Source organism: Physella acuta, unplaced genomic scaffold, assembly GCF_028476545.2.
Source record: "Physella acuta isolate Inbredline_101_S28 unplaced genomic scaffold, ASM2847654v3 ptg000277l, whole genome shotgun sequence".
Lineage (NCBI taxonomy): Eukaryota > Metazoa > Mollusca > Gastropoda > Physidae > Physella > Physella acuta.
Window position 1 is genome coordinate 1 of NW_026731796.1, and position 71,849 is coordinate 71,849.

Consider the following 71,849-nt stretch of genomic DNA (forward strand, 5'->3'; position numbering starts at 1 on the left):
TACCACGTGTAAGTTCATATTTCTATTTTAGATCAATCGAAGCATCCCCTTTCTCTCTCTCCCCCCACCCCCCCCCCCCCCACCCTCATAATGAACGGACTCACAAGGAGCCAAGGCGAGATTAAAGAACAAAGCCACCTTTTAACCACCGTACAAATACCACCTTGTCGGTGCTAGAGATCGACCATATCGACGATTTCGCGACAAATTCAATAGACAGTGTCACTTGTCAACAAAGCATCGTCAGTCTTTCAGCTACCACACCGACACACCTCGCATTCTCCCTCTACACGCCCACCTTCTCACACCAACATCCACACACACACACACCTTCTCCCTCCACACACAACCTCCTCACTTTCCCCACCAACATCCACACACACACCTTCCCCCACCAACATCCACACACACACACCTACCCACACAACATTCACACACACCCACCTTCAACACTAACTCCACTCACACTTCCCACACAAACATCCCACACACCACCTTCAAACACCAACATCAACTCACACACACCTTCTCACACCAACATCCCACACACCCACCTTCCCACACCAATATCCAAACATCCACCTTCCTACACCAACATCCACACACACACCTTCCACACCAACATCCACACCTCCCCACACCAACATCCACACACAAACCTTCTTACACCCCACCTTCTCACACCCACCTTCCACACACACACCTCACACACACCTTCTCACACCAACATCCACGCCTTCCCACACCCAGCCTTCAACAAACGACTCAGTGTTCCCTATACTATGAAACTCCAGTGCACATCATAAATTATTGATAGCGAAACGCTGGATACTATTTCTACTATACATTTCAGTTTGCTGTTTCAAAACAACGTGTCTTCCTTTACAACAAGTCTGTCTTTTGTCTGTCTTGCTTCTCAGTAGTCAAATTATGCTCTTCAGTTTAGACCCAATTTCAATGAAGCGATAAAAAAAAGTATTCATGAAATTCATTCCAACAACAATTGAATATAGTTTAGAAGCGTTTTAAGGGGAACAGGTTTAAGAACTAAGTCCAACTCCAATAGATGGGGGAGGTGGGATTAAGGCGAATTTAAAATGGAGATTTGTTTTAAGAGGGTTGGATAAACTCCTGGGTAGACTAAGAACTTAAGGTAGAGTTCGAATCCTCAAGCTTTGAGATGGTGCCAAGAGACCTACAACCATTAGAAAACCAACCAACCATCACCTAACTCTAAAACCAATCAACCATAGCCTAGTTCTAAAATAAACTTCGTGTTGCACAACATTTAATTAAAATAAAAACTAACCCAATTATAAAATAAAACACAAATCTAAAACCAATACTAAAATAAACCAAACACTAACCTAAACTATTACTAAAATAAAGAAACCACCAACTTTATACTAAAATAAACCAAACACTAACCTAAACTACTACTAAAATGAAGAAACCACCAACCTAATACTAAAATAAACCCTGAACGAACACTAAAATAAAACCAACCACTAACCCAAGGCAATACTAAAATAAACCAAATAATAACCCAATTCTAAAATAAACCAAACACTAACCTACTACGAAAATTTAACACAACAGGTCAAGCCTTTGCGCGAATACAAACCCTGGTCAAGACTAATCCAGATATGTTTAATCCACGGCTATCCAGTAGTTATTAATCCACGGCTATCCAGTAGTTATTAATCCACGAACTCCCAAATATGTGTGTGTGGTCGTGTCGAGCCACTGCGCGCTTCGAGTATCACAGACATGCCTTGTTACGGGCACAAAGAATGGACGGGGGATACGGTTGAGTGACCCTGGCCCTCTTTACCCCCCAAATTTAACAAGACGACCAAGACAAGCTGTCGCTCACGGCACTGGTTACGGTTTGTGAACCGCTGATATTCTCCCCCCCCCCCCCCCCCGTGTTTATTATGACGTCACGCGCGTGATTTTACATAAACAGACCCGTCTCGGTCTCGCGGTGTTACGTAACTCGCGTAACTTACAACGGCTGGTGTCTTGGTGTCTTGGGAGTGGGGGGGGGGGGGTTAGGTTACATAACCCACATCTGGTGCCTCTAAGGAACAGGCCTCATGCTGTTTATCCCCCCCCCCCCCCCCTGCTCACCACGTGTGCGATAGCGAACTGTTTCTAAAGAGCCCTAAAGTGAACCAAGGGACAGGGAGGCGGGGGGGGGGGGAAGAAGGAAGGGGAGGGGGGCGGAGGACAAAGACACAAGTGATATAAAAGCAACGGTGCGAAATGCCAACCTAGCCCTGACCCATCTCGGGTTGCCGAGATAACCCGCAACCCTCCCCGGCCTTGTCCAAATCTCCGCGATTGTTTTTACAACGGGAATTCAAGGTGTGAGGCTAAACATTGGTCTAACGCGACCCGCGGGATTCTGGGGCACCAGCCGCTGGGGGAGGGGGAGGGGGGAGGGGAGGTGACAAAGCATTGAAAATTGCAAGGGGAAGATTTAACTTCAAGTGAAAGTATTCCCATTTAGAGCAGTTTGGAAATTTATTCCGAGTTGGTGTGAGGTTGTTTTTACTCCCTAGTTAGCTTAACAAAATCCTTCCCCACACCCCTTGGCTTTGTTTTTGAGATCTGGGCCTACCACAAACACATATCGTACCCCCCCCCCCCCACACCATCCCCACCACACACACCTGGTACGCCACCACACAAATCGGTGTACCCCACCACACACACACACATTGTTTCCCCTACACACAACTTGCCTCAACTAACACCATGTCTCTCCCCGGACCCCAACCCACATTTCCTCCCCACACACACCATTTATATCTCATACACCCTGTATACCCACACTTTTACCACACAGCTTGAATACTCCACACACCTTGTATTAACCACACACTTCCCTACACACACCTTGTATTAGTATACCCACACACCTTTTCCCACACACCCTACATATCCCACACACTTTTGCAACACACGTCAATCCAATGTTCCTCCCACACACATTTCCCCCCCCCCCCCCCAACCCGCGCGACACCTGTGTCTTTATGTAACCGACTTGAATAATTCATGAGATTTTCAAATCACCTTTAAAACAATAGCGATGTCATGTACTGATAAGGTAGCCATTTGAATACAACAGATTGTGGAAGGTAGCCTGTGACATAGGTAGCCACTGAAATAAAACATATGGAAGGTAGCTCGTTATATACAACAGACTAGACTTCTGAGATACTACATAATATATAAGGTAGCCACTGAAACACAACATATTTTAATGGTGTCAATGATTACATCTCAAATCAGGTACCCAGTCGCATAGGACTGACTAAGGTAGCCAGTCATATAAGACAGACTAAGGTAGCCATTGAAGGTAACTTCTGAATTACAAAACATGTTAGATAGCCACTGGGTACTGAGTACATATCTAATGTATCCACCAAGTACTGAGTACTTGTGGTACGATTCATCACACATAACGTCAGCAGATGTCACACAATGCGTACACCAATAACATCATGCGTTGTGTTCGTGTACACAAACGATGTACCGAAAACTCGTTTTATATTGTCAGCACAATTTGTATGTACACGCTTTAATATTGAACTTCACATCCAAAAAAAAACCACGTAATTTTTAAACAATTTGTTAAGAAGTGTGCACTTAGTGTGATTTATGTACATTGAAATATATTGATACCCGTGTACTTGGATGTAGTGATCTATCCGTACACCCACATTCTAACATCTGAAGGCGGGTTGTGCTCTGTACATGCAGGATTTCACGCAGCTAATGTTGCTGCAGCTATAACACTGAAGGACGATCAGCCAGGCTTCTGTAATCCACCCATTCAACCCCCAGACTCACCCCTACCCCCTCCCCCCTCCCCCCACACACACCCACTTTCCCTGTGTTGTCTATGTGTACAGCCTCTAAGGTGAAGGTCACCGCAGCAATGGCGTAGCTGAACTCGGGCCCCTTGCTATCAAAATAATTAGGTTTTATTTGTGCCGGGGACGGGGCAGACTGCAAAAACACGATACCCGGGCCCGCGGAAATTGGAGTCCCAATTTATCCAGTGGATATCGGAGCACGACTTTGTGCATTGGATACTGGGGCCTCGGTCTGAGCAGTGGATATTGGAGCCGCGACGTATCCAGTGGATTCTGACATTTAGATGTACGATCTCCTGCCAAGGTTAACAAAGAAATGGGCAATTGGAAACAAATGGGAAAATATCGGCGTCCCAAGCGATGGGAGAGGGGTGGGGTGGGTGGGGGGGAGGGGGTGGGGGAGGGTTGATCGAGGTTATTGGGAGTACGTCATGAAAACTGCTATAAAATTGAGGTAATGGCAACAAAAATGAGACCATGATTACGAAAGTGAGACCACGACAAAAATGAGACAATGACATGAAAAGTTAGATTACAATAAGTGTTACCACGACAAGAAGATTAAGTGAGACCACGACTTAAAAAGTGAGACCACGAGAAAATATGAGGCTGTGACAAGAAAAGTTAGAATATTACAACAATAGTGAGACCACAGCTACAAAAGTGAGACTAAGGTTACAAAAGTGAGACCACGGCTACAAAAATGAGACCACGGTTACAAAAATTAGACACGCGACAAAATATGAGACTATGAAAAGAAAAGTGAGACCACGACTCTAAGACTGACACTATACTATCAGACTACTCACCCAGTCGTCAGTGGTATGGGGTAGAACCCCGGGGGCGGGGTGGGCGGCCGGTTGTAGCAGTAAAAATCCTCCTCCGTCTGAGTGCCGATGGAGACCATGGTGGGACAGCGCGTTTTCATCCCCCTTCCACCGGATCCACCGTGACTGCTGGACGATCCACCGCCGGATCCACCGCCGGATCCACCGCTGTTCTTGCTGGTCCGCCGCAGCACCTCTACGATGATGGGCTCCTTGGCCGAGCGGAACGCCTCGACAGCTTCATTGTGGCTGGATTGGGACAGATCTTGACCATTTACCTGCACAAGACAAAGACAGTGAGAGGTCAATGGTGTGTCTTATTTGACAAGCAATGTTAAGACAGGGTTGAAGTATGTGTGTGTCTTCAGTGTAAAGTTAGGCACATATTTAAAAAAAATGTAAAAAAATTTGAATTGTTGTCCGTATGTGTGTGTGTATGTGTGTGTATGTGTGTGTATAAAGGAAAATCACAAAATGAACTGTTGTCTGTGTGTGTGAGAGAGTGTGTGTGTATGTGTGTATATAAAGGAAAATCACAAAATGAACTTTTGTCTGTGTGTGTGAAGAGGGGGGGGGGGGGGGGTTACTTGGTAGAAATATGAGAAACACAATCTCTCCATGCCTACACAAGGTGAGTGAAAAACAAACACACTAGTTTCATGCTGGATAAATAGAGTGAGGTAGATCACCCTGGTGAGCAAGACAAGGGAAACACCCACACAAAGGTCAAAGTCGTACTCTGAATTCGTTCACCTAAGTCAACTCTTCTAGTTTACTCTGAACTGTGCTAACGCTGAATGACACTGTTTATAATCTTGACTTGTGATAAACCTTGAACTCTAGCTAACCCAACTCGAACTGAACTCAGCTAAATTTTGGCAAAGCTAACCCTGACTCCAGTTAAGCATGACTCCAGTTAATGTTGACTCCAGCTAACTCTGCCCCTAATAATGACTCCAGCTAAACCTTATAAGCTGAACCTTATCAGTTAACCCTGACTCCAGCTAAACATTACCAGCTAGCCCTGGTCCCAACTACATGACTTAGGTGCCCTTTTAAAGTTTACTTGTAAGAAAAAAAATCGAGAAGAAAAAACGTCCTCAAAAACCAAACTGTGCTACCCACTTGAGTAGTTTTATCTACCAAAAGCACAGCACAGTTCCATGTAGTGCATGCAGGGTATGTCTGATCTTATTTTGATTATTTAAAAAAAAAAACACGATCAGGATAATAAAAAACAGATAAAATCTTGTTACAATAAAACAAACAGTACCGTTTGATTCGCGAATCTCATCTTCCTAAAAACGGCGCACAAAATTAGAAACTCTTTTTGTTTTGTTTATTTGAATTCCACTACTTGCCGCAACATCACAAACAGTCATTACAACAAGGTAAACAGATACCTTTGTTCAGTTACATTAGAATACATCTTGACCTAGTTGTTTTAATGTAGGAAAAAAAAAGGTTCGGGCACCCTGAACTTGTAAGCTCAGAGATAAAATAAAAGTACACATTTTTTTTAAGTTGTAAGGATTACAACTTTGAAAGCTCAATAAATTATGTTGGGGGAAAAATAAATTAACCAGCGCGTGAGAAAAGTAAACACGTGACTTTCAACAAAGGTTACCTGTCCGTATGACCACAAATCTAACTGCTTATTCTATCAACACAACAATAGGGCTTGTAAGTCTACGATCTCGAAATCTACTAGCTGCATAGTACGAGAACGAGAAGTTGTGACCTACTTACAAGCCCTATTAGTTCAAACCTAAAACGTCTCTCATTGTAGAGTTCCATTGTCAGAGTCTGCTATGGAGAAATCAAGGTCTAGTAAAGGTACTTCTAATTAATCTTCTATTGTGGTGATTATAAGTATATTTAAATCAATTTTCAATTACTAATTAGATAATTAGATACATGATTAGAATGTAAGGTGCTGTAATTCGGTAATGCACTTGGAAAATTTGAAAGAAAATCGCTGCATTAGAAAAACGGATCCAAATTAAGTTAAGACTTAAAGCTGCAAGTCAATTGACGAATATTAAAACGCAAAAGGAAAAGTTTGTAAACAAAACGTTTTTAAAAATTTTAGATCACACTCACACAGGCATAAAGCAGATCACGTTCGAGAAGATCAGCTGGACGTTCATTTTGTCACGCGACGTGATCAGCTGTGTTCACGTGCGGATAAAAAAAAAGTTAAACCAGGAATATTTACAATCCACGAATAACTAGTCCTAGCGGAGTATGAGCCTTACCAGTGCTAGCCCAGTGTAGGCCCTAAACCACATCGCTTATGTTTTGAATAAACACTTCTAGCGGAACATAGGCCTTAAACCACATGGTGTTTAATAACCAATTTTTTAACCACTTCTCGACTATTTTCACAAACAACAACTCCACTGTTAGTCCAGGAAAAAAACAAACCACAGAACCACGTGACAGTACCACCCCGGGTCGCGGGTCGAACGTGACCCATTTCGGGGGAGATGGCAACAATGAAAAGGCCTTGAACATCTGCCTGGTCTCAGTGAGCGCGCGCCACGCGAGAGTGTGGGTAGGGGTGGGGGTGGGGGAGATGGTGAATGGGGTGGGAGGGGGTGGGAGGGGGTGAAATTGAAAGTGATAGAAGAAATATCAAATAGATCTGCTTGACTGCAGACGAGACGAGGGGGTGGGGGTGGGGGGGTGGGGGTGGGGGGGGGTGGGGGGGGGGGGGGGTGGGGGTCATAACACACGTGTCGTCTAAAGTGGAAGATGCAATTATCAAGGTGGCTGTAAAATGCTGGGGGTGGGGAGGAGGGGTCGGGATTTCTTTTATCTTCTAATTAACAAGAGGGGGGGGGGAGGGTTGTTATAAATTGGTTTCCATCATTTAGGTTTAGGATAGGCAGCTGAGTTTAATAAAAGAAAAATTATTAATTTTATTTCGAGTTGTAGGGCCTATATTCGGAGAAAGGCTTTGGCTCACACCATAGTTTGTTGTGTTGCATTTGAAAGCTGTTCTAATTTTCCAATACGAAGACAGGTCTTAAGTACTGGTGTTTTACAACATCGTACTTGTGTTTTCAGTATCGAATCGGGGCTCAAATATGGCGGTATCGAATCGGAGCGTTATCACGAGGTATCGAATCGGTTCTTTATCAGACGGTAACATTAAGCATCAAGGTTAAGTTTGTAGCCAGTATAATTGTAGGCAAGGGGACGGCGTGATGGTGTGGTTGATGGCTTGACTGCTAAACCGAAAGTCACGAGTTCGTATCTCGGACTCGAGTCCGTCCACACTATCCCTTCATCGATGAGGCCACACCCGGTACAGTACGAGCAGCAGAAGTGAGCACGCAACATCCTCCACCCTGCGACCTCCCCTATCCCCGGGCAAAAAGCTGTCAACAAAGACATTTTTTGGTCTTTTTTTTTAAACGAGTAATTTTGTTAGATAAATTGTGTACTTTTAAAAGTTCACTTCCGGTACAGAATAAATGAGACCCTGGGGGTAACATCAATTTTTTTTTTAAAGTCTTAAAATCATGAAAAAAAAATAATTGTTTAAACGAAAGAGGGAAAGAATGACTTGAAGGAAACAAGGCTTCCGACGCATGAAAAAGAGTGACTTAGGTGGGGAAAAAAACCAAGGCCTTGGACGCATGAAGGAAAGGATGTCGAAGATGAAGAGAATAAGGCTTCCGACGCATACATTAGAAAAGGCCTTAAACAGACGTCACCAAGCAGACGATTAAACCGTGAATCAATCTCAAATCCGAGTGAATAGCCTTGAACCGTGGCACGCGCCGGCGCCTAATTATCGCCGAGGCCTTTATTGGCAAGTGAGCGGATGCCATTAAAGCTATTGTACTGCTCACACACGCGTACACGTGCACACACACGCACACACACACATTATGGGCAGATCTTTAATAACATGAAGAAAAAAAAACAACCACAAACCAAATCTATAAATTCGATCAACAGTTATAAAAACTTTTTTTTAACTGTATAAGAAAATGAATGAATTTATTCAAGATTTTTTTTTATCACAAAAATAAATTCTGATGAGATTAAGTTTTTATGTAGTTGAATACATATATAATTTATATTGGCAATATCCTTAATCTGGGTCAGCGACGTGAGTTAAATGGGTTAGCGGCTTTTTTTAAAAAAGTTGTTCTCATTATGTTTGAGTTAGGATTTTTTTTAATAGGTTAAAACAAATAAGATATTGACCGTCATTTTTGAAAGGGTAACTCCTTTTTTTGAAAATAACATTTGGTCCTAAATATATCACATGCACACACAGACCAGTAATAAATCTTGTATTCGTAGGCTTTAACTAAACTACGAAATGCTTCTATAAAAACTGTAAAAGTTGGGTTTTATTTTTATTTTTTGGTGAGTAGGACTCAGCGAGATTTTATACTTAAGAAATATATCAACGGCTTCTCTACTATATCTTAATTTAGAACCCTGCTTTAAAAAACCCACTTGTATTATATCTTCAGTTCTGCACACAGAGTATTATAACTGGTGTATTACAATATATTCCCTCCTCTTTTCACCCCGTGTAGACCTACGCCGTAAAAACAAATACCCCCCGTAATTCACACGCTCCGCTCAAGTAGAAAAAAAAAACAACACACAGACCCAACTACAAACGTATTTAGCAAATACAGCACGGTCATCAACCGGCACTCCGGAAGCGCCCGGCAGAAAAAAACCGGTGATTCCCAACAGCTCCTCAGGGTCCCATTCAGTGTCCCACGTAATGTCTCTGTTATCGTTAATCTCCCGTCTCGCCATCATTTCATCATGCCCCCACCCCTAAAATAACAATGGTACACTCCAATATCATGCTGTTAACCCTTTAATAATAGACTCGACCATACCCGCGACCACGGAAATTTAGCTTTAAGGGTAGATGTAAAAAAAAAATCGGGAATTCCCGACCAAGAATGTTTTTATCACTTCGCTTGATTTTTATAAAAATATTTTTTAGTAATATTGATCTAAAATTTTTTTTAGGAATATCGACCCGGAAACCGTTAATGCTGCGGCCATTCCGACGCCGTAATGTGGCCGTCTGCTAATACCAAATATCAATAATAAAGACATAAATGGTCATTTCACGTTCGTCTAAAGATGGGCGAGGGGGACGGGGTGGGAGATAGAAAAAAAGAAACCCTCACAACAATCAATACACGGGAAGATATTTTCTCCCCGTCAACAGAAATGTGTCGTCATGTTTCATCTAGTTAGCTAAATCAACAAAATGGAATTCCAATATTGGCCCGGGGGTGGGGGAATGATACAAACATGATACGGGGGGATACGGTTTTTTTTAAGGATAATTACAGTAATTTTGTAATGTATTTAACGCCTTTCACAAAAAAATAATGGTCTTTAAATTTATATAATGGATTAGATTAGACAGACCGAATCAATAATAAATGTTTCTAGACACCTAAACGTCTTTCATTTTTCAGACAACGAAGTTATTATTTTTCTCGCTAGCGTTATTATTTAAGGTAGTTTACACACGATAAAGAACTGTCGTTAAGTTTCTAATAGAATGTAATATTAGGCTCTTGTTTTCTTTGATAATGAGTTAGTGCCATGGAACGAAATGGTTCGTTGTTCGAGGTTCGAATACTGATATGAGTGTCATGTATATGTGTTCGTGTTTTATGTATATTCATCATATGATGAAATCAGATAAACTCTACTTCATCTCCTCCGTGTGCGGTCTGGTCTGAGCTTTATTTTTCAGTGTCGACAAAAGTCGAAGGACATTTCTTTCATCGCTATAGCAATACAGTGCTCAACATAGCGTACACTAAATTGAACTAAAAATACCGAACTACTCAAAACAAATCTGCCACACTTGATCAAATGTTCAGTAAACTCCACATCCACCGAACTAAATAAATATACAGAAAGATCGTGTGCTGTGGTCTTGGTCAGACACAATGGCACTGCTCTTGTTCCGATTTCAGATGGCACAAGCCAATATTTGTTGAGTACGTGCCCGTGCTAGTGCCGGCCCGTAATGACTAGTAATTGTAGGGGACAGCTCTGTACACAAGAGAAACGGGCCCGCTGTGGTCTGTTATTGGGGGGGGGGGGGGGGCTGTGAACGATGGTCAGAGGGTAGGGGAGGGGGTGAAGAATGGCCACAGTGTAGAGGAGGGAAATGAAGGATGGCCACAGTGTAGAGGAGGGAGTGAAGGATGGCCAAAGTGTAGAGGAGGGAAGTGAAGGATGGCTACAGTGTAGAGGAGGGAAGTGAAGGATGGCTACAGTGTAGAGGAGGGAAGTGAAGGATGGCTACAGTGTAGAGGAGGGAAGTGAAGGATGGCTACAGTGTAGAGGAGGGAAGTGAAGGATGGCCAGTGTAGAGGAGGGAAGTGAAGGATGGCTACAGTGTAGAGGAGGGAAGTGAAGGATGGCTACAGTGTAGAGGAGGGAGTGAAGGATGGCCACAGTGTAGAGGAGGGAGTGAACGATGGCCACAGTGTAGAGGAGGGAGTGAAGGATGGCCAAAGTGTAGAGGAGGGAGTGAAGGATGGCCACAGTGTAGAGGAGGGAGTGAACGATGGCCACAGTGTAGAGGAGGGAGTGAAGGATGGCCACAGTGTAGAGGAGGGAGTGAAGGATGGCCAAAGTGTAGAGGAGGGAGTGAAGGATGGCCACAGGGTAGAGGAGGGAGTGAACGATGGCCACAGTGTAGAGGAGGGAGTGAAGGATGGCCAAAGTGTAGAGGAGGGAGTGAACGATGGCCAAAGTGTAGAGGAGGGAGTGAAGGATGGCCAAAGTGTAGAGGAGGGAGTGAACGATGGCCACAGTGTAGACGAGGGAGTGAAGGATGGCCAAAGTGTAGAGGAGGGAGTGAACGATGGCCACAGTGTAGAGGAGGGAAGTGAAGGATGGCCAGTGTAGAGGAGGGAAGTGAAGGATGGCTACAGTGTAGAGGAGGGAAGTGAAGGATGGCTACAGTGTAGAGGAGGGAGTGAAGGATGGCCACAGTGTAGAGGAGGGACTGAACGATGGCCACAGTGTAGAGGAGGGAGTGAAGGATGGCCACAGTGTAGAGGAGGGAGTGAAGGATGGCCACAGTGTAGAGGAGGGAGTGAAGGATGGCCAAAGTGTAGAGGAGGGAGTGAAGGATGGCCACAGTGTAGAGGAGGGAGTGAAGGATGGCCAAAGTGTAGAGGAGGGAGTGAAGGATGGCCACAGTGTAGAGGAGGGAGTGAACGATGGCCACAGTGTAGAGGAGGGAGTGAAGGATGGCCACAGTGTAGAGGAGGGAGTGAAGGATGGCCAAAGTGTAGAGGAGGGAGTGAAGGATGGCCACAGTGTAGAGGAGGGAGTGAAGGATGGCCAAAGTGCAGAGGAGGGAGTGAAGGATGGCCACAGTGTAGAGGAGGGAGTGAAAGATGGCCACAGTGTAGAGCTAAAGGATGGCCACAGTGTAGAGGAGGAAAGTTAACTGGCTAATAAAAAATAACTAATTAGCTTTTAATTGAATTTTTTTACCTTGAGAAATAGTAAGGGTTATAATATTTACTAAAATAAGTTGTATTTATTCGTAAGGGTTAGTTAAAATTGATTTAGAAAACAAAAAGATTGTATTCCCAATCTAAAACTGCCCGCCTTATATAGCATGTGTCCGGGCGCCGGCCACTTTAAATTGATACAATCGCTGCCGTTACCCTGTGGCCTGCTCACTGGTCAAACAATCCGCTGCCCCGACCCCCACGTGCAATTTCCCCTGTCCCCCGGGGTCTCTCCTAGTGTTCAGACTAACGTTTAGGTTGAAACAAGAAAAAAAAATCGATACAAGGCTAATCACTGGGCAATACTACAAAGGATCTGAGAGCTAATGAAATACATGGTAGGGAGGGGGGGTGCGGTGAGGTGGGTGAGGGGATGGGTGCGTTGGGGTGGGGATGGACGGAGAAGATTGAAATCTGAGATGAGCCTAGTGGATAAACGGCTTTAAAGGGTGGATAGGTTGGGGTGTGAGATTCTAGTGTGGATAGGGACCGCTGGTGTGGTGGGAGTGTGGAGGTGTGAAACCTCAGTGTGGGGGGTGGGGGAACTGTCCGGGTTCACACCTCGGAGGGTGAACAGCAAGAATGAATCAGATTTTGGGAGATAACAGAGGAGGAGGGGGGTGAGGTGAATCAGGCATGGTGAGTAAGGGCGGTGTTGGAGCCAAAGGAGAGGGGGGAGGGCGCCAACCGACGCTCAGTTTTTATTTCTGATCTATGTACGATATGGACACCATAAAGATGGCGGTGCTGCAGCTTCTGATATTAGACATCGTGTCCATAATTACTTTTACCAGAACAGTGACATCACAGGGGGGAGGGGGGGGGGGGGGATTTTAACTTCCCACCTTTAAAAGTGATTATGTCAACATTTCACTCTCGCTAGAGACAGCAGGAGCTACAAAACGTAAAATCTCCCCCCCCCCTTACCTTGGTATTCGGAAAAAAATATCTACGAAACTTCAAGTTTCTACTTCAAACACATGACGAAAACGAAATACTTAATTTAACTTGAATGACGGTTGGCGACTTACGGGTCATGGTCCAAACGGTTAAGGGTCAAGGTCAAGCAAGGGTCAGCCGAAATATCGACGTGACCTGGGATTAATCTACAGTAATCCACCCCCCCCCCCCCCCGTGTCGCGCCCCCACCCCCACCGTCTCGTAAGCCCGGCCCACGGGTCGTGCTGTAGCGAGCGGCGACAGCGAGCTGACGGTGAGTGCCACTAAACTCACGTCCGTCACCATCGTCACGTGCTCGTCATTGTTCATTGGATTCTAGAAATTTCGATTTTAATTACCAGCTCGAAAGACTCGCAAATTACCGCCATCGTGAAGAAAATCTATGAAAGCTGTTGCGAAATGTGACATTTGAATTTCAGAAAATCGTGTTGGAATTTTTTTTTTCAAACCTCAAGCTTTTAACTTTTAAATTGGTATATTTTTTTTTACTTTAGTTAAGAAAATTTCAATATTATGGGATGAATTTCAAATACAACGTGATGGACGTCACAAAAATATCACGTAGGGTTCTGGGGTGAGTTAGCAAGTGGGGTTTATACACGTCTTTGTAAAAAGTGATGTTTGATGTACTGTCACTATTCACAAAAAGATAACCCCCTACCACTAATGCATAAGCAGCCAACGCTAAGCTGGGTTAAGTTCCCTTTTCGAACATGGCAGTCTATGTGGCAAGTGAAGTAGAGTTCACCTGTTTCTGTGACCTCATCATATGAAGTGATAGTGTGGGTCAGCATTATGCACATAAGCTAAGTAAGTTGGTTAAAATTATATGGAAAAGGAATCATTGCTTTATTGGATTTGCAGCACCAGAATGCTAGTGGAAGTACACATAAATAAACATAAGGGTTTTAACCAACATAATTAACAGAAAACAACGACCCCAGGCAAAATAAGTTGTTGCACGAAACTGCCTTAAAGTGAAAACAAATGTTTAAAAAAATCACTTGAATTGTATAACGATCTCTGGCTGTATTTTATTTATAGGCATTATATTTTAGTTGTAACTAGACAAACGATACACACACACACACACAAACACACACAGCAGACGATTGAGTCACAGATGATACAAATTCCAGTAAAAAAAAAAGAAAACACAATTAGAGAAGATGGCTTGAAAACGTTGATAAAGATCTCGCGTTATCTCGCGTTATCTCGGGCCCTTTAAAACTAGAAACCAAGAGACGTAACTCCGTTACACGTAACTCCAGTTGTCACTTTGTCCGGAGTAACCGGAAGTTGTGTTTTTTCGGGGCGCGTTTTAACTGGAATGGCGGGAACGATCGGATGTGACGTCAGACGCCAAGTATCGAACAAAACAACGTTGCCTCGGCAACGGGACGCTAGGGTCGCTAGACTTATCAACACAATTAGGTATGATACTGCACTTAGAGCGTGGTACTATAAATACCACAGCAACACGATTCCAACGCGGCCTTGGACGGGGTAAAATCAGCATCCTTATACTTTTATTTACAAGTTTTTACGTGTCTTGGAAATGTTAGAGTGAAGAAAAACAGCTTCATCCAATAGGGCTGGTAAGTAGGTCACCAACCAGTTCTACGGCTCATGCAGGTTTTATTGAGCCGTAGAACTGGTTGGTGACCTACTTACCAGCCCTATTATCAAACGCGTCTCAAATCTGGTACAGTAGGTTGAAATATCGGAGTTGTCCAATTAAACAGCGGAATTTGTGATCAAGAGAGAATATCAAGACATGGTTGTTTTTTTTTTTTTGTTTTTTTTTTTTTAGTAATGGGAGTTAATAACTAGTTATTACCTCACCGAAAGACCTCGTTAGGTAATATTCCTACTTTTAATGGTGGTGATAAAGACACACAGGGCAGGTGAAGTTGAGTTCATCTGTTTCAATGACATCAGCTTGAACGACAGTGAGGTCACCACTAGGTCCAGCCGCCTAGGTTTCCCTAATGTCAATAGGGTACTCATTAGAGCTGGGTGGACTCGGGGACGTACTACAACCTCGGACCCGCAACCGAACTCGAGATTCTCGGGATTAACAGTAGTAATATGGTGTTGTTTATATCTAAATGCGTCTAAGCACATCTAGGTTTATAGTCAGTGGATAAGAAGTTGGTTAATACTCATGTAGTTAGTTATGTAGTACTCATTGTATTACTCATTGTAGTAGTTATGTAGTAGACCTTTATGTGTAAGATTTAAGTTATAAAATAGTAGTTTCATAGTTGATTTAAACAGTACTTACATAGTAGTCTACTCAATTGTGTAATTTAGTATGTAGTTCTTATACAGTAGTTGCTTAGCATTCATGTAGGAGTTGTTGAGGAGTTAAATAGTGGTTGTATCGTAGTTATGTAGTAGTTATATACAGTATTTATGTAGGAATTGTGTAGGAGTTATGATATAAACACATTTGACGTGTGCAATGGCCGGGCAATATTCGCCAGACCATCACAACACAGGCGCCGAGGCAATGCCGAGTGTGAGACGTGTGTGAGAGTCTGTGTGTATGGGTGGGGGAGGGACGGGGGCCATGTGAGGGAATGTGGGAATCGATGAGAGGGGGGGGGCATGTTGTAATTAGCTCGTCTATCGCTCCGTTATGAATGAAATGTAGCGGTCGGGAGCTTCATGAATTAATCTCGTTGTGTCATTCTCCTGGTGGGGGAGGGGGAGGGAGGGAGGGAGAGCGGTGAAAAGGCAGAGGGCGGGTGAAAGAGAAGGAGAGAGGAAAAAATCGTTACTCTGAGGCTGTTGCGTTTCCGGTCTTCCCTCATCAACGGGGAATAAATCCCTCCATTTTGAAATCCCTAGGTGACCCCCTCCTCCCCTTCCTCTTGTATTATAAAAAACCCATATAGTGTTCTAGATGGTATTTCCTCCATTTTAAAAAAGCGTAGGGAAGGGGGGGGGGGGTGACGGCCAATAAATATTTCCGTCTTTTTTTTTTGCACGGTGGTCGAGCAGCAGCCAATGCAACAGGCTGGTGTGCTGCGATCGGCTCCCCCGGGGGTGCGGCGTGCCCCCTTGCGCCCCTCACGGCAACACCTCTCATGAAGTGACCAGCAATGCTTATCGGCGCGTTTATGTATTATTAGGAGACTCACTTATGAAATTAATGCTTATGTAAACTAGCGGTAGACATCCCCCCCCACCCCAAATACACACCAGCAACCACTCCCTAGGGGCGCGACGCCGTGACAATTTGGCGTGAACGTCACGTCTTGCGGGCTGGGGGAGATAAAACCGTTTGTCACGTCAGCGTGACACGACCCCGGGGAGGGGGGGGGGGGGGGTCATGATGCGGTGGCTTCACATATTTTGTCTGGTATACCATCACTAAAACTACATCAACACATCCACACACTTGACACAAGAACGCAGCCAACATACAACTTTCCCTAGTAATCTGACGCAGGTCGCCCAACACACGGCAAAACTCAAAGCAAAATGTAAATATTTTTTTTCGTTTGCGATACCTCGAAGTTATTGCTTGTTATTTATTAAAAAACAAAATAAGTTTTAAAATGACAATTATGAAAAAAATATGACTACATTAAACTACTTTTTGTTCATTTTCCAAAAGACCCCCCCCCCCCTCCCCACAACGTCCGTTTACGAATTGTCGCTCCGTTTAAAATCAAACTCCGCCGAACTTCTTGACAAAATGCTCCATGTTTCGTTTACACGGGGTTAATGAGTGCAAACCTGATTACACCCATGACATAATTGGCCATCCGCCCGTATGACGTGATGGCCAGTGGCCCGTGTGACACGATGGCCATTGGCCCGTAAGACATGCTGATCATGCTTTAAATGGGACGAATCCATTTCCCGAGTCACGTGGGTTGGGAGGGGGGGGGGGTGGGGGGGTATGATTCATTTGGACGCCAGAGTAAAATGGGTCAAGTGTGGAGGTTTTTTAAAAACACGAATCCCCAAATGAACAAACTTTTACGCATCTAGATGCCAAAACGAAGCGCAAAAAATTAGGATGTTTATTTGATTATTTTATTTGTACACAATTCTAATGATGAGAATATATTACGCCTTCTAAAATTTCCGGAAATCGAATATGCTGGTTTGAATTCAATTAATGAGTATAAATTAATGGTTTAATGAGAGGACGAGGATATGCGCAAGACAAAATATTTTTGATTTAAAAAAAAAGTTTTTTTATTACGTTATGTTTACATAAATTGAGTACAAAGAATAACCCGTTAATCACTGAACCTTAACCTTACGCAAACTGTTACCTAACACTAACAAATTGGGGGTGGGGAGAGAAAAGAATTCCACACCTGGGAGTTGTGGAGGACTGGAGGCAAAAAGATCATCTGAAGACATCAAAGATCAAGAGCAGTGGGAAAAGATCATCTGAAGACATCAAAGAATCGGAAGAGTGGACGACGATCCTCTTTCATTAGCCAGAACGGTGGGAAAAGATCCACTTCAAAGAGCAGAAACAGGGGGAAAAGATCCACTTCAAAGAGCATAAAAAGTGGGAAAACATCCACTGCAGGCATCAAAGAACCGGTGGGGGGGGGGGGGTGATGGTTATCTTGAGATGGGAATGTGGCATTGATTCCCAATCACGACTAGCCCGTCACTAGAAGATCAAAGACCGGTCTCTGACAGCGGTAGGGGGTGGGGGGGGGGGGGGTCAGATACGCCAGGCATCTGTTGTCTGCAGGTACCAGATAACTGGTGGGGGGGGGTGGAGGGGGGGGGGGGCGCCGGAATAAGACTATCGTAATATCTAATCGCTCCATTTCCGACAAGCAAACACGGCATTTATTTTAACCATGTTAACGTCAAGAAGTGCTATATTAACACGTTTTTATTAACTCAGCTTCGCGTGGATGTGTTTGTTGTTAAAATTGACATCGAAAATTAGCCCACTTCTGATTGCTCTAGAGATCTGAAATTTGGCATACAGGCTACTTTCGCCTAACAATTTCAGATGCAATCATAAAAACTAGCAATTAGAGACCGTAATTAGCTTAATTTAATTACGCCCCAAGGACCATAAAATTGAGGACATGATTTCTAAAGATACCGACAAGACTGGAGGCCTGTTGACACAGTTACTTCGGCCCCAATCGATGTGAGCGCGCTGGCCGTGATCGTATAGTGGTTAGTACGTCGCGTTGTGGCCGCGACAACCCAGGTTCGAATCCTGGTCGCTCAATATTTTTAGTCCGTGTATTTATAAACACTTAGTCAATTCATACTTAATCAAGTCATTAGAAAAAGTAGAAAATAAACTATATAAAATTTTTAAAAAAAAAACACGTTTTTCATGTGTAGCAACGGACTAAAAAGGAGAAAATAAAATACTTAAAAAAACTTTTTAAAAAACCACGTTTTTCTTGTGGACTATAAAGTAGAAAATAACTATTTACATACATTTGATGACAAAAAACGTGGGTCGGGCAGATGGGTCGGGAAATTTGATGGGGAACGTACCCACGTTTTTTGTCATCAAATGTATGTAAATAGTTATTTTCTACTTTATAGTCCACAAGAAAAACGTGGTTTTTTAAAAAGTTTTTTTAAGTATTTTATTTTAACGATTGAATAGATACCAGTTTCAGCGTACTTTATTTTTGGGGAAGCAATTTTTGTGTTCACACGGTTAGGTGGAGGCAGAGTTCAGGATAAGAAAGTGTGTGTTTGTGTGTGTGTGTGCGTGTGTGTGTACGTGCGTATGTGTTTTTGTGTATACGTGTGTGTGTGTGTGTGTGTGTGTAGCAGGTAACTACCGTTACAGTGATAGCCTTAGTTCTAAAATACACCTGACAGATTTATTCTTGTTATTTTCGCTCTTTAGCCTGTTTTTTTTTTTTTTTTTATTTTAAACGTGTTGTCAGATGAAAGAAGAGGAGTGTATTTTTAAAAATAAATGTGTTTAACTCGTTTTCTTGGCCTCTTTATCACTGAAATTATTTTTTTTTTAAATTTCTTCTCTAATTTCTTTGATAATTTCACCGGAGATAATTATTTTACTTCACCCAGAGCTTTGACAAGCCCCCCTCCCCCCCCCCCCCCCAATTTTTTGTTAACCTAAACCCTAACCACGGGGGCAGGACATGGAGATCCCACCATGACGTTGTGAGGATGTGTATCAAACAAAAGCCCCCACACCCTGTCCCTAGTACCGCGGCTGTGTGACTAACGAACGACCCCCCCCCCCCCCCCCGCCATCCATCTCTAGGGTTAATCCGTGGAAACAGGTAAACACTTCACCTGTGTCTGGGCTTGGCTTGAACCTGGAACGTCACCTAAACAAGTGGTCACTCATCCCCTCCCCATCCCCCTCCCCCTGTCAAACTAACGGCGTCATTTCCTTCCGGTTTTCGGTTCAAATACGTCAGTGACGTCATGCTGACACACACACACATACATACATGTCATTGTCTTCTGCGTTGAAAAAAAAATTATGACAGTGAGTTGTTGACATATGTTAATCAGTGTTTACACAACACAAGCCAATGTTTACACACGATATATTTTTCAGACACAATCGATTAGCATTTATCCCATAACCTTTCCACTTTACCGGTTGTACTTACTCAAACTAAGGTTAGGTTAATAGGTTGTTTACATAATAGATCTTGTGTGTGTTATTTAGGTGATAATACGCTGTGCCAAACGGGTTTTGTATAGTCCTAAATAAATACATAAAATCAGATTTTTTTTCTAAACTCCCGCTTCTGTTATCTCCCCTCTTAAGTTTTTCAACACCAAGGGACATAACCTTCATTAGTGCTTGGTTCAAGTGACGAGTCAATGGATGGCGAACAACTTCAGTGCCGCTCTCTTCTCAAACACTGGATACACGAGCGACGGGCTAGGGTGTGTGTCGCGTGATTGTTCCATTAACACTGGGGGGAGGAGGGGTGGGTGGCCTGAGTTTACTGACCGCTATATAGAAGAGAATTAATTTTTAATTGGTAATTGATCGTCCTGTTAGTGGATATATTCAATTGTTTTTTTTTTCAAACTTTATTTGAAATTGATTTATTAAATGGAGTTTTTTTTGCTAGTGTTTAGTTATATTCACGTATGTTTATAACGAGTGGCCTATACTAAACCTTAGTGTGAGTTAACTAACCCAACATTTAAGAATTCATCATCGACAGTTCTACTAGTAACTAGATTATGCTGGTGCGGTTTGTCGTGAGATTAAAGTAGTTGAGGTTACTGTTGGGGTAAGGTGTAGTCAGGCCATTGGGAAGGTAATGGTTAAAGTAACACACTTCACCACAGCGCCGGTGCCCTCAACACACCGCACTACATATGCCCCAATGCCCTTACATTGTGCTACATATGCCCCCCAATGCCAATAACAAACTCTGCCATATATGCCCCGATGCCCCTCAACACACCGCACTACATATGCCCCAACACACCGCACTACATATATCCCATTGCCCAATAAAAACACAGTAGGACAATGCCTCGATGCCCTTAACACACTGCCTTTTAAGCCCAGATGCCCTCAACACAATGTGATACATATGCCCCAATGCCCCCACACTGTGCTACATATGCCCCTATGCCCAGCACACACTCTGCCACCGATGCCCCGATGCCCTCAACGCACAACACACCGGCACGTGTGTGTACCACAGGTGAACAACTCGGCACCGCGCCAGATGTAGGTCAAGGTAACCCGAGCCCCACCTTTCAGATTCCACCTTTTCAAGTCAAGGGGCCAGACAGGGGGGTCAGGTGGGTCGTACAGGTGACAGGGGCCTCACAATCGTTTGCTTGTATCGGTATCGATGTGCAAAGGTCGGCTGTTACAGTGGGGGCGGGGGGGGGGGGGGGTAATCGATACGTTGAAAACCGATGAAATTGAATAGGTGACTGTGTTTTGATTTGTAAGGAGAGGAAAAACGTGTTGAGACACAACAACTTTTCATTGAGCTTAAGTTTAAGGACTTTTTTGTGAAGGAGATTATTAAAATGACAGAGGATAAACTTGGGGTGGTTAGTGGGGGGGGGGGGGGGGGTGTGGTAGGAGACTTAAGAAACAAGGTAGCAATGGTTGGATACTGTGGATGAGGGGTGTGAAGTGGGGGGGGGGTGTATAGAAACACGTTTATGGGCGTGGCTTACCACTTGTTGATCAGTCCATAAAGGTCACCTAACCAAAGTTATTGACAGATTGTCTAAATGTAAAATCTTAAGCTATATTTTGTTTTTCTTTGACGCAAGGCATAACAAAATCAAGATAACTTAAACTGCTGTACTACTATTTTTTGATGATTATCAATACAGTGCATCAACCATCATGCCACAATTGTTATCATTCAGGTATTATTGTATCCCCCCCCCCCTTACACATCCACAACACCACCATCCCCACCACCGCCGCCACCACCACCACAATCATGAACACACGAGAAGAATATCAGTCTGAGTCTTAACACATTAACTCCCATAAATCAGCATTAGGCACTAATAAAATAATGGTCTCGACTGTTGTGTTTGGGCCGACATTAGCATTAAAACTTGAGCAGATCAGAAGACAGGGCTCTTCATTCATTAGTTGCTGACGGGGGGAGGGAAGGGGGGAGGGAAGGGGGGGGGGGGGAGGGAAGGTGGGGGTGATCGTGAAGGGTGGGAGGGGTATTGGGAGGGCGGGGGTTTAAGCCCATGATGGGAGGAAGGAGCTCTTGACGAAAGGGTTGGGGGAGAAAGGGTCTTGATTTGAGTGGGGGGTGGGGGTTGGGGAAGGATTATGCAGTGGTGAGGGATGGGATCCTGACACGATAGGGGCTCGTACAAGAAGGAGGATGGGGTGGGGGTGGGGGTTGTCCGGCGTGATAAGCTCCTACACTTCCTAAGTCTTACGTCACCGGTTGCTAGAAGTATGGGGTAGGCGAGCTATACTGAGGCGGATATGCATCAACATACAACGAATCAGTAACGACATATACAATATCAGCATCAGCTACAACAAGTATAACACCACTAAGGAGATAAAAAACGATAACAATCTGAACGATAGCGATTTAAAATGAATAAAGACTATTTAAAAAACGCATTAATAACTATAATAAAAACAAGATTGGCTACGGTACAAAAGATAACAAGACAATCTAAACATATCACTACAACTGTAAAAATGTTTTATAGACGTGCGAATAGAACAAGGGGGAATATTTATGAAGTGTGCAGGAATACAGGAAATACTACCAACCGCTCCAATAATTTACAACATTGCTCCTGCCATAAACAAACAAAACTTGAGATAACATGATAAAGATTTTTTTTTAAACGACAATTATATAGGCGCATGGGCTAAAAATCTATTTAATTGCGAGATAAAAAAAAATTGTAACCACCATCTACAAACAATGATTTATTTAATGCTCTCGTTTTCTGTCACACGAAGAGCACCAGATGAGTGGGTTGTAACAACAGCAACAACAGCAACAACGCCAACAAAAACAACAACAAAGTTCTTAAGATGGCGAGAGTGTTAGGATCTAAGCTACCTCAGCGGATAGAGCTGCTATCTCAGCGGACAGAGCTGCTGGATCCGAGATGGGAGAGTGTATCAACAGGGATAAGCGATGATCACAACAAGGGAAAAAATAGTATCCTGTTGACCCGATTGTAAGGATGATTTAGAAGGATGGAATAAACAAAAGGATAATACTTAAGTTACTGATAATACAATGTTGAGGACTGTTAGTTAGGTTTTCGTGAACCTTTAAACACCCAAAGTATAACCCACACCTAACTCTAACCTCATCCTGGTATGCTTGGTGTGGAATAGTTGAACTGTGAGTACTGTACGCTAGCCACAAGTAGATCTACATCAATAGGATATTAGACCAAGGCGGAATCGTACAGGTGTGTTGTTGTGCATATGTTGTTTACACGATTGTTCATGTGTTTCTAATGTGGTATGCACGTGGCCTATACACATGTGCTATACAGGTGTTTTATACACATTTCATAATCGTATTACGTGTGTTAAACAGGTGTGTTAAGCCTATACAGGTGTGTAAAGCATATACATGGATGTTTTATACAGATAGGTGCGTTACTTGCAACTGTCCGTGTTGTCATAACACACTTGTCCAAGTATCTTCAGTCAAGGTTACTGAAGTAAACATTACTGCCGTCTATGTTACAAGTTATAATCGGACTGCGCGCGAATTAGGTCAGTTTTTTTGTTACACCTTATTCTGCTCAGCTACCTGTGTCCATGTTACACTACAGTCTATTCCTACTTAGACTACATGTTAGTATAAGCATAGTACATGTGTCAATTATGCAAACATTCACTTAAACCATTCATTAATTAGTTAAATTAACCATCCATGACTGTGATATTAACTTTGTCTAATTGAAAACACAACAGGACCAAAAATACGGACTAACACGGGTAGACAGACGCAAGGTGCGAGAACTCTTTCAAATCTTAGAAAAGGGGTGGGTTAAAAATAACCTAATGCTGCCCGCTGCGATAAACGGTGAATCGAGACGTTATAACCCAACATGAAAGAGCTGTTCGAGTTCCGGTGCAGCGTTAAAAAAAACACCACCTCTAAAAATATCCTACCATAAAACCACGAAACATTAATTACACGTTAAAGAGTTATTAAAAAATTTAGCAAACTTACGTTTTTTTAACACATTGTGTCAACATGACGAAGTTTGAAAAGATAAAATTTTCCCAGATTTTTTTTACAAAAATTATTATCCACTTTATCTCTGCTACAGTGTGAACTGGAAGTGCCCACATTGAGCATCACGGAGCGAAATCAGAGCGATTCCGCTGGCAGTGTCTTCCAGTAACAAAAAGACCTCCCCCCTCGCGCGCTCTCTGATTCCTGGCCCAGATCACGACAAGAAGCGCTCGTGGAGGGGATCGAACATCCGACACTCGCCGTCGGCGCCGTACGCGGAATCCCAGAGTAACCCCCCTCTCCACTTCTCTCTCTCTGCCTTTCTCTTTGTGGGTGGACGGTCAATGGAAAGTGAGATGGAGGGGAGGGGGGGGGGTGGAACTATTCTTACGGATAGGCGGTCACAGATCAAATACAACAAGATTCACTTAACCCGGCTAGTTGTTTGATGAACGGTTTAAGGGGGTGGAGGAGGGGGGTGTTGACAGGGGGGAGGGGATTTTTTTCTCATAGAGTCGATCAGCTACAGTGAGTACTTCGATGGTGTAAAGATTAGAATGTGTATCGATGCACGTGCATGTGTGCATGTCCGTCCACGCACGCAGCTCTCTCTCTCTCTCACACACAAGGTGCGGGTGTTAAGGGTGTAGATGACCATTCAACAGTGGCCACCTTTTACAAAACTGAAGGCAAAAAAAACCAAATCCAATGTGGCAGATTGATTATTTTTTTTCGCCCATCTTGTGACCAATGTAGCCAGAGAAATTGATCAAAGCCAGAAGAAAAGTGAAAACGACCCCTCCCCGACCCCCCCCCCCCCCCACCCCACCTCTTTTATTGGTGATCAGTCCGATCAAGGACTGCTATCGGACCACTCAATAGGAGAAAGTTCATTACTGGCCAATTGTGCCCCAGTCCCAGTCACTCTGTATGACGAATAACAGCTGGCAGTGATCTCCCCTTCTCTCTCGCCCGACTTGACGTGAGGCAGGGTATATTGGGTGGGTTAGGGTTAAGGTTACCCGCAATGTGACCAGATAGTTTCCGACCCTAGAGGGTTAAACTAATGGGGCGCATATCACTCTAAAAGTCAGGGTTAAATTCACATTTTTGCGCATTTATTTTATTCATTATTTTTTTATTTTTCGTAAAAACTAACAGGTTGGTTAGGCTTGAGTTAAATCTGGTCTAACCCATGCATTGGTCAGAATTAACGCAAACCCAATTCGTTACGTGAAAATTAGCCTCTTTCGCATATTCGTATCGACGTTTATTTAACCCGAAGCAATGGATACCCTAATGATATAGCACTTATAGCTGATCCCAGTCATGAGTGTTACGATTTTGCTGCCGCTATAAGCCAGCATGATGCCTTAAAAAAACCCTGTCCTTATTTGAACACCTAAACATTAACTTCCACTTTAAATTACTTTAACACAGTAATCTAAAGTTTAAAAACAAGGCGCATCGATATTTTTATATTCAGTACCTAAATGCATAAAACGATACCGATACAAACATCTCGATACGATACTACGGGGTAATACAAAACTTTTCCTCCATTATTACTACCCTACTAACCTTACCATACTGCTCGATTTTATTGTATCGATACGCTTAAATATCGATTACAGGCGACAAGCATTGTACACGCTGGGACTTGTTAATGTAAAACACAAAAAATTAACCTAAAAATGAATCAGACAAAACAGACAACCAACACGCATACGCTGTAGCGTCTTTAGTTACAACATAGGATCGTCGCATCGCGTTTCTGTTAACCTTAAATCCATTCTACTCAACACCAGTCCATGTTTCCATACAAGCAACTAGCGCGTTTATTACCACGACTACGGTAGACAGTCCCACCTCTACGTCGACTATGTTATCGGCTTCCTTTACCTCTATGTTTACTAACCGTCAACACCGCACCGCCACCAGCCTACCTAAAAAGAGGAAGAGACTGCAAAATTAAGTCTTACGCATAGAGGAAAAAAAAAGGGGTCATCCACCGGCCATGATCCCTCAGACAGGGTCACGTCTATCCGACCCCCCCCTCACCCCCACGTGATGTGGATCTTTCGTTAAGTTGTAATTTACGACTTGAATTTAGTTTATACCGAGTCGGTGGGCCCTGGAGCCGTGTCTATATAACAGCGACCTCTGACCCCCAAAGACGATAGATTTATACACACACGATTAACCGGTTATTAAACCGGAACTCACGGTTTCATAAACCTGACAAGGCCGGAGGGGAAAACATTACAAATTAATCCTGGGTAATTATTATTGCATATGTAATTAGAAACTTTGGGTTAGTGTATAGGAGACCAAGAGATTTTATTAGGCTCCGTTGTTATTAGTTGGATTACAGAGCTGTCAGTCTATCTTGAGCTCAGAACAGTGGAAATAATTAGTCACTGTCCGACATTAGCTCATTAATGCCCGACAATAGATCATTAATGGGGACATAAATATGTATAGAGGGGGTCCTAATGTGGTGTGGTCTTTTGTTATCTATCTAATGTCACATTGGTGTGTGTGGTAGGGTCAGTGGGGGGGGGGGGGTCTAACAGTTTGATTTAAGAAGTTGAGGGTCACAACACTTGAAGTTACTTTTAGTTGTTGCAAGATCAACACCCTGGCCCTAACGCTAACCATGATCTTAATCCTTTGACCAAAACAGTGATAATGTGACAGAAAAAATACTAAATACATCTGATTCTAATTATGCTAATTATCCTGGATCTTATGCTCATCTTAACCCCGCCCCTAGTCTTAACAAAGATCCAAAGACATGGCGTTTTTGTAAGAAGCGAAAATTACATAGTAGTTCAATATTCTGAAGTAATCGATTAGTGGTCAGTACAGCAGGTGGGCTCTACTTCACCTGGGATTAAAGCTACTTGAAAGTAATTTTATGTACACATTTACTCACCCTCAATGTTTGCCGTTGAGACTTGTACCAGGTTTTATCCGTTATCGTGATCACAGCGTACGGCCGCGCAGGATTAACGTCAACTGTATTAGCGCGCGCGGGTTTTGATCCCGCATGATTAGCGCCCGCAGGATTAGCGATGGGGGGATTAGGGTGAGCAACTGAAAGGCGCGCGGCAGACGACGGCGCAAACGCACGTGACTGCTCACCGGAAGTCTGCGTCCTGTTTGTCCTGACGACGTCGCTGTTTTTATAGGACCTGGTCCTGTAGTGGTCCTGGTGTCCGACACACGACAGGACACCTCTTGAGACACACGTCAACATGGCGGTCCCGGAAAGCTTCACTCTGATTTTTTTTCTATTTATATCCGTGTGTTCTTTGTCCGAAACTTCACTAAGAGTAATTCCAATTAGATCTATATCTTGTCATATCTAGTTACCGAAACATCACAATTTATAAAAGTCACGTGATTAAAACCGTATTCACTAAACACTTGTAAGTTCACCTTCAAATACATCACGACCTGACAAACAGCATTATTGTTCCGCTATCAAAGAAATCCAACTTTTTAAAAAAATACGAGATACTTTTCAAGTTTTACTGAATACACAACATAGAAAGACACAAGTTACTACTAATACCTAAGTAGGTCATGTAATACTAGCCTTATCTGTGACCAATACGGCAATAAAATAACCCGCGAACTTCAATACTCCACTGAGGACGAAACAACTTCAAATAAAACGCGATAAAGCACGCACGGCCAACAAAGGAAGAGTACACACACACAAAAATAACATGAAATAGGTTTGGTGTTTTATATTGTCATCACCTGTCCTCCCCCACGCTGTCCCCCACACACTGTCACCGCACCAATCACAACAAACGGTCGGAGGACGTACAAGAAGTCGCTGATTTTTTTTTTTTACCCTGAGGCAGTAGCCCACTACAGTCAACATCAAAGCTAGAGTTTGTAATTTACTTCGTTTGAAAGTCCGTACAAACGTGCAACGACATGGGTATTAGAAGAGTTGTATCTATAAATGTAATCCAACCCCCTCTATAAAGTGCCCCCCCCCCAAGCTGTATAATCTTCATAATATTCAGGATTCTCCACAACCCCTATATCCCCCCCCCCCCACACCCATATAATTTCTTTACACACCTTATTCAATATAAATATAGAAAAAAAATAGTTTTCATCATCGGTTTTGACGTCATAGCATCTACGCCATGTCAAGGTGATTGAACAGTTGTTTCTCAAAAGGTGCGCCCCCGACAGAGGTGGGGGGGGGGGGGGGGGGTAAAGGGAAGAAGAGACAGGGAGGGGGTGGGGGTTAAATGACCGCTTCACTTAAGCCGGACGGATAAATCTTCCTCCGGTCATCTCCCCTTGACAGCGGTCAGTGACTGTTGCGGCCGGGGAGCGTGGTCTGACGTCACTCACTTGCCCCGTCGGTCAGTAGTCCAGCGGCCCGTGAGTGGCCTATGGACAGCCCCCCAGGGGTCGGCTTCTCGCTTGGCTGGTTCCCACGATTAGTCACTTCCGGTCGGTCGACGTCTATTTATAGCCACAGACATGATCGATCGGAAAGCTATTATTAGAGTTTAGATATTACGACCAGCTATCTCTAATGATCTGTAAATTATTTTTTTTCTCATTAAAAAAAAACAAGCGCATCTATTTCTTGAGGGGGAAAATGAAACGGATTAGAATTATTAATTTTTGGGTTAGGCGGTGTTAGAAAAACTGGGTTATGATAGATTATACGAAGATTAAAGGTCGAAAAGGATGATATATGACATACGAGATTGTCATTTGAAAGGTTGTTTGTGGTAAACCGACATACGGTTGAACTAAGAACATAGCTTTATAGCATCGGCAGTGCTGCTAAATGCTGTACTGTGCTGTGCTGTGCTGTGCTGTGCTGTGCTGTGCTGTGCTGTACTGTACTGTACTGTACTGTACTGTACTGTACTGTACTGTACTGTACTGTACTGTACTGTACTGTACTGTACTGTACTGTACTGTACTGTACTGTACTGTACTGTACTGTACTGTACTGTACTGTACTGTACTGTACTGTACTGTACTGTACTGTACTGTACTGTACTGTACTGTACTGTACTGTACTGTACTGTACTGTACTGTACTGTACTGTACTGCACTGCACTGCACTGCACTGCACTGCACTGCACTGCACTGCACTGCACTGCACTGCACTGCACTGTACTGTACTGTACTGTACTGTACTGTACTGTACTGTACTGTACTGTACTGTACTGTACTGTACTGTACTGTACTGTACTGTACTGTACTGTACTGTACTGTACTGTACTGTACTGAGATTAAAGAAACGTTTGATGTAATGTAATGTAACTTAAGAAGTAGCCTACACTGAGAGCAAATGTGTGCTACACTTGGTGAAGAAACTCAATACACTAGAGTTTAACACACGTTTACACGCCAACGAAAACATCCGAGTTATGTAATAGCTAAACGAAAGTAGCTTAAAAGACATAAAAATATCTTGCCTTCTTTTAAGTTAAAAAAAAATTCTCTTCTTTTAAAATACACAACTGACCTAAAACACGTATACGTTTGGCTGACGATATTAGTTGCCAACAGGTAGAAATGTGTAGAGAGGAAGGTGTAGGTAGAAATATGTAGAGAGAAAGGTGTAGGTAGAAATATGTAGAGAGAAAGGTGTAGGTAGAAATGTGTAGAGAGAAAGGTGTAGGTAGAAATGTGTAGAGAGAAAGGTTTAGGTAGAAATGTGTAGAGAGAAATGTGTAGAGAGAAGTGTGTAGAGAGAAAGGAGTAGGTAGAAATGTGTAGAGAGAAATGTGTAGAGAGAAAGGAGCAGGTAGAAATATGTAGAGAGAAAGGTGCAGAGAGAAATGTGTAGGTAGAAATCCGCGCAGGTGCGGTAGAGTTGATCTGTTTTATGACAGCAGCGTTTATGATAACTATACAGTAGGCTGGAGTACCCACTGGTAAAGAACGTTAATTTATTCTTGCCAATAAGGTTCTGTGGTTCTAGAGATGTCCTACAAACCCGAGAACCTACGCCACAACAGGACTGTCCTACAGTTTTGGGGACCTATGTGACAACAGGACTGTCCTACAAGCTAGAGGTCCTGTGCGGTAACAGGATGCTCCTATGTGACAACAATATTATCCTCTAGACTCCTACAAATTGAGCAAAGAACCAATGCGAGAAAAAAATGAATGAAGTCAATCCAGACTTCACCGATGACTTTATAATCACATTTTTCCCATAGGACCTCCCAATCAGACTCCCCTACAGCTCTATAATAAGATGCTTTTTTTTTCAGACGAGTTTTTTTCTTTTCTAAAAGAAAAATACCCTTTTAGACGGCCATTGTTATGCCAAATCTAATCCACCCCTACCCGACACCCGTAACGTCTCATTTTACTTCTTCTGTCCGGTAAACAAAGATAGGCTCAAATAAGCCAAGTCTACCCCCACCCCCCCCCTCCCACCACAAAGATAATCCCCACAGCCTCAAAGCCCTTCCCGTACCCTTACATTTTTAGGGTAAAAAAACTTTTTAAATGAATTTAAAAAGAAATCCACAAGGGACGGAACTCATTCGGACAATTAAATTCAAGGGAGATAACTACGACAGATGCCTATCTGGCCGCTAAATTCGGGATTTCTTGGTGCTTTGGTTATCTGGTTATGCGAGACAACCTCGGTCAATCGCGAAATGCAAATCTTATTTTAAATTCCGACTGCAATTTTTTTTTATCCTTCCCCGACCCCATTTTTATTTTATTTCAAGAGACCAACAGAACTTGTAATTTTTGGGTTTGGCGTGTATTATCCGCAGTTACTGCCCGTGTACTGGTGGTGGCGCCATCTATGTTTGCACGGGATACGTTTACGTAGGGCTCTTGAACGGGAATATAAAATATACAAGTGTGTTGCAGTTATGGGGCATGATTTGGTCGGGCATTCAGATTCGTCGAAGTGTTTTTTGGCAGAATTTTTTGTTGTATAGCAAATAGCGGTGTATGCCTAGGTGGGGCACAAGGTGCAGTTAGAATAGAAGGTCATTGGTGGTAGGTAGCAAGAGGTAGCATGTCTAAAGATGCTAGCACAGTACATCATTGGTGATGGGTAGCAAGAGGTAGCATGTCTAGAGATGCTAGCACAGTACACAACGGAAAAATGCGCCAAAAAATTGCGCAAACAGAAAAAAAGCTTAAATACAAACTCATTAAACTAATCAGTTTCTTTTTTATCATTTTTTTTTTATGGAAAGCTGTTTCGTAATGAAATACTTTGAAAGTTTTTGTTTAACGACTTTGATATAGCGATTTAAAATAAATTCAAATGCACGTTTTTTTTGTTCATAATATTATCTATCGGGAATAGCTTCAGAAACTGAAGGTAGTATGACAAACTAATTGTAGAGTGCAGTTTAGTGCACCAATAGCACAATCTGTGTAAATTGTAGTTCAGTGCACTTGTAGCACTATCTACCAATGGTATTTTACAGTTCAGTCCATCAGTAGCACAGTTCACCATGATGTTAAGTGGGTCACATCCCCTCAACAGTTGCACCACAAGATTGTCTCGTCCCGTACAAAGTGCGGGTTATGAAATCTATAGGTAGCGGGTAGCGATATCAAACGTCATGAGTTAATTAACCTCGCACATCTTGAACAACTTGTTACATTTTCTCTCGGCTACTCCATTTTTTTTACTAAACAAAACTGATACTTTGTAAATAATCCTAAGTAATTACTTCCAATCATCTGCAATGTAATTAAGTTGAGTATAATAATAGTAAAAATTTCGGATTCCGGAAGTTTTGGGTTTATACCAAGTGCAGATAACTGTATGAGGTGTGGGTATTGTCAGGGGCAGCAACTAATATCCTCCATTCCGTATAAATAAGATGATATGTGTGATATGTTTATGACAAGGGAGATAATTTTATCCACCAGGGGTGACAACTATTGCAGGAAATATTTTTTTTTACATAAAATACATTTTAATTTGATACAATAAGAACCTAAAATAACATAGACCTGGTACAGTCACAGTTTTATAAACGGATTAACTGAACAATGGAAACCTCACGTTATAACTGAGACAATAAAACGAGATGTTATCAATATCTCAGATAATACCTTACCCAAATCTTTCAAAAGCGCTAGGTTTAGTCGTGGCAATAAACCTAGATCTATGTTAAACCTAACCTCAAATTTAAAAGTTATTTTTCTTACAACAGGAATTATGGCGAGTAAAAGTGTAAATGTATGTGCATAAATGGTGTGTGCGTCGTGTGTATGTTTATATTTGTATTCATGCGTTGTGTGTGTAATGTATGTACATGTATGTACGTGTATATGCACTTGTGCTTTTGTGTGAATGCGTATAAGCCGTTTCGTTATGTATATGTGCAAACTTAGGTTTCAAAAATTTCTTACCAAGACAATGGAGGAGCATCGTTTAATCCCACACAGTAATCCTTTAACAGAATAATGACGCCGTGCGGGCTTAGCGTCGGTTGCCTGGTTACCAGACGTAGCCAAGCCTCGATGCCGCATTTCCGGTGTCAAAAAAAAAAACAGTATCACAACACCGACGACACAAACTTAAATTTTTTTTTTTTAATTTAAAACCACAAGGCTATAACTGTTTCCTTTAAAAACACCTTGCGGTATCGAATATGTGGGAATCGAGTCCAGAATAATCCTTGTAAAAACATACTCGAATCTCGCCGTGTCGGTGACATATTTCTCCGTCGTGTCGGTGGTGGTCACATATTTCCCCCGTGCGTGGCGAAGAGATCAAAGACAGGGTCTAAATTAAACGAGTACACGATGTTCTAGATGCCGTTGTTTTTGTTACTATTTATATCACACAAGCATCAGGCAGACGTGGTTCGGGGTTTTGGAAATCCAAACGGTTTTGAAACGGTGCAGCGTGTCAAACACATTATAGTCTGCTATCGCTTGATCTTTTGGGAGCAGATGGCGGCAACACAGGGATGTATCGAGTCACTAGCCAGTGTTGGTGAAATCTAACTCTATTTGTACAACATTTCACTTAGCTTAAAAAAAAACAACACAACAACAGATGTATGTAATATCTAAACTGTATTCACCAGAGTTATTTCCCTTTTATGAAAAAAACCCCACCAAATTCAAAGTTATCGCCCATGTTTTGAAATACACGAGAATTACCTATCACTGACGCAAACGTCGCTTATCTACCCTCTTTGATCCAAAAACAAAACAAAACACGAAATTCTAGTTTTCAGCGATAGTTACACATCGGGTTTTAAAGTTCCGCAAAGATATCCCGGACAAGCGAAAACCTAAACCAATCTAATTACCGCTATCGGTACAAACACAACACCGGCCAACTTCAAAGCCACATATCCCATAATTTCCGACACGTCTTTATCTCTCCCCAGAGGTCTGTTTTTCTTCACTCTTCGTCGCACATCAAGTTCAATTGAAAGGAAATTATCTGTTAACCCTTTGCATTACATAGGTCTTAATTTAACCCTCCTATTTCTGGTTTTATTTACTCCCTAGTTATTTCTTTAGAAACCTTTCTGTACCAGCGTATTCTACTTATTAGATCTGCATTATAAACCTAACCATGCGTAAAACCAGACAGAATATTATTATTGAATATGTAAAAGTAAACAATATCCAAAAGCAAAAAAAAAAATACTATTTTATCAGGTTAACCAATAACAAAACAAAATCGATTTCGTTACTAAAATATAACAATAACATAATAGTAATAAATCGGGTAGTTTTAGTATCCTCACAAATTAAAGGCAACCAACGTTATAATGGACGTTCCGACCCAAGGTCTTCGTCAGCACACATAAGATTGGTTAACTATACATCGAGTCCTCTCGCAAATATTTTTCATTATAAATTTCGATTACACGCAAACATTAACTCTACGTCACCTGCTCGTATAACCACTATCAGGTGCGATAACCGTTTCATTAAAATTCCACCTTAATTAATTTTACTCTTTGAACTAACACCTGTTTGGTGAGATAATTTATTTTGTCATTAAAAAAAACCCTCATTTAAATAGTAAATAACATAGAACAAAGAGAAATGATCAGCGTCCCCTCATAATCTATCTCTCAATCTACCCCCCACAATCGACCCCCACAGACCACCGTTCCTGTGATCACCAATCCAGAACTTCGATTTCTAATCCATCCATCCTAGTGTCATCCCCGTTTCTATTCCATATAAATAAATTCTGTTCACGACTTGACAATGACCCCGCCCCCTTTGATCTGCTACGTGGAAGTTTTTATCGGATGTGGATCTTTTTAAAACCGTTTCAGTCCCGGTTGCATGGCGGGAAACAAAGGTAGAACAATAACGTAAACAGGCGAGCACGTGACCAAAGATCGTTAACCGTGACGGAAAGATTAAACGCGAAATTTAATAAAGGGGGGTAATACAGGAAAAAATTTAAAAGGGGGATAATACAAGGATTTTTTTAAAGGGGAACAATTCGCGAAAACTTTAACAAAGAGGGGTTGTGAGGGTAATATACGTACATTTTTAATAAGGGGGATAATACACATGGGTTTGATAAGGAGGGATAATGCACGTAAATTTTAATAAGGGGAAATAATGCACGCAGAATTTAATAAGGGGGATAATCGACGTAAGGTTTGATAAGGGGGGATTATCCATGGTCGTCTGTTCGAGACGGGCAGGTGTGGGGACAATCTATTGAAGTTGGGAGTTCAAAGAGAATTTCAGGGGAGATAAGGTGAGTGTAACGTGGGAGGGGATCGAGTAGGGTTGGGGGGGGGGGGGGGGGGGGATTGATTAAATTTTTTACAGATCAATACAAGTCAATAGATACACTGGGAAAATAATCATCGAATCTGGTTACAGTACTAAATGTGTGAAAATTACCTACGATAAGTCTCCTACATTTTAGATTCTAAAGAACGGTCCGTCTGATTTTATTGACATAAGCGTATGAAGGGATAGCGAGTTCAGCATTATGCCCAGCAGCTTAAGTTTTACAAACGTGAGTCAGGTACCCATCAGAGCTGGGCGGACTCAGGAACATTTTGCTGGCAAAAACCAGGGATTCAAACTCGAGACTTTCGGGTTGATAGTCGTATTTTCCCATCCGGCCACGCCGTCCGAAAAAAAAATTATGAAAACAATCAAATCGACCATTTCTTACGAGTTTAATGTGCTAATGAGTATCATATTTGGTACATTTACATTGATATATTTCTTTGTTAGTTTAACTTACAAAAGTAACAATATACTTTTACTAATTCAAGGTCTTTAAGACAGACTGTTAGAAAATAATTACAGCTCACAGCCCCGTCCGAACTACAAACCAAACTGGGTTCCTTATTTTAAGCCATAAAACGCTAGTGTGTAAGAAAGTTGAACATAGATGTTTTCATTCATTCAGTATCGCTTCTTAGATAAGGGTTTGAATTCTCGTGTGTGTTAGGATTACGATTAAAAACTAGAATTAGGGCACGGTGGAAAAAAACTGGCAAATAATACGTCTGTACGTTGTTTGAGTCTCTATGCCTAACAGCTTGATGAAGGTACAGCTAATCCAACATCTCCCCTAGACAACAACAGCTAATCCAACATTTCCCCTAGTCAACAACAGCTAATCCAACATCTCCCCTAGTCAACAACAGCTAATCCAACATCTCCCCTAGTCAACAACAGCTAATCCAACATCTCCCCTAGACAACAACAGCTAATCCAAAATCTCCCCTAGTCAACAACAGCTAATCCAACATCTCCCCTAGTCAACAACAGCTAATCCAACATCTCCCCTAGTCAACAACAGCTAATCCAACATCTCCTCTAGTCTACAACAGCTAATCCAACATCTCCCCTAGTCAACAACAGCTAATTCAACATCTCCCCTAGTCAACAACAGCTAATCCAACATCTCCCCTAGTCAACAACAGCTAATCCAACATCTCCCCTAGTCAACAACAGCTAATCCAACATCTCCCCTAGTCAACAACAGCTAATCCAACATCTCCTCTAGTCAACAACAGCTAATCCAACATCTCCTCTAGTCAACAACAGCTAATCCAACATCTCCTCTAGTCTGCAACAATTCATGTTGACACACATTAACAGGCCGCGATTGATCATTTCGCTCACGTAAAACACGTGCGGAATCACTGGAGCGTGAACCATTCACGGTCCGGCCTTGACCTTACGTCACGGGGCATCCGTCAGCTGGCTGGCACCGAGACGTTCAGGTGAGAACAATCGCCACGTGAACTTTTGTTCACGGAGCTATTGTCCTTTACACCCCCCCCCCCACCCCAACACCTCACTAGGCGTTAAGTGGGCTGTGTGCAACACCACGACAATGATCAAGGTGATTTAATGTTACAGCATCATAGTTAGATCAATATGCGGCAGCTCCGCATGACCGGGGGAGGTGGTTTCGAATTAGTTTGATTAAAAAGTGAAAACTAATTAGCATGTATACAAGCAGGGCGTGCAGGAGTTAACGATACTTGTAGAGAGATCGTAATTAAATCAGGTGTTAGCGCGTGTAGAATTCGTAATCGTTCGGGGCGTTTTTTATACAGGCAATAACAGGTTAACCATGTTTTATGATTATGTTATTGATTTTTTTTCCCCATTTGGAAGGCTATTGTTCAATATGCAACGCTATTTTTTTTAAGCAATAGATCAAAAGGCCAGTCTTAAACCCTAAGAAAAAAATATACGACACGTTAATTGAAACATATCCGAAACATATCATTACAAGCTGAAATATGACATTCTCAAAACACTGCATTTCTAAATCATACACCTTGGAAACCCTACATCCCCAAAATTCTACGCCTATAAACCTTACACCACACCACCATTCCTTTCCCAAACCCTACTTCCCCAAAAAGCTACACCCCTAAACCTAACACCCCACCCCAACCTTACATTAGTACATTCAACATCCCCGAAACTTTACATTGCTAAACCCAACACCTTCAAACCCTCTGCAACCCTATATCCTACATCCCCAAAACCCCACAACCTTTAACCCCACACCCTGAAAAACCTTCAATCTGAACACACAACCACCAAATACACCTTAAATCTCTACCACCCCTAGGGTAACCTATAGTTAACCAAACAACCCACAGCGCTGCCGCGTTCAACTAGTCAAATCACCCAACGCATGCGACGGTTAAATTAAAAAAAAGCATTAAGTTTCCGAGAATTTATATCCTACATCAGGAAGAAACGGAACAAAGAGATTTAAAACACATTATTTTAACACCACCTTACGTAAAAAAAAAATATTTCAAGGCTACGGTAAAAAAAATGACATTAAGTTGGGGGGTGGGGGGGGGGGGGTCCTCTTGGTAGGGTTACTGCATGCATTATGCATCCTATGCTGAAGTGACAGCTGCGGTGCATTTGCATATATTAAAGATATTGTGTCGTAGCTGGCCGTAGGATTATACGGCGACATGCACCAAGCGTGCGGCAATATAACAGATGACATTAGGCAAATCCAGAGAGTAGTATAACAGATGACGTGAGGCAATACGACTAGAGAGCAGTATAACAGATTACATTAGGCAAATCTAGAGAGTAGTATAACAGTTGACATTAGGCAACTCTAGAGAGTAGTATAGCAGAGGACGATTGGCAATTTTAGAGAGTAGTATAGATGGCGTGATGCAATACTAAAGAGTAGTATAACAGATGACATTAGGCAAATCTATAGAGTAGTATAACAGATGACATTACGCAAATCTATAGAGTAGTATAACAGATGACATTACGCAAATCTATAGAGTAGTATAACAGATGACATTATGGCAAATCTATAGAGTAGTATAACAGATGACATTATGGCAAATCTATAGAGTAGTATAACAGATGACATTAGGCAACTATAGAGAGTAGTATTATAGATAACGTTAGGCAATTCTAGAGAGTAGTATAATTGACGGTGTGAGGCAATACAGCAGGACAGTAGGACAAACGTTGACAGACGGTCAAACAACAGCTTACAACATGATGGTTTGCCAGAGACCGATGAAACCCAAGCCTTAGACAAGGTGGTTCATGGCACACCTGGTCACGTGACCTAGTGCTACAGCACACCTGGTGACAGCTGACCTACAACTGTGACACACCTGTGGTCAGATGACCTAACTAAAGTACACTTTAGTATCGTGAACTACCGCTTCAACACACCTGTTATCTAATGACCTAACTATAGATACTTAGTTACATGAGCTACTGCTACAACAAACCAGGTGACAGAGGACCTACACCTGTAGCACATCTGGTGGCAGATGACCTACAACTGTGACACACCTGGTGGCAGATGACCTACTGCTATAGCACACCTGGTGACCTGTGGTACACCGCGCTAAGACCTCATTACAATGTTAGGCCTCCACCCTCCACGGTAGGTCTGACCTCATAACCGTCACATACTAGGTCTGACCTCATAACCGTAACGCACAGTTGGCCTGACCTCATAACCGTAACTTTAACCACAATAAACCATAAACATCAGGATGGCCTTATAAAGCCGAAGGCACGGCAACACTATAAGGTCAGGATTAGGATCAACACATCTAATCATAACACAGATTTACACCATAACATACAATACAATTCTAAACGTACAGAGCAGAAAGCGATTTTTATTCGGGTACTCCTTAAGGGAATTGTTCCCTTTTTTAGTTAATCCGTTTTCTTCTTAAAAATATCGGTTTAATTAAGGGAAGAATATAAAATTATTAAATCATTACGGTTAGACCCTATAATTTATAGTTTAAAGACTAGAAACTCCGAAAAGCGAAAACAAATCGTCAAAATATATTCAAAATGGTGCACGTTAAACAACACGAGTTAAGTACTTTAATAATGTTAAAGTGCATAATTGTTGATTGATCATGTTAAATTTCACCAAATAGAACGTTAAGAACTAAAGCTGCTAGACCATCAAACAAGACAACAAAAAATGTACTCAGAAATGTAAAAACAACATAGATCTATAAAGTATTTTTAATAAAGCAAACAAACAAATTTAAATAATGACAACAACTATAAAAAAAAGTTGTGTCATCCGACTAGCCGGACTTAAGAGCTAACTCAACAAAGATGGAACGGTAGGGTACCATGTACGACACGTAACAACATCTAGATCTAGATCTATAGTCTACCTACATTTCTGCATGTGTAATACTAATGTAATTTTCACAACATAACCTAAACCAAAACCCTACCAATAAAGCCCTTACCCTAACATTTAAACTTGATATTACAACACAACTTATTGTAACAGACGCAAGTCGGACATAGGTAGAAAAATCTAGCACCTGTTCTACACAACGTTTACCAAACTGATTGTATCAACCAACCCTTCAAATAATCCAAAATTGTAATAGCATTGCACTTTCTAACACTTTCTAACATACTATTAAAAAGAACGTGAATCCAGAGTCTAGATCTACATCCAGATATAGATCTAGATTCTAAAAGGAATTTCACTTAGAATACTGACCAATGACCTCCTTGCATGAACACCTTACTAAAACTCCAAGAACAAAAAAAAAAACAATCACAATAAATCCAACGATCTTAGAAGATTCTACACATGAAACCCAACAAGTGAAAACGCATTAAAATTCATCGGCCAACGTGTTCAAATCCACACCTGAAAGTTCAGCAAATCCCAACCGTCTTTAAAAAATGAAATCAAAACGTTGCAGACGAGATCCCTGACCGTACAGTACAGCAGGCAGTCACCGAGCAGACGACAGGGGAAGCTACTGGCCCGAGTTGTGGCGGGTCGCGGCACCTCAGTTTTACGGTTGGAGTAAGCCGTTGACACAGGGGAGGGGGGAGGGGGGGAGACCTGACGGGCTGGCCTGTCACCACGAAAAAGTGGCCTGTCGTGCTTGCTTGTCGTCTGGTCTACCCCTGAAGTTATCCCCCCCCCCCACTCTCAATTTCCCACCCCCCTTCCGACTATAGAAAAAGTTAGCGGATTTAATTTTTTTTTACGTTACCATCTTGATAATTATTTGTCTTCGAATAATATTGTAACTTCTTATAAAAACCTACAGGAATTATTTTTTAAAATTTTGTTTGTGGCTTCTCTATCTAAAGACTTTATCCGTAGTCTGGATACAAAGCCTATCCTAAACCAGCGGCTCTAGTCGTAATCTTAACGCTAACATACCGACTGCCAATATCCGATACGTTACCTAGCTATCAAACTAACCTGTATTTATACAGGCACAAGGTTTTGTTTTGCAACCTGACAAAAAATTAAGTAAAACAATTTTAACACAGTGGCAGGTTAATTGTTAATTTGCATAAACAGCCGCGTGTATTAGATTACCAATTAGCATTTCCCAGCGTCCTCGACACACCAGGCCGGCCTCGTTAAAGTGTCACATGCAACATGGAGTTCAACGGGTGATCTATGCTGGATCTATGCTAGATCTATGGTAGATATATGTTAGATCTATGCTATATCTATGCTGGATCTATGCTAGATCTAGATCTATGTTAGGTATATGTTGGATGTATGCTAGATGTATGCTAGACCTATGTTAGATGTGTGCTAGACGTGTGCTAGATGTATGTTGGATGTATGCTAGACCTATGTTAGATACATGCTAGACGTGTGCTAGATGTATGCTAGATCTATGCTAGATGTATGTTACATTATGTTAGATGTGTGCTAGATATATGCTTGATCTGTGCCAGATCTATGTTAGATTTATGCTTGATGTAAGCTAGATGTATGCTACATGTATGTTAGATGTATGCTAGATATATGTTAGATGTATGCTAGATCTATGCCAGATATATGTTAGATCTATGTTAGACGTGTGCTAGATGTGTGCTAAATGTATGCTAGATGTATGTTAGGTATATAATAGATCCATGCTAGGGGTATGCTAGATATACTAGACGTATGCTAGATGTATGCTAGATCTCGGTTAGATATATGCTAGATGTATGTTAGGTATATAATGGATATATGCTAGATGTAGGCTAGATGAATGCTACATTTATGCTAGACGTATACTAGATCTATAGTAGATCTATGCTAGGTATATAATAAATCTATACTAGATGAGTCATAAATATATGCTAGATATACAATAGTTATAAAATAGACCTAAGCTAAATCTAAGCAAGATGGATGATAGATCTATGCTAGGGAAATAATATATCTGCTAGACGAATGTCAGATCTATGCTAGATTTATGCTAAATCTGAACTACAACTATGATAGATCTAACATAGATCTATTTAACCCACACGAGACATACCCCCACGACACTTAAATAGTGTCAACCGTACCCTACGCCTTCCACTGTGATGGCTATTTTAGGTAGCCCAGCCTAGGCTACGCCGCTGGGCAGGGGAACACGGGAACGCCTTTCTTTTGTTCGGGATGAGATGTAGAGGATTATAGCTAGAGCGCCGTGACAGATGACAAAAATCTAACATTTTCTACAACATACCCGGGGCAGCAGGGCCCGGGGGGTGGGGGTACGGTGTGGGTTGGGGGATAAGAGATCTCGTTATAAAGTCTTTGATCTTTGGTGATTCATTGTCCTAGGGCTGATTGTGGTGTGTGGGGGTGTGGGTGGAGTATGGGGTGATCAGTGGGGTATTGGTGACGTCTGGTTTCGTGTGGCACATGGAGCAGATGTTGGGGTGGTAAGAATAAGGGTGGGTTAGAGGAGTAGGGGTGTTTGGTTTGGGGGAGCAGGGGTGTTTGGTTTGGGGGAGCAGGGGTGTATGGTTGGGGGAGCAGGGGTGTTTGGTTTGTGGGGAGCAGGGGTGTATGGTTGGGGGAGTAGGGGTGTTTGGTTGGGGGAGTAGGGGTGTTTGGTTGGGGGCAGGGTGTATGGTTGGGGGAGCAGGGGTGTTTGGTTCAGGGGTGGGGGCAAGGGTGTTTGGTTGGGGGAGCAGAGGATGAGGTAGAAAAGATCGGCAATGTTTATAAGAACAGGCTGTGTCAAGATCACAATATCACTGACGTAGTACACAGTATTGTGTGCATAACAGCGACAAGACTATCACGCAGAAACACAGGACATGAAATCACCCTCGTTACAGATTTTAACAGTATTTTTTAAAGTAAACGCCGATTAGCTAAAAGTGCAATCTTGTATACATCGATAATGAAAACTCAACCTTAATCCTAACCCTAAGCTAAAAACTAAGAACAAAACTAAGCCGAACTCTATTATGTACCGTCGTTTAATTACTGATCTAATATTCACATACATTTGCATATCATCAACCAACACGCAATCACATATGTGCCCAGACGTTATACTAATTAAACCTCCATAACGTCATTGTAATCTAACCCAACTCGCCCTAATCACAATACCCTCAAATTAAACCCAAGCTAAACTTCTTTTTAAAAATCCGCTTCTATTTCCAAAACAATAACATAACCTCAAACAACATAAACAAACCCAACATAACAAATCGCATACATTCTTTCTGTTACATCCCTCCGGCACCCCCGTCAGGATACTGGCAACATCTGATCATTGTTCGCACCAGCTGGTAACTGTTCCATTCTGGTGTGCACTGTTTCATTACGTCATTAAACTTTCAGAGCCAAATCTCTTTGAAGTTCCGCTGCCTGGGAGACCGAGAGGGTCAAGCGCTAAGAAGGTTAAGGCCAAATCTCTCCCCCCCCCCCTCACCCGTGCTAAAAACATCAAACGATCTCATGGGCCCCGGAAGATCAAAGAATCCCAGACACAATGAAACCCCCGAAAACTCGTGACGACATCCACCCCCCCCTCTCTCTCTCTCTTTTAAGACGGTGCTTCTCTACTCACGTTGAGACCCCTCTTCCATCCTAATTGGTCTCTAATTACGACCTGTCTTAATGAGAGAACAACAAAGTGACTCACACCATTGTACCATTAACTTCATAATCTTTTTCTTCTGGGACCAAAAAAAACGATTCTATAACATATTAATTTCAACCCCCCCCCCCTAAATTTTGGGACTGATATTCAACAGCATATTACAGTATCCTGGCCACAAGGATTAGCTAGAACCGAGGAGCTGTAATCATGATCCCATTGTCGGGAATAAACAATGTCCCCCCTACCCTGTGATCAGCGATTGGTTAATTTAATTGTCACGTGACCGGCCACGTGTTACGGACGCCGTGGACTCGTCACAATTCGGCAGTGTTAATAATTTAAGCGACGGAGGAGGATGTTGTGGGGGGGGGGGGGGGAGACTTTCTTTTCTCCCCCCCCCCCTCCCTAACCTCGTCTTTGTCTTGACTTAGTGACGCCATCCGTTAGGAGCTTTAAAGAGGTTTAATCTCAAGCTGAGCACTGGTGTTGGCCTTTGAGAACACGTCATATCCGGTCACATGAAAGGGATAGACTGTTAACTTAGCCGTACCCCCGCGGTGTGTTGCTAGACGTAGCTAGAGTATGTGTGTGGGGGGGTGGGGGGGTGGAGGGCTGCTCTCAGCGTGTAAAGGTATTGTTATCTAAAGCACTAGCACTGCTACGGATTAACGAAAACCTTAACAAAAAAACTAAACCCTAACTACGTTGTTTAGTATGATTGGGTTATACTGCACACACACACACATTAAAATAAAAGACTTAATTAAATATTGAAAGCGTAAGAGAAGCTGACGAGGTTCTTTGTAACCTTTTTTTTTTTAAAAAAAAAAATCTAAATTTTCTCAATGCAGTTAACTTTGGAGACGACGGGAATAGTATTTGATGTGTCTGTTGTAAAGTGATTTAAATTTAAAACAATACGGGAAAAAAAAAACGATAGCAAGCGGGAAAACGCGAGATTTATGCGGAGTCATGAGGACGGCGTCTTCGAGGAGCTGACGCCATGATTGCAATGGATGACGCTGGCCTGACGCTGAGATTATTGTTTAATGGAGACAAAACTCCGATTGTCACATAGAGGATAGTTTATTGCCGATGTTGTTGGGGGTAGTGGAGGAGGAGAGGTGGGGGGGGGGGGGGGGGGTTAACGAAAATGGAGGGAAAATGTGGGTTACGTGATACCAGGCGGAAAGAGTGAGGGTGTGTGTGTGTAGGGGGTGGGGTGAGGGGGTGGGGGGCAGGAAGTCATGTGACCGTGCGTCTTGATTGTTGTAATGGCGCTGTTGAAGTAAGATGGGATGCGATTTGGTGGGGGGGGGGGGGGGGTTGTTCCGAGAAAGAGGTGGTCGGAGAATTATGGGGGGGGGGGGGGGAGACGAGACTAGGGGTGCAGAGTGACATGGGAGTCTGGAGAATAGGATAAGAAGTCCGATGCATTGTGCAGACCCCCCCCCCCCCACCACCACCCCCTCACCGAGCCGAAACGCCGTAGCTCATCTCTCGACGTGTTTGGTTACTCTAAATTTCTAAAACCAACGAATCCAGCGATGACCAGCTGATCTTGACCCGTAACTGACCCCCCTCTCGGTCAGATCACTTAACCCTTTAATTACACCCGTCGCTCGCCGATCGCCTGCAATATCGATTAGCCAATCAGCTGATTAGTGTAATTGATTGATCCCGTATCAAGCTGTCGGGTATTGCCTTGGTCAACAAGGGGTAACGCGATAGACGGGGTTAATTGCCCCTTGTCACGTGACCTTATTGATTAGCAACACGCGCTGTCATTTGTAAGTAATAAGACTGGGGTAGGTGGGGGGAGTCAAGTGATGCAGATGAACACATCGGGGCAGTGATTGTATGTCGTGTAGGACTAGTTGTACTAACAGTTAAACAACTCAACCAGGACAAGTAGGACATTCGGTCTGAAGGACAAGTAGGACATTCGGTCTGAGGGACAAGTAAAACATTCGATCTGTGGGACAAGTAGGACATTCGGTCTATAGGACAAGTAGGACATTCGGTCTGAAGGACATTCGGTCTGTAGGACAAGTAGGACATTCGGTCTGAAGGACAAGTTGAGATATAGCCTGGAGGACTTATACCAACCGTTAAAAACTTAAACAGGACTGGTAGGATTTACAGTATACAGGACGTCCTTGAAGACAGGTACAACTCGTAGGACTCAAATAAGAGGACATCGCATTAGTAGATTATAACATGTAACCGAGAACGTATGTCGAACGCTATTTGCCAAGTAGGATGTAGATACAATGGAACAGTTAAGAAATACCAAGACTCTTTTGATGAACTGTTGAAGAAATCTTTGCAAAAAAATGTTTGACCAAATATTTACGGCACAATACACAGTTATAACGACAACAGTGATGAAGACTATTATTGAAAAAGAAAAGGTTAACTAATCGTTTCTTATATGTCCTATAGTTATAGTATTTGCTTAATGTCTAATCCTTAACTCTACATCTTAAACAAAACGGGTAAGTTGAAACAAAAAAAAATCACTAAAAGCAAAAAAAAATAGGTCTAGTATATTTTTTTACATCATATACTTCTATAAAATGGCACAAATGAAAAGATAAAACATAATAATTACACCATAAAAATTACCAGCAACAAAAAAAATAATAAAAAAACTAATAACACCGGCACTCTTCGTGTCTGAAGCGAGATGACCTTCACCTTGGCGCTGACAAGTGGTGATTTTCTCATAAAACAGACAGGGCCAATTGGCCATCAATTGAACGCAACGGGGCCAATAATTGCTTCGACCATTGGGAGAATGGCGAGGTGGGGTTTTTTTCCCCTTATTTTTATGAAACATCCTAAAAGGGGAGAGAAATAATCTCAACACGAGTTGCTGGTCCTGTCCGTGTTAAAAATGTGTGAAAATTTCGGGGTTAAGGAACTTAGCGGGAAATGTTCACGCTTCTAAACTGGGGGGTGGGGGGGGGGGGGGTATTTAAATGTGATCATGGGGGCCTTAGAGAAAGTGGGGGTCTTTATGTGTGAGTGTGTAAGGGGGTGGGGGGGTCTGTATAGGAGTGTTGTATATGAATTATGTAAATCTGCGAATGGGGATGGGGGTGGGGCTTTGCTTAAGATGTCTAGTTAAAATCAGCTCATGCTATTAGAGATGTGTGCATATTTTTGTAATTTCTCAAAAATAAAAGCAATTAAAAATTAAAAAAAAAATAAATAAAAAACACGCCAAGGAAGGGGTTAAAGTGTGCTTTGTGAAATGGATTCGCAATTAAACACGTGCAATTATTTTAACTGTCCTGATATATAATTATCGGATCGGTTGTTGCGTGTTTTTTTATTAAGTCTAAAAGGAGGAGCTAAATTTTAAGATCTTTTTTAAAGGTGGGACGAGAGTAACAACAGACACACAGACAGACATACAGACACACAGACAGACACACAGACAGACACATAGACACACAGACAAGCTGGTAGACAGGACACACAGAAAAATAAACATTGAAACATTGTAAGGCTAAGTACAACTCACAGCGGCCGAGGTTGATAAAGTTCGGAAATGTTAAAACTGGCACAAAGAAAAAGACATGAAACTTCTGTTACGACCTCATGATATCGTTAGATTAAATTATTGGGGAAAAAAAATTAAATTGCGCCTCTGACTTAAACTTTAAACTATATTCAAATGTGATACTAAACAATAACAATTTCATTAGTTTTGTAACGGTCTATCTTGTATGCAAACAGAAACGCATTGTCGAAACGTATTTCGTTAAAGGTTGAAAACAATGAAAGCATTGATGGGTATACTATACTGCTCATAACACTTTACAATAGCTAATAGCTAATACTGTAAATTAATCCTTAGCTGTTTTATTGTTTGTATAGGCTAGAGTAATTCTAAATGTAACCCTAACACTTTAAGTATGGTATGGCTAAGTAAGACTACTCCCCCCCCCCCCCCAACATAAACCAGCCTGTTACAAAATATGAACAACAACTAGGCTCGTACTAATCTCAACTCTAAACTTAACCCAGTGGTAACCTACGGCTACGCTAACACCGTCTCTTCATTCACAAACAAACACTAACAGCGACATCGTTACCTAACCGGAAACATCACCAACCTAACAGCGGACGTCCGTGAAATCATCAGACCACATCCCTCGGGCTCCACAATAGCCCCCCCCCCCCCACCCCTCACCCCCGCCCCCAACACTCCCAAACGGATGAGTCGTTAAGGCAATTGTTGTTTTTTCTGGTATTTCTCACGCCCCAAACCGGAAGTGTCTTATTTGAGTGTCCACTGCAGGTGTCTTAACATAGACACACGAGTTGTTTCACACATCGCCAGTTAATGCCGCTTTTTTCCACTCAGTGACTGCCCCTTTCTGTCCAGCGCTGACACAGGTCTAATCATGATTAGACGCTACAGAAACACACACACCAACACACACAGACACACCCACACACACATATTCACACACATATTCACACACTCGGGCTCGAAGAAGTCGTGAAATGTAATGTTGAAAGACCAGAGTTTCTTTTCAGGCATCTTTTCGGGGTAGCTCCGCACCCCCCCCCCCCCGAAGAAAGTCTACCCCCCTCCCGAACAAAATGGAATTTATATATAAAACATAATTTTACCAGTGTCCGCCCCCCCCCCCCCAAATAAAATATCAAGTGCCCCCCTCCCGGAGAAAATAGTCTGAAAGAAACACTGTGAAAGACTAGCAAGCTTTAGATTTATGTTGAGATTATTGGATATGTTTAGGACTAACGTGAACTAAATTGGCATTTTACGTCGAATGCGCAGAAGCAAACCCTCAACACAATAGATGTTAGCCTACTAGTAAAGTGTTGATAAATTCTGTAGCAATAAAAGAAAAAAAGCTTTGATCAGCTGATATAATACAATATGTTCATGTCGGCTAATTCAACTACCCGTTGAATCGTTGACCTAGCCATTCACAAACTTTAATTGTAATATAATGGTTGTCCTGGTACTTAAAATATTTCAAAATAATTTTACTGAAAGATCTAAATTTTAAAACAAAAACTTCAGTACATAGTTAACATAGGCCTATGATCACTTAATGGATTGAATACGACTCTACAAACGTTGTGTTGGGGAGCAATGACCAAAATGTACTAAGTCTATAGGAAGTTTGTAAACAAGCTGTCTTCTTCAATAATGTATTTGTAACTTCGCAAATAAATGTGTGTATCTAGGTACGATAGCGCAGTATTGCTATTATAATTATATCAAACCATACACATTTGAAAAAAAATGATAAACGAATAATACTTACAATATTTTCACAGTTGACGTAATTGTATTATATAGGCCTAGGCTTATTATTTATTTATTTTTTTGTAGCTATATAATATACATCACCAAATACATGAAAACGCATCACTATTTAAAAGAAAGGCGTGGGACGTTTATACAAATTTTCTTAAGGTCATACAATACATAATAATAATATAGATTTATAGGTTGTAAAAATTGACATTGTGTATTCCAGATTAGGCCTATAAATTTTAAAATTTATTATCAACGTTAACTCTAGCTGCTAGATTCTGGTTCTAGCATGTTCCAGAATACTGGTCTACTGCTAACGAATAAAACGGCAACATAATTAACCAATTCATAAATAATGTGTAGGGTCAGAGTTGGAAAAAAATATAAACATCTAAGTCACTAATTTTTAATTTAATTGAACCCCAAGTCTAAATTAGTCAAGTGTTGCGAAGCAACTCTATCTAGGTGATAGATCTATATATGTCGTGGATTACTTCTTAGGTCTAATAAAGTTTAAGATTTGTTTTATTTATGTAAGTCAATGTACAGTTGCTGAACCCTAACCCTACGACTTTGTCACAAAGGTATCTTAACTGAGTCGGGGTACGTCTAACCCAACTGTGCATAACTTATAAAACAAATTTCAAGAAAATCTTTTATCAGACTTACCGTGATCATTTTATAGGAGCATCGAACACACAGATGACTCAACACCACTGGGGCCATATGCGAGCCAAAATATCCTCACGGAAATAAACAAGCCACCATGTGACTAAGTTAGTCAGTCACCACACTAAGTCTGTCTACTTTGTTAGTCACGTCCTACCTCTGCGCTGGTCAGTCTAACAGTACCTGGTCAGCCGTGAGACTAAGTCCGCACGCAGAAACAACACACAGCCGGCCGAGGGAATCACCAAGGTGAATTAGAACAACACACGGCTATTTTTAGAAACGTAGCCGATCCGTGATTGGAACTTCCGGGTTTGTTTACATCATGAACGAGGTCACCGCGACTCGGCTGGACCAACAAGTGGTCGTAATTTGGTCGCAACAATACGGAAACGATTATCGATGACGTACTTTCCGGTCCGTGCGAACAATGGCTTGTGGTTTTGAACAGGCGAATTTTTTGTAAACATTGAATGTGCGTCGCATGTTAGTCCCAGCTCGCTCAACCGAGGCTAGTACAAGAATGAAAATAAATCCGAGGACCAATCCAAGTTGTCTCTGAATGTGTTTTTTTGTTCTTTTTTTTAAAAAATAGATTGATATCAGCGTTGAGGCTAGGGGTTAAACGTAGGGTGTCAGCTTGTAGATTTCTGTGTTCAGTGAAGTATAAGAATAATGGAGGGGGTTGTAGAATAGATTCGGTCGCCATGCCACTGGGCCCGGGACGCTGGGCAACGCTACCCGCCCACCAATGGCCGGCCGCGTCAACAAAGTGACACGTAGCTTGGCGTCCCGGCGCACGGACGTGTCAGTGCCCATCACGACCCCGACGGTGCTTATTATCACCTCCCCGCCACAACCCCCATCTCTCACTCGGGGTGTACCGCACGCAAGGGGAGAAAACTCTCGACGGGCCCGGGTTCCCACGTGCCTCGAGATAAGATAGTTATACGCCCCTACCCCTTCCTCCAATTTTCTGTCAAGACTGCAGTAATTGTGTCCATCAAGCGGCCGCGCACCCCCCTCCACCCCCCCTCCCCCGAGCACTACCTGACTACGAGAGAACACACCACTTAGCTTTACTCCTGGGGATAACTGCGTACAAGGGAAAGAACTTGGTAAAAACAGGATGAGTTGCTTGTATCTTTATTAGCAACACGGGTGAGTGAGCGGGGAGAAATATACATATCCTAAGAGATCCCATATATATATATATATATATATATATATATATATATATATATATATATATATATATATATATATATATATATATATATATATATATATATATATAATTTTTTTTCTGCGGACCCAAACATCCATTTTATGTTGAACTTCTCATACGCACACACTTGTTTGTTTATCTGAAGTTATTTACATCTCATGGCGAGGGGTAGACGGCACCACTCGCGAGGAACCTGTTGGCTTATTGTGAAAACCGCAATCCAACTCCCACCCCACCCCTGCTCGTTAACTCCGCACGTAAATCTCTGTCTTAACTCTTCTCCCCCACCCCCCTTCTACCCCGTCCCCCTATGCGTATCACTAAGTGCTCGCCCGTGACCCAGTCAACCCACGCGCGTCACTTCAAACGGACGCCGCGTCACTGCCAACGGAGGACGCGACGCCGCGTCCCTTGCGGTAAGCCGAGCTTGGCGATAGTCGCTCGCGGGGCGCCGCGTATTTATGGAACATTTCCGGAATTCCAGAAAGCAACAGTTGCGAGACAAAACCGTTGTATGCAGGAGGGGTGGAGGGGGGGGGGTGTAATCCGTCGACGGAGGGTCTGAGAGCGGTATTTAATTGACCGCGGACTAAGCGCGTACTGTGACGCCGCCGCCGCAGAGATGGGTGGGGTGGGGGAGGGGGGGGGAGCATATTTCATCATGTTTTGGAAAGATGTTATTTTCGCGTTGTGTCTACATGTCAGGGTGCTGAAACAGATAGCTGACGGGGGGGGGGGTGAATTTAAAACGCTACCCGGGTTGACACTTTAAGGTGGCGGGGGTTCCTTTTTATATTTATTATTTTTTTTAAATTGTAAGATGTACTGGTTGTACTGGATAGCGTATAATCAATTAACAACAACAACAAGAAAAAAATAAGACAAAAACGGGATCCATGCTTGTAAGGTCGCACACACATTAAGAAAGGGTTACTCAGTGCATGGATTATGAGTCAGGTGCCAAAAATATAATGAAAAGCGGTATGCTGGTTACTCAAATTTAAAAAAAAATAATTAAATTAACGTTATTAATTTCCATTATTTTATAAGATTTTTATTAATTGTAAATGGAAGTTATAATTAAAGTTATCCCTTCGGACCAGACGGTAGTTGAAGTAGAGTTCATCTGTTTCTGCGACCACTTTAAAGGGATGTGGCTAGATTTGTGGCCAGCCGCTTTTACTTTCCATAACATGTGTAACTGTGTTAGGTTCCCATTAGAGCTGGATAGACTCAGGGACGTCACACGGAATTAAATTTATGTTTATTATGCTCAGTCCTAACCTGATCATGGCCTACCAACTTTGACCAAAGCAAGTGTCCGAGTGACCTTTACCATTACATTTTGAACCGTTCTACACGCTCCATGACCATCTTTGGTCAAATTTAAGCCTAGGCTAGTTATGATTTGTTATTCCTGCTGTCTCCACCCACCCCCCTTCTACTACTACCCTCCGCCATAATGTACAACCAAACCACTCCTCTAGTTAAAGAAATAGAAAAAGAGAAAGTAGCGAGGTAGAACAAGGTTCACACAAAATAGCAACAACAAACATTGAAGTTTTAGCTCGATTTGGCCAAGCTAACTGTAGGTAATTACGACATTTTGTCTCACCCCCCCCCCCTCTATTCGCCCGCATTCGAGCAGTTCAAACCATTTCATGTCCACCTATTTCTGGTGCCACCTCAACCACAATTATTTTGTCAACAATGTACAAAGCGTTGAGAAAACCTAAGAAAAATTGTACCGGACATCCATCAAAACTGCTCCCTTCATAAACACATGCCCCCCCCCCCCCCCCCCCCCCGAGTACTAAAGCCATACCCACCCCGCCGCGCTAACTAACCATTTCACAGACGCTTGACCAACACGTCAGACGCCGTGTCAAGTCTCCCGCGCTGGACAATGGGTGTCTAGGATTGGATGACCTAACCACGTGGTTTTGAGGGGGATAGCGTCTACCGACAGCGCGCGAACAAGTGGACGTTACCCCCCGGGGCGTCTAGGGGCGGATAACTGCCACTTGTCAAGCTAATGAAAGACGCCCATTAGGAGGTGAAGCGTAGCGCAACAATCAACGTTAATGCTAATCATACCCACTGATGGTTTCAACAGGAACCTAAACAATGCGCATGCGCTAATGTTGTTCCTATTTATAACGTAATGGCTGGTCTATTGTGATTTGCGAGACACGAACAAACACTTCACATTTTGTGAGTAATTATACAGAGATTACTGGCTTGTCATATAAACTATTGAAATAATCGTGTACTGTTCCGTTAAGATGTTACTTGCTTGGGCTTATAACGAACGGTTAAGGTTAGATATTTGAAGTAAGGTTGTTACCAGTGGGTTACTAAACTTTGAGTATGTTTAAAATGTAAATAGATATAATAATGATAATTACGTTTATCTTCTATGTTTAAGATATAATTAGACATAATAATAATGGCTACTTGTACTCCTAAAATGGAAAAGATTTTAATATTTTTTTTACAACGTTATTACTTGTAAGTAATTTTTAAGGCGATAGGCCACCATCACTGTAAAAATGTATCAGCCAAGAAGCTACACTGAATGATCTCATCGACTAATTAATTAGCTTTATAAAATTATAAGACGGTATGATATTATTATAGAGAATTAAAGGGGTAAAATAAGTAAATAGAAGCATGAAAAAGTGTGTTTATGATACCAGTGTGGCTGTATCGGTGTGGTAGCCTGGTAGAATTGGGGGTGGGAGGGGGTGAAGGATAAGTGTGTGGATGTGTGTTCTTATCGGTGTGGTGGTGTGGCGGAAGTGGGAGGGGGAGATAAGTATGTCTGAGATTGTGGATGATAGTGATGCCGGCTGTCACCCACCCCCGATACCCCAACGGCTTTTGGTTCAAGTCCCGAAGTTCAAGGTCGAGTGCAGGACAGTTAGGGTTTAGGCTAGCATTAAACCTGACACGCCACGAACAGTCATGATTAGTAGCAAGAAGTGAAGTGTGGAGGGGGTGCGGGGGAGGGGGGGGGGGGGGTGAAGGTCAGATAATCAGGTACACATTGTTCTATGCAACCGGGGCCCCGAACACAAGAGGCAGGGGCGATAATTCATGCGTGTACATTTGACGGCCACGCTCCCGCCCCCCCCCCCCCCCCCAACCCCCACGCCCCAGCGGACACCAGTGTTTACAAGTCTTGACACTTTCGTTTTTGAGATTTAGCAGACGCGACCCTGACCTCGGTAATTCGCGTCCAGCCTTTTAACTGTTAAAAAAATTCCCCTGACATTAATCTTTTTTAAGGAACTCCCCGCTCCACCCCCCCCCCCCTCCCCCCATTGAAGAAATGATTTTTTTTTTAGAATTACAATTTTTTAACAAATTAGGGTGCCGCCTTAAAAATTAAGTATTTTTATAGTACTGCATTCTAAAAGAAAAATGATTTAACTTGAAAAATAACAAGCTCTTTGAAGCACATCACGTTAAAAACTCGAATAACGTCACACAAAAAATGTACACTTTTTAATTATTTTTTTCCGTGAAAAAATTAAAGTCTGACAGAACCATTGATTTAAAGCAGTACCGACAAAAAGAAATATTATCACAAATATTTTCAACTAATGTTGGCTTACGATGACCTGACGAATAGTGATGATGCGATGTTTATTCAATATGATGGTGTGCTGTAGTAGTTGGACAGACATTTCGACAGGTCTGGGTAGTGATTGTTGTTGTCTTACATTCGACAGGGGTGTCGCTAAAAATATGGTGAGTAGGGGTCGGGGGGGTCTTGCTTGTAGTTTCGGGCAGCTTGTCTGCCTGTCTGCTGTGTGTCGATAGTGTGATTCAACTCCAGTCTGTCTGGAGTCTGCTGTCTGTCTACGGTGTGTCTGTCTGCAGTCCGTTGTCTGTCTACTGCCTGGTAGCTGTCTTTACGACCTCTGCTGTCTACTGTCTATGTGCTGTCTGCCTCAACTCTTCTGTCTGTATGTTCTCTATGTTCTGTCTGCCTCAACTTTAGTTTGTTGTAGTTATGATGATTGTTAGCTGTTTGGTATGTGTCTGCTGTCTGTCTACTGCCTGTTGTATGTCTGTCTAGTATGTTCTACGGTCTGTTGTATGTCTGTCTGGTATGTGCTGTTGTCTGTCTACTGTCTGTTGTATGTCTGTCTGGTATGTGCTGTTGTCTGTCTACTGTCTGTTGTATGTCTGTCTGGTATGTCTCTGCTGTCTGTCTACTGTCTATTGTATGTCTGTCTGGTATGTGTCTCCTGTCTGTCTACTGCCTGTTGTATGTCTGTCTGGTATGTGTCTCCTGTCTGTCTACTGCCTGTTGTATGTCTGTCTGGTATGTGCCTGCTGTCTACTGCGTGTGTATGTCTGTCTGGTATGTATCTCCTGTCTGTCTACTACCTGTTGTATGTCCGTCTGGTATGTGTTGTTGTCTGTCTACTGTCTGTTGTATGTCTGTCTGGTATGTGTCTCCTGTCTGTCTACTGCCTGTTGTATGTCCGTCTGGTATGTATTGTTGTCTGTCTACTGTCTGTTGTATGTCTGTCTACTGTCTGTTGTATGTCTGTCTGTTATGTGCTGTTGTCTGTTGTATGTCTGTCTGGTATGTGTCTCCTGTCTGTCTGTCTATTTTGTTCATCTATTCCCAGCCACCTTAGCTTCTAACAGCGGGCTCGCATGTCGGGGTCTATCGTCCCCCGGCGCACGAATGTAAACAGTCTCCCAAAGAAAAATGATATACAGAGTTTATCAGGTACGGCTATTGAAGAATGGGGCGGCTTTGTTAAAAACACGTGCGTCCTTCGCCAGTGATGTAAAAAAAAAATATGTGGAAAAAATGTCTATTAGAATTCATCTACTGATTAGCTCTTTGTTATGACGCTAGACGAGGTTATATATAGTCGTGAGATTAACGGAGATTAAATTCCTAAAGGTGTGTTATTCGTGGGAAATTGTCTGTTGGGAAAGTAGGATATTTCATATAATATGTATGTGTGTGTATGTGTGCGTATACGTATGTGTGTGTTTATGTACACGTATTTCATTCAATTATTTCAATCATTAATGATTTATTTTTTTTTTAAATTGAAAAAAATTAAAACTTGTAAGCCTATAAATAATTGATAAGCAACATTAATAAATTATACTTTCGTATACTTTTTTTATTGCAGAATTTTAAGATTAGCACACAAAAAAAACATGCCGAACGAACCAAAAGAAATGTATAAAATTGACATTGATTTATGTTGATCTCTTGGTAAAGGGGAAAAAACCCACTAGATTGGAGCGTAGAACATCAAAGGGGGGATTAGTGTGTAATAGGGTAGGTCACAGTGGAGTGGCAATTAAAGCGGCCACGGTGGGGATGCGATTAGTCGGAGCCGCGTAACGTCTGCGCACGCTCGGGGTAAAGACGTAAGTAATAGGGGGTTGGGGGTGGGAGGGGGTGGTGCCTCCTTAAGGGCGGGGGGGGGGGGGGGGGGGGAGAAGAAAGTAAGGACGGGATCAGGCATGAGTATTGTATGACTTAATCTACTAATCTCTAGCCTCGGGTGCTGTTCATATAATCATGTACCGGGGTCGCTTTAATCTTTTTTTTTTTTGTTGTTTCGGAGAGCGGGGGTCATTGTTGTGCAGCTGTGGGGGTCGGGACTTGTGTGGGAATTGTCTACAGGGCAGCCGTTATATATATATATATATATATATATATATATATATATATATATATATATATATATATATATATATACATATATATGTATATATATGTATATGTCATATGTGTGTGTGTCTGTGTATGTGAGTGTGTGTGTATATGTGTGTGTGTGTGTGTGTGTGTGTGTGTGAAAGGTTATCGTCATGGCTATTGTAAAGCAGCGATGTGGCCGAGCGGTAGGTATCATGGTTCAGGGGTAGTTCGCCGGAGTTCGACACTGATACCCCAGTCTTCGTCAAGTCTATTTGGACATCACTACTGCCTCCGCCCAACCCTGCCCCTTTTGGCTTGACGTGTACCCACTGACCGCAAGGAAACGGTAACTTTATGTTTAGGTAAAATGAGTTAGGGTTAAGTCGTTGATAAGGATCGCTATGTCCGACCAGTTTGTGAGGGCAGATCAAGGAGTGCTAGGTGGTTAGAAAAAGTTTAAATTGAATTTTTCTAGGCTGCGGAATGTTTCTACAACTCTCCCTGCAATCCCCACCCGAACCCCTGCGATTTTTTAACAACCCCACCCTAACTCCTGGGAATCTCAACAACCCCACCGAACCCCTGGGATTCTTGACTACCCCATTCGAACCCCTGGGATTCTTGACTACCCCATCCGAACCCCTAGGATTCTTAACTACGTATTTAGCAAGTTAATTTAAGTCTCCCAATCATGTACAATTGAACCAAAGTCCTTTGTAAATTTAAAATAAAATATTTTTTTATCTTAATAAGTACGATCTTAATGACCCCTGCCATTTCCAAAACTAATAATCAAATAATTTTGATCAAGTGTGATGCGGTACACTCTAGACATGAATAAAAAGAACGCTTACAGTGTAGAAAAATCTGGTCAATTAGGTAAACGTTTAAATACCCGGATAACAACGACGCTTCATTCAATGATTTTCTTTTTTATATATACTTTCGTTACTCGCTAAATCACTCAACAGAAATCAAGCGCGGAAGGCCGAGAAGAATAAAAGCCATCAAATAATTAAGCAAGTTGAATGGCCCATACTCGCAGAGAACAAGCACAAATCAATTCATGCTCTTACAACGTCACCAGAATATGCGAAGCTTAGAGGATAAACGTCATCAGAATATGCGGTACTTAAATGATGACGGCGCTTGTGTCTAATCGACTCAACTCGAGGGGGAAGTAGAGTTGTGGAGTGTGTGAAAGGTAAGGAATAGGGGAGGGGGGTATTTGCTTTTTCTATTAAAATGGGTCCCGTTTGATGTTGCTGAGGTAGGGGAAAGCGGAGAAAGCAGTTGCTAGCAGGTCTTAATGCGTCTGTCAGGGTTAGTTGGTGCTCGGCATCTTCGGCGAGGTGGGCCGGGAGTTTTTTCCCCTGATGTTTTGTTTTTAATTTGTCTCTCAACAAGGGTGTCTGGTCAGTGTGTTATTTAGGGTTAGGGTGGTCGGGGTACTCACGTTTAGGGTCAGGGAGGTCTCTCAACAAGGGTGTCTGGTCAGTGTGTTATTCACAGTTAGGGTTAGGGTACTCAAGTTTAAGGTCATGGAGGTCAAAGTGATCACAGTAGTCTACATGCCGGGGGTTTAAGGACTCACGATTGTCTTTTCGTGTCTACATCTTTTACAGTATGTCTCACCATCTTTGTGTGTCTATCTCTATGTGTCGATTTATAACAGTGTCTTACTATAACAGTGTGTCCAGAGTTTCTTCCAGGCATCTCTTCGGGGGGCTTAGCCTCCCCCCCCCCGAAAAATTTCTACCCCCCCCCCCGAACGAAATGAAATTTATATAATTTATATAGAAAATATATACTTTTAACAGTCCCCCCCCCCCCCCGAAGAAAGTCTACCGCCCCCCCCCCCCCCCGAAAATTTCAAATGCCCCCCGGAGAAAAAAGTCTGGAAGAAACACTGAGTGTGTCTCACTATCTTTGTGTATCTATAACAGTGTGTCTATCTCTATGTGTCTCTCTATAACAGTGTGTCTATCTCTATGTGTCTACTTATAACAGGGTGTCTAACTATAACAGCTTGTCTCACTATCACATTTTTAACAATGTGTTTACCACAAGGTGCCACCAGTGAAGAAGGAACTACCTCCAAAGCACTAGCTCACATCACAAAAGATAAATGTGACTACCACTAAAAACAGCACCCCATCTTAAGTGCGGCAATTTGGCAATTAAAATCTCTGGAACGGCACGAGATAAAAGCTATGAAGTATTAGAGAAATGTTTTGGCTTGGTGTGGACGGAGGTGTGGGGGTGGGGTGGGGGGGGGAGAAGAGTGGGGAGTGGAGCTTAACTTTTAAATGTTGTCCCTTGTTAAAACTGTGACTTTTCTCTGTAACATTTTCCTGTGACGTTTTCTAGAAAAATCTTTTACATTGCACCGTGACTCCCTCTCCCCCACACCCCCTTTAGCTCACCCCCCCACCCACAACCCGTCATCTTATCAGAGAACGTACAGGAGAGCACTGGTATAGACAAGTGAGTAAAAGTAAAGTAGTCTTCTACATACACGCTAAGGCAGTACATTTCTTAAAACTCTCCTCAAAATATATTTTTTTTAAAAAAACATCGTTTACACTATTCTGATTGATTATGTAATTAAACGATTGTGCAAATTAAAATACGAAAATTCACGTCTAGCCTTTAAAAGTGTATGGTTCAAATTCCGCCCAGACTTTGAGCAAACAATAAGATTGATCCAGTAATACCAAGCCCAGATGTTGTTGATGTGTGGGTTAGAAACGTTGGTTAAAGCGATAATGGACTGTAAATATGTAAACCGTTGGCTTGATGGGGCATTAGTGGCCGCTGACGTAGCTGTTATCCGCACACGGTGACGTAGATTGATACGCTCCGATAACTGTAGCGATCTATTTCTTGTAGAGATCGGTTACAGTGGCTGTGCTCGAGTCTTTTCAAATGTGTGTGTGTGTTTTTGTGTGTGGAGGGTCTTGTATTGGTAGGTCTATTAAGCGCCATATCAAGGGGAGTGCAGCGCCCAATAAGCAAGGTCTTCAAATATTCTATGGGGGAGGGAGTCATACTAGTATTGGTATACGAGTTTTTGCTACTAACCAGTGTTTCTCATAGAATTTATATAGAAAAACATACTTTTACCCGTGTCCCCCCCCCCCCCCCCCGGAAAATGCTGCTTCCCAAAAAATATCAATATGAAGAGTGGAGGGGGTGGGGGTCCTATAATAGTAGCGACCTATGAGAGGGTCCTTTACTAGTAAAGCCCTAAGATAGGTTTACATAACTAGTAGCGCCCTATGAGAGACCTATGAACGTCGTGTATTTACTTTATGTGAATGTATCGGGTATTTGAAATCTATTATAGACTTGAGTTAGGGTGAGTTGGACTGCCATTTATATAGTTTAGGTCTGGTGAGCAAGTCATGGCTAGCCTGATATTAAGGTTTAGTATAGGTTTTAAGCACATAATATTAAGGTTTAGTATAGGTTTTAAGCACATGATATTAAGGTTTAGTATAGGTTTTAAGCACATGATATTAAGGTTTAGTATAGGTTTTAGGCACACGCTAATTAAGTTTAGTATAGGTTTGAAACAGCATTAAAGGTTTGTTTCAAATCTGAGTGTGATCACTTTATTGATGTGTTAAACGTGTTGACTAAATCACAAAAATCAATATCAAGATCTGCGGGCTACTCACTTGTTCCAGGTTCAGGTGCGTTTGAATAAGATAATTGCGAAGGTCGTGGGTTCGAGTCTGGTGCAAAAGAGAACGTGTCAACAGAAACTGCCCATTCGCTCCCAGCTTCAGAATGTTATAGAGCGGAAATTAATCCGCGCAAACACACCAATCCACATTACAAAAGTCGCGCGCACACATGAATACGGTCCTTGTCGTTGTTTAAAGACATTATAATTAATTACAGGGGCGTTTTAATTAGTACAAACGCATTTCTGCAGCAGAATATGCATTTAGAATGAGCGATTGCATGACAGTCTTATGCAAATGAAGGTGGGTTTTTTATTCTTTATCGGGGCGCAGTTGTGGCATAAGGAACAACGCCTACTATCAGGGGCGGTAATGCTGTTGAAATAATGCCCACAATCAGGGGCGGTAATGCTGTTGAAATAAAGGCTAAAATCAGGGGCGACAATTCTGTTGAAATTATGGGAATACGCAGGGGCGGCGATGCTGGTTTAAATAAAAACATCTATGGCGGCGCTAGTAGCGCTGGCAGTAAAATGATGAAGTATGATGGAACAGACGTTTTTCACGTTGACGGAAAATGTGTGGCATAGCGTTGTGGGCGACAAGCCTGGTATTGTTGCGGTACCGTCAGATTGTGTTTGCTGAAATAATCTCCTAACACAAACAATGACTTGGAATTTATTCAGCTCATTCACTCATAAACACACACACATCCCTGGTTAATTTACCTTTATTTTTTTTTTTAAAGATCGATGTCGATACACAAATATTCAACCAATGGACGCGAGTGTCCATCACGTCTGCCACGCCGCGTCCACCACTTCCGGCCGCCGGCCACGGCAGCAGACGATGAAATCTTCCACTCACCGCAAGCGAGACTCGGCCATTAGAGAATTCCACTTTCATCCGGCGAGTCGGGGAGGAAATTTGAATGATGCTCTTGTCTACATTAAAAGGTCTAGTAATATTTGCCTGCTGGAGGCTCGGGTTGATGTGTGTGTGTGTGTGTGTGTGGAGGGGGGAGGGGGTGGGATTGTGGGAGGGATGGGTGGGGGGGGGGTGATGTTGACACGAAGATAGCGCCAATCAAACTAGAAACACCATCAACTATGTACGTGTTTATGCAACAGTTTTTTTTTCGCAAATCTATTAGTAATTCGCTGATCTAATAAAAAATACAAGCGACTATTAATGCGGTCAACTATAAGATTTTTGGACTATTTCAAACACGGACCGTTAGATTCTTGGGAACGACGGACGAAAATGTTGGTGAGCCATTATTAACCTGAGGTCGCTGGAAGAATGTTCGGGACGGACAAAAACTCAAACCAACACAAACTCCACCTGCAGTTAACAGCACGCGATCTATAAATAGATCTTTAAAACGACCCTGCCAGGTTGGGTGAGGTGGGGGAGGGGGGGGGGGGACAGGAAATGCCAGCTATGGAATCTACTTTGACCCCAGTTGACCATGCGCACTTGAATGTTCGGGTCACAGTGTTCTAGCGGAACTAGCGCTTCAAGTACTAGGGCTGGGGCTGGGGCTGGGGCTAGGGCTAGGGCTAGGGCTAGGGCTAGGGCTAGGGCTAGGGCTGGGGCTGGGGCTGGGGCTAGGGCTAGGGCTGGGGCTGGGGCTAGGGCTAGGGCTGGGGCTGGGGCTAGGGCTAGGGCTAGGGCTAGGGCTAGGGCTAGGGCAAGGGCTAGGGCTAGGGCTAGGGCTATGGCTAGGGCTAGGGCTAGGTCTAGGGCTAGAGCTGGAGCTCGAGCCAGAGCTAGGGCTAAGGCTAGGGCTACATAGTACCAAGTTGAAAGTCCACTTGTAGGTTCCTAATTAAAACCTTCCAAATGCTTTCTACACCGTGCTAAGTTGTATTTCAACATCTTGCAGTCGCCATGTTTTGTTCGAGTTGCAATTGTACAAGACGATCTCTGAGCAAAAGAAAAACTAAGCAATTAACATTCCCAAGTAAAATTGGAGAACTTGGCTTTTTTTTTAAGCTCACACAAACGGAAAACCGTTTCTTTTTTCTCAAATGTTTTTACCGTTTGAAATAAATTCATCACGTGATTTCGCCTTTTGCGCATTGATCGGGCCGTTTTGAATTATGTCCCTTTTTTGTTCGACGGCGATAGTCTCCCTTTGCCCTTTATAAAAACGTTAAAAGCTATTCAAAAACTTAGCTACATAGTTTGAAGGTATCTCATATATTTAGTAAACAGTAGAAATGTAGAGTTTGGCTGGTTGGGTCAACTAAAGGATTATCTGAGCTTAATATAAGGATAACAATTCTTTAAAGAGTGGCATTGAGAGATTCAAGACAATTCTTTACTTTTAGACCCATGAAATTTAGGTAGACCTCCCCACTCCCCCCCCCCCCCCACTCCCCCTCCACTTAGCTCACCCGGTGTTTTAATTTTGTATACTATCTGTCAACCAGCAGATAACGACGCAGACAAATACCTTGACAAAGAGTGGCGTGAAAAAGTATCTGGAGCATAGCTTAGCGACTGGTAACTTTTGTTCAACTATTGTGAAGCTGACCACTGACCAGCAAGTGTTTTTTTTGTCACTTTCATTCAGTCATAAATTTTTAAAACCATTTTAACCTTATCCATACGGATCAGTCTCCACTTCCCCCCCCCCCTCCAGGGTTTCTTTCTGACATTTTCCTCCATGGAGTAGGCACTTGAAACTTCAGCACTGGGGTAGGGGGGTGGGGAGGGGAGAGACTACGGACACTGGTATAAGTATATATTTTCTATATAAATTATGTATATTTCCGCGGTATGTGGTACAATATTAAAACTGAAAACATATATTTTTCCTATTTCTTGCGAGTGCCCCCGCCCCCGAAGAAATGCCTGAAAGAAACACTGACCCCACCCCAGGTAACAACAAAATACTAAATATTTTAGACACACTTGGACACACTGTCCACACACACTACTCACGCACACATACACATACACGCAATGTCACACACACACGTACACACTATGCGTGCCAGACACACACGATGTCCCCCCCCCCCCCCCCCCCCCCCCCTTAACACACAAACACACTAGTAACGTCATATTCGGACACACAAGATACCCGCCTTTCTTACAAGATATGTCACACACATACACACACCAGGGCATACCCCCCCCCCCCCCACACACACACACTAGATATCCCAATCCTCACTAGTGGTTTTTGATAAGACAACATTTTAAAACCCGCCCCCTCCCCCCCCCCCCCCCCCTACCCGCCGATGTTCCAGAATCCCCTAGGCACCAACATGAACGTATTGTACAGTTACTGAAGGGAGTCGTGGCCCGCACTGTGAGTTATCTGCCCCCACTGATAACTGACACCATTCTCCATTGATAAGTCAACGGCCTGGCAGGATCCATATGGCCCGGGGAGTGAAGAAGGGGAGAGAATCGGGGAAGTGAAGGGGAAGGGGGATAACTCAGGTGAGTACCACCGGCCGGGGCTATTTTTAGCTCGGCGAGCATCAAACAGAATTAGAGAGAGGGTTGCTTTCGTGTGCAATTTTCTTATTTATTTTAATTAGAGGCGGTAATCCTGGGTGTCAGGTAAATTGGGTGGCGTGCGGTTATCAAGAAAGTAGTTCGTTGAAAGTAGTTCGTTGAAAGTAGTTCGTTGAAAGTAGTTCGTTGAAAATAGTTCGTTGAAAGTAGTTCGTTGAAAGTAGTTCGTTGAAAGTAGTTCGTTGAAAGTAGTTCGTTGAAAGTAGTTCGATGATAGTAGTTCGTTGAAAGAAGTGCGTTGAATGTAGTTTGTTGAAAGTAGTTCATTTCAGAGTTGTTCGTTGAAAGTAGTTCATTTTAGAGTGGTTCGTTGTAAGTAGTTTATTTCAGAATTGTTCGTTGAAAGTAGTTTATTTCAGAATTGTTCGTTGAAAGTAGTTTATTTCAGAATTGTTCGTTGAAAGTAGTTTATTTCAGAATTGTTCGTTGAAAGTAGTTCATCTGAGAGTTGTGAGTGTTGTGCGGGTTTTAAAGAAAGTAGTTTCTTGAAAGTAGTTTGTGTGAGAGTTATTATTGGAGGAAAATCTCAGTAATTATATGATTTAATAACACTAAAATAACGAACCCAATTCTGATATAAAATTCTGAAAATTCCTGAACAAAAAAAAATCTCAAGAGGTTAACTCTAATACTTTAGTTTTCTTAAAACATGTCGTGGCTATGCTAGTTAATCCAAGATTATAATCCTCAAAGCGCATTTAGCTCGGTGCTTTTTAAAAGGGAAAATGCAGAAAAACAACTGGTGGCAATCGAAAAAAAATTGATTTAATTAAGTGGAGCATGGATTAGTGGCGTGGACGTGTGGGTGAAGTGGATGTGTGGGTGCGGTGGATGTATGGTTTGCGTGTGGAAATCTGGAGTGGTTGAAAGGATTGGGAGGAGAAATAATGAAGTGGATATTGACATGTAGTAGAAAAATAGCAAGTGGATAATGGTAATTGAGGGGGAAAATAGGAAGTGGATAATGGAAAGTAAAAATATAGGAAGTGGATATTGACGTGGATAGAGACAGGGAGTGGGAGAAAGACCAGGCAAAGACGACCAAGACTACAGACAGACAGACAGACAAACCGACAGACAGACGAATAGTCGGAGAGACAGAAAGACAGAGAAACTAAAGATTAGGAAACCATTCTGCTCCCGTTGACTTACCGTCTGTCGTTTCCTCCCCTAGCAGCCTCCCCTCCCCACCCCTAGCACCCTCCCCCTCCCAACATCCCTCGCCCCCCCCCCCCACCCCCTCTGAAGCCTTGCCCCACCGTTACCTGAGAGAGCGTTCGCTCAAGGAAGAAGGCACTTGTCCCGAGGAAGGTAAACATTGTGATTCCAGCAATCAAACTCCAATCTCTGCCCTGCTGTCTTTTCATACCTCACTCCATTCCCCCCCCCCCCACATTCTCCAACCCTTTTTATTTTTTCACCCCTCCCCCCTTGCTTGTACTCCTTATTTTATATTTAATTACGTGGGGTTGTTTTGAAATTGGGTAATTATTTTTAACTCCAGCAATAAGTATGAGGTATTAATGACTTTAAATTTTGCCCATTATAAACATACATACACTATATATATATATATAAATATATATAAATATATATAAATATAAATATAAATATAAATATAAATATATATATATATATATATATATATATATATATATATATATATATATATATATATATATATATATATATATATATATATATATATATATGGGCACTATATAATATCATCATTTATAGGTGCCCAACAGAATTTAGGAGATTCTGTTGATTGATATTCACTCTTTACTTTGATTGGCTTAAGTGGAGAAAGCTTCCCACAACAGCTGACCAATGGTCGTCCAGGTATTATCACAGTCCACTCAGCGCTCCTTGTGTGTAAGTTTGTTGTGTAACATATGTATGTATGTATCTCTCTACCTTGACCTAAGTATGTAATCATTGCACATCAGATACTGTCACTGTACAATGGAGTGGTATGTTTATGTGTGCGTGGAGAGGTTGTCGTATAGACACACATACTACACTATATATATATATATATATATATATATATATATATATATATATATATATATATATATATATATATATATATATATATATATATATCAATGTTGTCATTTGAAGCTAGCGGTTAGTAAATCGGATAGAATTTTGACTCAGAATCTAATTACGTTCCCTATCACTTGCAAAACTAAACCTAAACCTTAGCCAAAACCTAACTAAACCTCAGAACTAATTGTGAACCGAGCATCATTAACACTAGCCCAAGCCTAATATACATCCTGACCTAACCTGACCTCAAACATTAACCTAACCCACTGGACAGCAATGGGTAAGCTAACACTAACTAAAGAACAATAATTATTTTGAAATTATATCAACAATTTCACTCTAATTAAAAAAAAAATCTTGCTTTAATCGTTGCCTTAAAGAAAAATATATAAATACGCTACACAAACGGCTATTTTTATTTTTTCAACAGTTTGTCAGCGACTCACTGAGCAATGCACGCGCATCCAGCACGTGCCTCCAAAACATAAGGCACGTTGAAAAACGAAAGAAGGGGGTAAACACTCACTCACACACGCACACACACACACACACAGTCACATACACACACACGGAAACATGGGAAGAAATGAACCCGTTGCTAGCAGACGACGAACGGTGCCACAGGTACCCCCAGACCGCGCGAGACTTGCCACGTAATCCACCCCCAGTTCCAGACTCACGTCTGATCGTTTCAAACCTTCTGGAGTTTCAGACATCAGAGGTGGGGAGGCGACGGGCGGTGGCCGAGGGTAGACAACTCAAACAACGAGGGACGAATTTAGATTCTATTTTTTTTTAATATAGTCACAGATTTAGCTGAAGTAGGTCGGGATAAGAACTTGACTTAGGATTAGATAATGTAGGTGGGTTTAGTAGGTCAAAACGGTGAACTGTGTCATGGGAATAGCAAGTTTACGTGTAGCAAAATTACAAGTCAAAGAGCTGTGATAAAAAAACACATGTGTGGGTAGATCTACTACTAAATAACACGAGTAGGTGGGATAAGACAACAAGTTTATTTAGAACGAAAAAAAAAAGTTATACGTGAAATGGCAAGTCTAGGTAGGTCAAAATAACAAGTTAAGTTAGATCAAAATAAACAGATTTAATAAGACGAAATAACAAGACTATGTGATACGAAATAGCAAGTCTAGTTTTGACAAATTAAGTTAAGTTAGGTTAAAACAATAAGCATATTATCGAAGTAGGGTGAATATAACAAGACTAGTTCAGAAAAATAACATGTTTATGTGAAGCGAAATAACAAGTCTAACTGTTACGAAATAATAAGTCTTGGTGTAGCAAAATAAAGTCTTTGAGGAGTGAACTAACAAGTCTAGCTGCAGATAAATAACAAGTCTAGGTGGAGCGCAATAACAAGTTTAGTGGTGCAAAATAACAAGTCTAACTGACATGAAATAGTAAGTCTACTTGTCACGAAATATCAACTTTAGGTGGAGCGAAATAAAAAGTTTAGGTGGCGCAAACTAACAAGCCTACTCGTCACGAAATAACAAGTCTACTCGTCACGAAATAACAAGTCTAGGGGGAGCGAAGTAACAAGTTTAGCTAGGTCAAAACAATAAACTCGGGCGTGTGCGGCTCCCGGTGTCAAAACGCCAAGTTAACGAAACAAAATTTATGGAGGAGTTATCAGCCCGGAAGTGACGTACACAAGGTGGAAATTGGCGCGTTTAAAATAATTACACGAGCCGGGCGGAGCCACGTGATTTGTGACGTGGAAAGTTTAGTGAAACTTTAGCAGGGCCGGTGTTGTTTATTATATTTTTAACACGGCGAATACCGAAGTTTTTTACCCAGTTTCAGAACGTTTTTAAAAGTAGGAATGTGGATACAAAAATGGTTGAAATGTGGGTGCATTATATTATAAATGTATGTATATGTATACTATTAAACTTTTCGAGAAACATAGATTAGTATTGTACTCGTTAATTAGCAATTATAATTAATTACAAGTTAATTTTTTTTAATTGTGCCGACCACAATATTTTAACCCTGAAACACAGGCACACATATTTAGTCCTTGAAGTTAGCCCTTTAAGGGTTAATGATAGTTATCGGTGAAAAACACACAAAAGGCCACAAAGGAAGCGCCACTTGGTAAAAAAAATTGAAGTAAAAAAAATTAAGTAAAAAAGTTGAAGTAAAAAATAACTAAGCACTTCCTACAAACTTAAACATAACAGGTTTAAGGTTTGGGATTTGTACAATACAATAATTTATTTCTACCTCTGACGTTATAGTTCGCGAAATGTTCGCAATGGTGAGCGAATTCCGCGAGATAAACCCGCGATTAAATGTATGTGTGGCAGCTATTTAACCCCTCGCTTATCGCCGAGAGGAATTTTTTTCGTTTCGTTACAATTTAGATTACGGTTTTTAATAAACCTAGCAGTGCCACAGACAAGTTCTAAAAATATAATTAAAGTACAATCTATTTTTTAAGCAAATGAGCGAAAATTTCAAAGTTTAAACAAAAAATGTAATGGCTGATCATGGTTGAGTTGTAGTTAACTTGTTGGGCATTTAAAGCGAACTATGAAGACGTCCCATACATACACACACACACAAAGGCGGGAGTGTTAAATTTAAAGACGCATTTTTTTGTAGTAATTAGAAATACTGTGTCAAGTACATTTTCTTTTCGACCGAGAAAATACTTGAATTAAATTTTATCTCATTTTATAAAACATCGAGTAACAAGTTTTTATGATTTTCGGATAATCATGTATTTAGAGTTGTATTATGACTATTCGCACGTATAAAAAAATTAAATTAAATATATTAAAAAAATATGAAAGAAAAAAAATAGGTAAGGGGCATACAGTTCAAGCTTTGATGAATAAATAATGCAGTGTTACATTTTTAACGACATAAAGAAATATGGCGTTGATATTTTTAAAATAGCGTGTTAGAGTTCAATGAATGTTTGAGGAAAAAGAAAAACCATGTCGATTTTTTTAAAGGGGAGAGTACTCAGAATTCATTTCAGTTTTTAACCCGTGTTAGTACCAACACTATTCAACAGTTCAATATATTTTAAAGGGGACAATGCTAAGAGTTATCACCTCTACTATTGCACGTGAGAGAGAGAGAGAGAACCACGTCAGAAGCATGAGTTAGCACCCGAATATTGCACGTGAGAGAGAAAGGGAGAGAGAAAGAGAGAGAACGAGAGAGAGAGAAAGAGAGAACCCCATCAGAAGACCGTGAGTTAGCACCCCGACTACTGCACGAGAGAGCGAGTGAGTACCCCATACATTACCGTGCTACAGGGGCCTGTCACAACATGTAGCAAATTACAGTAATCAAGCCGGCAGCCGGCAGCCGGTGCGCCGGTAGGGACCGTGGTGTCTGATGGTGGGGGTGATTATGTCGGTTGTTGGTGTGTGTGTGTGATGGTGTGTGTGTATGAAAAGAGGAATGTAAGGATGTATGGGGGTGTAATTATGTCGATTGTCTCAACGCTGTGTATGTGAAAATGCTTGAGGGTGGTTGTTCTAATGTCACTGGTATTTATTATGACTTTAGTATGTATGTGTGGTATATATATATATTAATATAATATATATATATATATATATATATATTATATATATATATATATATATATATATATATATATAATATATACATATATATATATATACATATATATACATATATATACATATTATATATACATATACATATTATATATGTATATATACATATTATATATACATATACATATTATATATACATATACATATTATATATGTATATACATATTATATATGTATATATAATATGTATATATACATATTATATATACATATACATATTATATATACATATACATATTATATATACATATACATATTATATATACATATACATATTATATATGTATATGTATATATAATATGTATATGTATATATAATATGTATATATATATATATATATATATATATATATATAGATATATATATATATATATATATATATATATATATATATATATATATATATATATATAGGATGTACCGAATCGCAACATCATGGGATGGTTTTATTGAACCAATCAAATGAAACCATCATAGACTTTCATTAGACCAATCAAATGAAGACATTACAGAACCATGTATCTCGCCGTACACTGAGTGCAATTACTGCTCAGGAAAGAGGAATGCACGGGCGAATGTAAATCATACACACGTAATATGCAGGGTGCTCATCAGGAGAGATATGGGAAGGCAAGTTAGTTCACGTGCTCGCAGAGCGTGCAGGTGTTGTTGTTTCTTGAATATCAAGACGTACTCACGTTTGGTTCGCGTACAAACCACGGCGGTGTAAATATAGTTAGAGAAGTTGGACGGTCGTTAGGTGCGTGGTTGAATGGCGTATATGGATTTTCAGTAGTAGCTACCAACACATCATAACCAAGTCTTACAAAGGCCCATAACCATGACTTACAAAGGCCTATAACCATGTCTTACAAAGGCCCATAATCATGGTTTTACAAAGGCCTATAACCATGGCTTACAAAGGCCCATAAACAAGGCTTACAAAGGCCTATAACCATGGCTTACAAAAGCATATAACCATGTCCTACAAAGGCCTATAACCATGGCTTACAAAGGCCCATAACCATGGCTTACAAAGGCCCATAACCATGGCTTATAAAGGCCTATAACCATGGTTAACAAAGGCCTATAATCATGACGTACAAAGGCCCATAACTATGGAAACGACTGTTTACAAGTGTGCCCTTTCAGGACAGGGTCTTATATCCAAGAGCAAGGTTCCTGACACATTCCAACGTAGATATACGATGCTGTTTATGTGGAGCATATTCCGACACGCCCATGCCTCATACACCCGCCGTTCTTTCCTTCCTTTAAATACAAGCCCATGTGAGAAAATGAAAGTGAGGGAAATGTATTTTCCTCGGCACTGTACCTACCTGGTTTTGTGGCTGGGGTAAGGTGGAGGGTTCGAAGTGTAGATTGAGAGGGTAGGTGTGGGGTATGCCAGGCTGGGGGGGGGGATGTTAAGGGTGGGGGTATGTCAGGGGTGGGAGTTTGTCAGGGTGGGGGTAAGTTTAGGGGTGGGGGTTTGTCAGAGTGGGGGTATGGTACGGGGGTATGTCAGGGGCGGGGTATGTCAGGGGTGGGGGTATTTCAGGGTGGGGTATGTCAGGGTGGGGGATGTCAGGGGAGGGGTATGTCAGGGGTTGGTGAATGTCAGGGGTGGGGTATGTCAGGGGTGGGGGATGTCAGGGGTGGGGTATGTCAGGGTGGGGGTATGTTAGGGGGTGGGAGTTTGTCAGGGTGGGAGAATGTTAGGGGTGGGGGATGTCAGGGTGGCAAGGGGTGGGGGATTTCAGGGGTGGGGTATGTCAGGGTGGGATATGTCGGTGTTTCCACCCATATGATGAGCCGCCATGTTGATCTGTGGGTCGTGTTTGTGTCGGCTTATTGACGTCTGCTGGTGATCGGGATATCGGTGTACCCGGTGTATTTGTTGACTCTTGTAGTCGAGGGGGGGGGGTAATAAGAGGGGGTGGGGGGTGCAGGAAAGTGGAATGGAAGTAGGTAAGAGGCAGGTAGTGGTTAATGCTAGTTGATGTAGGTGAGCGGTAGTGTTGTCGTAGTTGGTGAATTGTGGTTGGTGTTGGTGTGGTAATTGGTTAACTTTTAGTGGTTGTGATACGTAGTTGAATTTACGCTGATGTTGGTGAAAGTTGATTGAGGTGGATGGAGGGTGGTTAATGTCGTCAAACCGAATTCGTCATGGCTGGTGGTAGATTGTTGGTGTTGTGGTAGTTGGTTAGAGTGGGTGGTGTTGGTGTTGTGGTAGTTGGTTGGTGTTGTTGTAGTTGGTTGGTGTTGTGGTAGTTGGTTGGTGTGGGTGGAGTTGGTGGTGTTGTGGTAGTTGGTGGGATTGAGTGGAGTTTGTTGGTGTTTTAGTTGTTGGTTGGAGTTGGTTGGTGTTGTGGTAGTTGGTTGGTGTTGTGGTAGTTGGTTGGTGTTGTGGAAGTTGGTTGATGTGAGTGGAGTTGGTTGGTGTTGTGGTAGTTGGTTGGTGTTGTGGTAGTTGGTAGGAGTGAGTGGATTTGGTTGGTGTTGTGGTAGTTGGTTGGAGTTGTGGTAGTTGGTTGGTGTTGTGGTAGTTGGTAGGCGTGGTGGAGTTGGTTGGTGTTGTGGTAGTTGGTTGATGTTGTGGTAGTTGGTTGGAGTGGGTGGAGTTGGTTGGTGTTGTGGTAGTTGGTTGATGTTGTGGTAGTTGGTTGGTGTTGTGGGTAGTTGGTAGGAGTGGTGGAGCTGGTGTTGGGGTAGTTGGTTGGAGTGGGTGGTGTTGGTGTTGTGGTAGTTGGTTGGAGTGGGTGGTGTTGGTGTTGTGGTAGTTGGTTGGAGTGGGTGGTGTTGGTGTTGTGGTAGTTGGTTGGAGTGGGTGTAATACAGTAGAGCTGAATGTTGGTTATTTGGATGTTGGTGAACTTGGTGGAAGTGTTCCAATTTAGGGGGGGGGGGGATGTTAGTGAAGTTTGATCGAAGCTTGATGAGATAGGTGTAGCCTCCACGTCCAATAGATTTAAAGGTGGGTAGGATGTGTTTATTTGATCTAAGCAAGAAGCCCCAGGGTTGTAGGTCTATAGTCTTGTATCATCAGCTTTATGCCTGAGGGCCATAGACGTGCAGCTAGGTGATGCGTTCACTGATGCGCGTGTGTTGGGTAGGATGTGTATGGCTTTGTGTCTTTGGTGTGTAGGGTATTTTACATCTGTTCAATGTGTTAAATCTGTTGAACGCGTTGAGTCTGAATGGTGAGTGTACATCTTATGACACCTATCAAATCTATCGGT

General features: G+C 42.0%; 1 protein-coding gene across 1 annotated transcript; it reads right to left on the bottom strand.

The window, feature by feature from the left end:
* Window positions 1–4,696: 4,696 nt before the first annotated feature.
* LOC131939418 (PDZ domain-containing RING finger protein 4) lies at window positions 4,697–32,461 on the bottom strand (the record flags this gene model as incomplete). The annotated part of the gene is given in 2 exon segments (XM_059297705.1): window positions 4,697–4,992; window positions 32,328–32,461. Coding segments are annotated over 2 exon segments (416 nt in total), but the record flags the coding sequence as incomplete, so codon positions are not given.
* Window positions 32,462–71,849: the final 39,388 nt, after the last annotated feature.